Source organism: Aplidium turbinatum, chromosome 2, assembly GCF_918807975.1.
Source record: "Aplidium turbinatum chromosome 2, kaAplTurb1.1, whole genome shotgun sequence".
In the NCBI taxonomy this organism is placed as follows: domain Eukaryota; kingdom Metazoa; phylum Chordata; class Ascidiacea; order Aplousobranchia; family Polyclinidae; genus Aplidium; species Aplidium turbinatum.
The window spans coordinates 39,415,421-39,471,503 of record NC_137473.1 but is presented as its reverse complement, the minus strand read 5'-3'; the positions used below and the strand labels follow the sequence as shown (position 1 = coordinate 39,471,503).

At 37.4% G+C, this 56,083-nt stretch overlaps 1 protein-coding gene and 1 pseudogene across 2 annotated transcripts; one reads left to right on the top strand and one right to left on the bottom strand.

Moving 5' to 3' along the window:
* The first annotated feature begins 9,244 nt into the window (after positions 1-9,244).
* Positions 9,245-30,748, top strand: LOC145765565 (plastin-3-like). Its single transcript, XM_082577400.1, has 15 exons — positions 9,245-9,384; positions 10,543-10,694; positions 11,201-11,368; positions 11,559-11,650; positions 12,307-12,388; positions 12,928-13,093; positions 13,350-13,425; positions 13,794-13,983; positions 16,209-16,392; positions 17,005-17,083; positions 17,612-17,712; positions 18,284-18,431; positions 19,617-19,743; positions 20,152-20,273; positions 27,585-30,748. The coding sequence occupies exons 1-15, from the start codon at positions 9,291-9,293 to the stop codon at positions 27,727-27,729; spliced, it is 1,926 nt and encodes a 641-aa protein (XP_082433526.1). The 5' UTR covers positions 9,245-9,290; the 3' UTR covers positions 27,730-30,748.
* Positions 30,749-32,447: 1,699 nt separating this feature from the next.
* LOC145764474 (phosphatidylinositol-binding clathrin assembly protein LAP pseudogene) lies at positions 32,448-38,953 on the bottom strand (annotated as a pseudogene). Its single transcript, XR_014288482.1, has 2 exons — positions 34,452-38,953; positions 32,448-33,619 (listed from the first exon to the last, which is right to left on the bottom strand). The product of XR_014288482.1 is annotated as a phosphatidylinositol-binding clathrin assembly protein LAP pseudogene (transcript).
* Between the last annotated feature and the right edge of the window lie 17,130 nt (positions 38,954-56,083).

Genomic DNA, 56,083 nt, shown 5'->3' with positions numbered 1-56,083 from the left:
AGTTAAACTTTTATAAATATTGTGTATGAAAGATGACACTCCACAAACCTCTTGTGGAGTGTCACACTCCACATATGACACTCCACAAACCTCTTGTGGAGTGTCACACATATAACACATATATTTTGTGCAACCAGTTCTTTTAACCATATTTATATACCAAATGGTTTTATTAGCAAAATGTAAAAAATCAAGATCAATTTTCTCTTTACTTTTTGTACCAATTCTATAGAAACAGTCACTAGTTCTTGGATTCATTGCTTATTGCTTATGTTATCATTTTGCTTAAAATATCCTTTATGTTGATGCTGAAGCAGCGTAAAATTGATTCAATTCAACTAAGCATAGTTGTTGACATTTGTTTGATGAGGATAGTTGTAAGGAATGCCCATTGCCCAGGGGCGCCGGAACGATTTTTGACTGGGGGGGCAGGATTATGAAAAAGGGCACTTTTTTTAAGTTTTAAAATAAGATGTAGCGATAATGCTGGGCAGTTCGTTAATCGTTTTCCCCCCATTAGCCATATAAATTGAAATGTGAGACAGATGAAGATAAATGAATGAAATATATTGAAATAGGTTGAACAAGAAGAAACGAAAGATAAATTTCACGTTCTTAGCGTCACAATCTGCTGCAAAATATAAAATGTGTCCACGGGATAATTTGTATACTGTATAGTGTATATAGGCCTACAGTAGAGTGTAGACACATATCAAACCAATCCGAAGTACATTTTACGCGCGCCGGTCGCTCGAATGAGCTTATTTGCAATAGCATCTAAGTCAATGTTGTTTAAACTTTTGTCTGTCATTGTGGTACAAAGCCACATTTTTACACGCCTCATGGCGCTAAAACTGCTTTCAGCATTCACCTTTCCTAATTTGACGCTATATCAAAACGGCTTACTTACACTTTTTCTTCTAAAAAATTTTAAGTTCCAGGTTCTCACACTCTTTGCTATGCCAAGACGTTTATAGGTTACCATTCCTTAACTTTTCTACAATTCTATATCACTCAGATCTTTTTTCTAACTAAACCCAGACCACGAGGAACACTTTTTTTCTCATAAGTCAGCCATCAACAATACCGGCCATCCGGCCCTACCTTTGGTCCTATGCAATGCAAAACGGTCGTTTGTGGTGCCTTGAATCTTTGGCGTTTGATTTTCACGGCTGGTGGTAGCACCAAACATAGCTGTGACAAAACCGTCTTTGAAGAAGCATAAGAGTGGTAGAATGCAATAAATTATGTTTGTGACCTACACAATAGCTCATCATCGAGTAATGATACAAGAACTACATACCGGTGTAAAAAGAACAATGGCACGGAAGGGCATCATGCTACTGTGATACAGAATTTTGTGTTTGAATATTATTTTGAGGCAAAAATGAAAGATTTTAATTAGGCTAAAAGCGAATAGCAGAAATTGTTATTATTGAAAAATGTGCAGTAGCTCACATAACCTTAAAAGGGCACCATTGCCCCCTTGCCCCCCATCCAGAGAAAATTTTAGGGCTGGGGAGCGATCGCCCCCCTGCCCCCCCCGCGTCCGGCGCCCCTGGGAATGCCACTACTTTTTAAATTTGGAATAAAGAAAATGTCGAAGAAAAACTTTGGAAATAACATCTTTGAATGAAAGTTAAATCCACGTTGAAAATGGCTTTAAGATGTTTGCTTTTGGTCAAATTTTGTGATCAAGTTGCATAGAGATAAATTCCTTAAAGATCAAAACGTGATGTGTGGCAGACTTGTGTATTTTGTGCAAGGGAACAAGATGTAGCGTTGGTGCGACTGCGCAGTGCTGTATTCGTAAAAAAGCACAGGGTATACTGTCAGATTTTCCAAAATGATAAATAATGAACAACTTGCAAAATACTAATCTTTATTCTACCATAACATGAATTATCAACATCAAAATTGGACGAGAGTTACCAAATTGTTTATTTTTCTATGAATACATTCCAAACAGCCTAATCCAAACGGATAATTCTTGCAGAACATCATACATTAGTACAGGCGCGGATCTAGGAATTTTTTTTGGGGGGGGCCAGAAAATTTAAAATGAATTAAAAAGTAATAAAAAGATAAAACAGATATGAACAATCAGTGGCGTAGCCAGGAATTTGGGAGGTTTTGACGGCCGGCGGGCGTAGACGGCGTATTCGCCAAAGGCAACACCCAGCGGTGGGGGGTCTGGGGGGCTTACCCCAGAAAATTTTGAAAAATTACTTTGAATTTGGTGCATTCTGAGAGCATTTTCAACAAAAATATGGGTATAAATATTCCTGTAAAATGGTGCTGTCCGGTGGCATAGCAAAAGGATAAGATCATGTTTTCTTCGGCATTTTTTCGGTAATAAAGCTAAGTCTCTATGTTTTCTTGTTGCTAATTCCTGGCTGAGATGTTTGAATGTTTGGTATTGGCAAAACTCGCTCTTTTAATGCAGTTTCTCTTAAAATTAGGCAAACTTTGTTTTAGAGACACAGAGACTGAAAGCATCATTCTCAATATCGTGACGTCACACGCGTGCCAAAGGAGGGTTGTAAGTCCGCTGTGGGACTAATATCAGCTGTTTAGAAGCATATCAAACCATTCAACAATTTCTCACAAAATTTCGGGGGGGGGGGGGGGGCGGGCCTCTTGGGCCCCCCCATAGATCCGCGCCTGCATTAGTAATCAGTAAGGATAGCATAGGCAGTAGGCACTCTCTTTGGAAGACCAGAGGGTATACTATTAGCTGCTCAAAAAAGCAGAGAGTATTCTGCGTATACCGCCGTATGCCCTCAAATACAGCACTGCGACCACGCTGCGACTGCGCTATCTTGGCAAGTTTTGCATTCATTGGCTCCATGACTGCTGAGGTGGAGTGCTCGTATCAGTCTCATCATTCTTTCGCAACAAAGTACAATAGTTTTGCTTTGTTTCAGCAAATATTGGTTGTTTTGCTAACTTGCTGAGAAGTAAACACAAATTGTTTGACGTCGAACCTGTACGTCTTTTTTTCAAATTTCATTATTATGACATCAAACAAGAATTATTAAAAGTTTGATTGCCTGGTAAACAGAGCTGTTTGTTGACCGGTTTAATTGCTGTTCTAATCATAAGTTTCGCGACAACGCTTATCAACTCAAATAACAAAAACAACACTGATTCAACCTCTATTAACAGTAAAAAGACGTTACCTGCAATGAGACAGGCGTATCGACTTATTTCTGTTGTGCTCAAACAACCAATAAAATCACCTAATTTGCCAACAAAGTTGAATAGCTCGGAATAGGCCACGCTCGGAATGTAAATAAAAGTTGATCTTTGAAGGCCTACCTTCTCCTGCTAGCGCGGTTTCCAGTGGTGTTGATATGGTGATGGTGATTACCTGCTGAGCAATCTTGAAAAGTTTTGCTAAAGCTAGCAATTGTTTCTTCACAAATTTGCTCTGTTTGGCATTGTGCTTCGCGTTGAACACTTTTTGCAGCGTAAATATCATCTTTTATAGTAAAGTGTCTACGTAGTGCAGAAGCCTTTTGATAGCAGGGTCTTCTGGAAACTAAATCGAGGTGTTCCATTTGTCATCGCCCTGGTCAGCCTATTGGTCACATTCGTTAGCCAAGTCAGTATTGGATTGGAACAAAATACTTTTTGCATTTTGACCTATGTTTTAACTGTTAACAATTAAAATAGAAAACAGGGAGTTAAGATGAAATCGCAAAATTTAAAAACCACAGTTATACAGATTTTCCAAAAAAAGTTTCTCTTTTTGTTGATGTCAGATGAAGCTTAGATTTTTATTCTTTTGCTTAACAAATTTCTATCGCCAATATTCAGTCGTTCTTTTTGTGTAAATGCCGTTTTGCTAAAGAGAATATCATGGCATTATCGTGTTCTGCCACCAGAATAATGTAATTGGTGCTCAAAACAACCGCAGACTTCAATTTCAAGTTGAGAATGACTAAGATATTTTATATCTCAAAAAATGTTTTTGAAGTCATTCACTCTCAATGGAGGTTAAAACGAATTTCTTTTAAACGAAGATTATTTTTAGCTGCGACGCTAGAGTGAAAATGCAATCTTTGAAGATTTCTTCATTTCATTCTCTCTGAGGAACGTATCTGAATTTCAAACTAGTGTCACCAAATGTGGACGACATAATTTCGCAGCAAACTAAGAAATTTCAACAGCTTTTGATATCAAGCTTATACCTTTATGCTCTGTTGGATTTTATAACGCACAACTAGCAAGTCTTTTTCAGCTTTGCAGCTTGTGTTTTTTGTCATTTACACATAATAACACGAAAGCTACACCATGACATGCCTCAGCGTTCTAACCTTGTACGCACAAATCTTCCAAAAAAAATTGATAGCCTACGGGTAAAACGAACTAGCAGTGCCTTAGATAATAGATATGCAACTTGTGTTGAAACTGAACCCCTTTTCTGCTGAGTTGTTACCCTACAGTAGTCAATAAGCGACATGTGGTTAGCTGGTTACTGTTGCTGTATATTTGTGATGGAAATTCGTCAAGCAAAAGCGTAAAAATCTAATCTTTAATCATCATTAACAAAAAGCAAGTCTTTTTGGAAAGTATTTTACAATCTGCATATCATTAAACTGCGGCTTTTAATTTTTGTGATCAAACATTGATTTCTTCTTTTCTGTTTTCAACATAACAGAAAGCCTTTGTTTGAAAGCCAAGTTGTTCTAAAAATCAAGCACCTAACAATGAATCATCAAGCTGTTTGTAATTTAAGGTGTGTTATTTGCCAAACTTTCAGTCTTTAAGTGTTTACAAATTTACACATTCAAAACCAAAATTTACGTTATTGGAATTGCATTATGTTGAAAAAGTAGCATACAGATATCGATATTGTTTCCTTGCAGTATCGGAAATAATTTTCAAAGATTTTGCTTTGTTTGATAAGAACCGTCTTAAAACTGTCATTCGGTGGGTAGGCTCGTTGAATATCGGAACGCTGCAGTTGGCTACCAATGTTTAGGCTACTTGTGAAAACTTTGAAGTTGTCAACTGATCGTTTATGGACGCTATTGACAATATCTTTACATTTTCTGAAATTAGTTGGAAAGTAGTCTGTTGATCTATTCAATTGGATGTTACCCTTTGCATCTGCAACACACGAACTGGTGTGCGTATTGTCACGTGACCTTCAAGTTGTCCTTGTTGCGCAATCTATGTTACCTTTCGTTCTGTCAGTTCAGTTGCTCTTGGTCTCGCCAGGTGAACGTTGTATTAGCCCGCATCAAACCCAATAAATCCCTGATTGTGTCTTTCATTAAATAGAGACGACAGCAATCAACATGGTGGCAGCGGTGGGATTTGAACCCACGCCATCGAAATGACTGGTGACTGGTGAAATGACTATAAACACAATTTTGAAGTGTTTAGAAATTGCCTTGCTATGATTCTAGTGATCTGAGCTTGTGGTGAAACATTTAAACTTTAAGGAACTATATATTTTTGCTTGTTTTATCTAGCCTACTTATTTCGTTGAGCATTTCTAAAAACACTAATAAGCCTTGCTAGGTAACTTAACATTTTAGTGTCAATATTTTTGCTTTCGCATGACATTGCACTTCCAATTTTTTTCTGCTGATAGAATTAGAAGAACTTGTAAAACTGCGCAAATATTTGGCAAGATTGCAAAGTAATGTTTACGCTGATCATAAAGGAGAGAAAGAAATAATTAAATTCAGAGACATGTAGGCTACCTGCTGCCAGCTTTCTAGCACAAAAGACTTCAGGCCTCGAAATTCACGGCGGACACCGCGGACATGTCCGCCGTCACAGCATGTAATGTCCGCGGCAAGTAACATCTAGATCGGTCATATTTGTCCGCCGAGAAATAACACAAGATCTAGCGATACAAATCGTCATTGCATAGCACGAACAATTGTTCCGAGAATATAATTTCCTGCGCATTCTAGCGCGCATCTAGAAAATGTGAATACTGTATCCCTTAGCTTTCATTCAAGGAGGAAAACTTTCGATATTTACGTTGCTTCAACGATTGATGACATTGAATCAGCGTAACAAATGTGAATTCTTCGCTAAGAATCGATGGGAGTAAGGGCGCTTCTACACGAATCAGCGCAACTTAGTTCAAGTTTTACGTCACAATGTCTGACTTTGATCTCCGAGTAATATTGATAAGGCAAGGTTGGTTACAAAATTAGATTATACGAGTAGGCTATTACAGCAAGATGCAGCAAAACTTGTTAAGTTTTGGTATTACAGTAAGAAAGAAAAGGCCCAGGGAAAATTCACTTTCGCTCACATGACACGCAAAAATAAACTTAAAGAAAAGAGCCTGTGAAACTTTGCACAGCAGAAAATAGTAGCGTTAGTATAGAAGCTTTCCGACTCGTGCCCAGAGCATTGTGACGCAAGAAGCCACACGACCTCGTTCGGTAGAAGTTAATCAGTCATGCAACGTATTGAGTAGTTACACGGCGCTTTGACTCTTCAAGCGCACGCAGTTCGTCTGATGAAAGCCTTTCAGAGTGACTTTGCTGAAATTTTTAAAAGCCTTCAAAACCATAGCTATAGTTCTCAAATGGCGAAGAATTATCAAGATAAAGTGATTAAGCATGACGATCGACGCTAAAACTGGGGTGTCCGCCGTGAGACTTAATTTGTCCGCCGAGATAGCTGCTCAGACCGGACACGTTTGTCCGCCATCAACAAAAACGAATTTCGAGGCCTGGACTTGCAAGGTCAAAGTAACTTGAAGGTGCAATCTCTGGATTTCTCGATCTTGATTCTGGAAATGGTGCTTTGATTTGTATCAAAGTCTACTTTTGTCGAATTGTTGTTAACAATTTATAAAGCAGTTTAGGAGACCAGTAATCGACAGATTTTGTTACAATTCCTTTCAACAATGACTTTACGACTTCGCAATTGACTTCACGACTTCGCAACTGAGTTATTTTGGCTTCAAAAACAGCCATAACCATAAAATCAGCTTGTTCAAACTCGTTCAAACTTGAAAGATTACATCGCATTGTTTGGGATTGACACCGCTCTGCACGGTGTAGATGCAATATTGCATTAGCAACAACATAAATAACACTAATCTTCTTGATTACTTAAAAACTTTGTTAGACTGATGTAAATGCGCTCAATAGAATTCGCTTATGCGCAAACTTAGCGATAACATAAAACAGCAGTGTTTGCCGTTTGGTAAAATTTAACATCTATTATATTTAATGTTTGCTCGTTTTTATGCAAGTGTAAATATAATCGGCATTGAATTTTACCACTTGAACTAATTTGCGTTCAAAGAATTTTTGATTGTGGAGCTGGCTAGGCTTATTGTATTTGCTTTTAAAACAGAAAACACCAACAGTAATTAGCCTAAATGCCAAACTTTCAAATTATTTGCTATCTCTAATAAAATATTAGAATGTTTTAAAGTTACTGTAAGTAACTGACTGAATAATGAAAAAGTGGCGTCAAACGATATACAGAAGTTTAATTTAATACTTTTGTTTTATTTTTCTTGAACATTTTGAAAAATTACATGACAAAGTTTTTAAAATTATGTTTTGGTCATCTTGAAAAAATTTTTGTTGATTGTGCCTTACAATTTTCTGAATCAGCCTTTAAGTCTAAACTTTGGTCTTCCGCTCCAAAGAAATTGTTGGTTTCAAAATTTGTGGTATCATATTGAATTTACATAATGTGGCTATTCCATAAATATTGCTATTGGTGCATGCTGCCAGGGTATATCCACTGATCTTTGACTTCGATACTTTGGTGGTGTGGGTTTCTTGCAGGAATAATGCAGTCACGTTATGCTTTTGTGTGAGATGTTCCAACATGTCGCATTTGGCTTTGGTAAGGCCTTCAACGTTTAGCTGAAAGATTGTTACTCCGACTGGAGGATGAATTTCCGAGGGTTTATCCTTTTACCACCCCAGGTGCCCTGTGAGTTGCGGTCTCTGATTGTTGCCATTCGCTTCATTAATATGAATTACCAGGACTCACCACGAGGAGGTTGGCAACGACGTCATTTTACCACCGGCGCTGCAGAAGTAGAAACGTCAAACTGTCGATAATAGTTTGTGTGCAACGTACATTGTGAAAATTTATACCTTTCTTGTACTGCAAATAAGTAGGCTACTCAAAATTTGAAAAGTGATATTTCAAGAGAGGTTATGATTGGTATGCAATGCCTAACAATAAAAGTGTAGGCCTAATCTATATTTGCAATTATAGCGAGTATTTTACAGCACAGGTGAACATGTTGATGTTTGGTAATTGCAAGTCTACAACAATACAGAAACCGGCTCAACTGTTCGTTTGCGGTTTTCATCGGCTTGGTGTGCTTGCTGGGTGTGACGCACGTGTGCTCTCAAGCGTGAAACAGGTAGTTTGTATCCGCGAAGCAAGCTATTCTAAAAGGAAGCAGTCGAGTTACTGAAAAGAAGCGGATTTGACCAATGTGGGAAATGAGAGGACAGTAGCGTAGCCAAGAATTTTGAAAGGGGGGGTTTTGACCACCCAACGGCGGGGGGTGTGGGGGGCCTCCCCCAGAAAATTTTGAAAAATTACTTTGAATTTGGTGCATTCTGAGAGCATTTTCAACAAAAATGTGGGTACGAATATTCCTGTAAAATGGTGCTGTCCGGTAGCATAGCAAAAGGATAAGATCATGTTTTCTTCGGCATTTTTTGGAAAAAAAAGCTAAGTCTCTGTGTTTTCTTGTTGCTAATTCCTGGCTGAGATGTTTGAATGTTTGGTATTGGCAAAACTCGCTCTTTTAATGCAATTTTGTTTAAAATTAGGCAATTTTTTTTTAGACTGAAAGCATCATTCTCAATATCGTGACGTCACACGCGTGCCAAAGGGGGGGGGTTGTAACCCCCAACCCCCCCCCCCCCCCCCCCCTTTGGCTACGCCACTGTGAGAGGAAGATTAGCTCTATGTTACAAGAAAGTTAACGCAAAATGACGTTGAATTGTCTCATTTGAACAGTAAAAGTATGCAGGTTTTAATGTTTTAAACAGCATACTCTCCAAACAAGACATGAACAGACTTGACATTTTCTGCTTATGACGTAACACTCTCAGGCATCACGAACACTAACAAAATAATAATTTTTGAAAGAGTTTAAAGAATCCAAAAAATTGTTGTATGCAAACTGGTGGTCTCAGATTTGTCAAAAGAACACTACTTTACACGCAATGGACGAAATATCTTTCTAATTCCATTTTTGTTTTTAGAATATTATTTTAGATTGTAAAGTTGTTGGTTAACTCTTTTATCATTGGTATAAAATGGCTTACGAAGTAAGCATTGCTTCTCAATTGACGAATTTAACAATAACAAACGAAGAAAAAGATTTGATAACCACAGCATTTGCCACTGTTGGTGAGTAAATACCTATGCAAAGTCTTTTTTATTTATGATAGGCCTAAAAAATTGTGTTTTCATTCATTTAGTGACAATATAGTAAGTAAAACGCTTTCCTTTGGTTTTAGATGTGTAATTTGTACCTTATTCTCAAAATTAAAATCGCTTTTCGAAAACATAGTTAATATAGCCTATATGATATACTGTAGTTGTTTGAAAACAAGTTTTGTTAAATGTTTAAGGGCTGCTGGCCTGCTGACCTTTGGAAACAAGCTGTTTGTGCTTATCGCAGCATATTTTTTAAAAAATTTGTTCTTTGCAGTAAAATTAATAATTTACAATTAGTGCTCATTGAAGTCAACATTTTTTAAACCTTTTCTGGGTTTCGTTGGGTCATCAAACGTCGCTGACATATATCAATATTGCTTCGTTTGATCAAGATTATTTTTTAAACAAATTTTATTCAATGTTCGGGTTTTATTTATTTGGTGGTGTGGTGAAGCCGAAGCGGATGAGGTGCTTGCTTTTCTATCATGCGATCGTGGTTCACCTGAAAAACACCGCTCATCTGTACCCAGAGTGTAATAAATTGGATGGGCGTTGTTGCTTAAGGAAAAGCGGCCGAGAGAAATAAACTGGCCACCCTACTTTTCACAAAATCTGTGCATAAAAACTTCCAACATGGTAAACAAATCGTTAGGTCAACATATCAGAAAATTTTAATAAAAATAAAGTCAGTGAAAACTAAACGTCAAAACAAAAGTAGTTCTATTTCTTTAAATAAATAATAAGGCTGTGCGATTTATAAATATTAAACAATATATTTACGTTACTTTCAATTTCAAACTGAAGGATACTATTACTATAGCGAAATCGATTCTTAATAAATTACACCAAGAGGTTAGGTTGTTCTGTAAATGGGAGTATTTGACGAATGCAAAATATCAGTACCCGGTACCTTGTTTTATTTTGAATCGAATACGTTTCGTAGTGCCAAATTTCATTTGGTTTGTTTCAACGTTCCAACGATTTCGTTTCGTCAGTGAAATTTTGAGTGCAAAGCACTTTTTTATTCAACAAAAATTCGTTTCAAACACTTCCACAGCATTATTTTATAATAAAACTGATTTATTGTGTAACGAAAACAAACTGTGGCCATACTTTCATTTCTTTCAGACACTAACCAAAATGGGTTTGTTGAATTTGACGAAATCGGTGAACTGTTCCGAGAAGTCAGGCGCCCAGTCCCAAATTACAAGATTCGAATTCTGATGCAAGAAATGGACTTGAACAAAGATAACAAGCTTAGTCCTGCAGAGTTCGCTCAGGTGACTCATGAAGCAAAATTAGGTTTTAAATTCTATTTAGTTTTCATTACAAAAGCACATTGATGACGTTTATGATGCTTTTCTTATGTTTTGGTGGTTGGTATGGTGATTGCGAAAAATAGAAGCAAGTATTAGGATGTTAAAGTTGTTGAGGTCAACGTTAATCGAAGATGCGCAGTTTTTATTATGCTTTTGCAAGATGTCATAACAACAATCTACTTTTCATTGAGCACAATGTGGTCTTTCTGTTCCCATTCACTTCATGGTTTATTTTATTTTTAAACCAAGCTCAGGCAAAGATACCACAACAAATATAAACAGAATCTATGATCTTTGATGTTCAAAATAAATGTAGCCTATGACAAAGTCCAATTTGAAATTCTTCTGTTGCAGATTGCAATTTGGGGTATTGATTCTACGATCTTTGCTTGAAAAATTCAATTTTTGAGCATTGGAGAAATGTAGTGTATTCTAATGACACCAGTTCAACAAGTTTGTCTTTCTAGATTTATATAAAGCATACGGAAAACGAAACTAGCAAGACTTTCAAAAAGGCTGTGAAATCTCAACGAGGTATTGTAACCGGAGTTGGATCTTCACAACAATCGGCAGAAGGCACTCAGCACTCGTACTCAGAAGAAGAAACAGTTGCTTTCACCAATTGGGTTTTGAAAGTGAGTTAAGATTGATGCATTAGGGGAGAATTTTGACGTAGCCATCCATCTACAAGATTTTCAGTTTGTTTTCACATTTAAAAATTTTGGTTTGTCTTCAAAGCATTCGCCTGAGAAATACTGCAGAAGTGATAAACTTTTTAGTTTAAAGCCAAGCATTAGCCGTTTTCAAACAATTTTCCTTTTCCAGCATTTATCTGAAGATCCAGACTGTAAGAAACATGTCAGAGACTTAACACCTGATGATTTATTCAGAACAATGGAAGATGGCATTGTTTTGTGGTGAGTTGTTGAAAAATTCAAACTTATTATATCTGGTTTTCAAAAAGATTTTTGTTGTTAATATCTCGTTTAGCAGCCTGTCAATTACAAATTTACATGCTGACTGATCAGTAGAGTACTCGAGGCTGCATATTTTCGGACGAAGAAATTCTTTCGGAAGCGTATAATCTTTCGCACAACTTCAAGCAGCGTGGAACATAACAATTGATTGATTTGATCTTCATCCTCTGACTGAAAAAGCTTCTTTGAGAGCTTGATCCAGGCAGTTTTGCATACTTGTAGAGGCTTTGAACCACTGACACAGGCCCGGTCACCGAGATTTACAAAGGGGAGTTTCCGATTGTGTTGAAGTGTTGTTGTCGGAAAGTTATTCCAATCCCTAGGTGTCGCTGAATGGAGAACAGTCCAGAAATGCGTTGCTCAAGCGCGCACCTCGAGAGCCGAGCCAGCGCCGCTTGATCTTGAGTCGAGTGCGTAACCGCTGAGTTAACGGGTGGGATAAAATTACTTTTATATGGCAATAATAATTCTTGTATACTTATCGTGGACTGAATATTTGTTGCAATAATATTGACAGAAAAGTTTGTTTTTGATAATAGATTTTTTGTCAAAGACAACATAACAACAATACGTTTTAAAGTCTCGCATTTTTGCAGCAAAATGATCAATTATGCGCAGCCAGACACTATTGATGAACGGACCATCAACAAGAAAAACCTCAATATTTACCGAATTCAGGTGATTTTTGCTTGGGGTAACAAACTGTTTAAAGTAATTCTTCTTAAGCTAATAATCAAAGTAGTGACCGATTCATTAGAAAGACTAGACATACACTATACCACTTGAGTTCAACAACATCCAACCAGAAGAAACAGCACGATACGAAAATGTCTGTCCACACAAAGTCGTACATTTCTGTAACACAATTTTCATCGTATGAAAACACAACAGTAATATCACTAATTGTTTCTTAAGTGCATGGTTATGGACACCAATTAGCATTTTCCAGTTGGCACAAATGAGAAGTGGAAATCATTACGTGCAACAGTGTATCTTCACTTGACTAGGTCACACAATTAACGATGTTGTGATTGATTGATGGTTGGAATCCTTATTCTCAGATATACGATCCTCGGATAGGCTATGTGATATACGACCACAACATTCAAATAGCTTACACACTCTGGTCAGCTGCAGCTTAGATTCTACGCAGGTGGGACTGCACTGGTTGATGTCACAAATACCTATTTTGTCTCATTAGCATAATTTTATTTTAGGAAAACTTAAACTTGGCCTTGAATTCTGGCTCCGCCATCGGTTGCAATATTGTTAACATCGGAGCTCAGGACATCGCAGAGGGAAAGCCCCATTTGATTCTTGGCCTTATTTGGCAAGTAATCAGAATTGGACTCTTTGCCAAGATTGACCTGATGAAAACTTCAGGTGATTTATTTTGACAGCTTGATGGATGTAGGCCTGTAATATATTTATACTTAGTGTAATAAAAAAACAATTCTTTGTTGTTTTTGATTTCATGTTGAAGTAGGCTACTGTCTGTATAATTGCTGTATGTTTGTATAAAAATGCATACAGATTGTATTGCTGGCTTTAATTAGCTCTAGTCTTGCAATAAAATGTAGTTTCATTTGTATATCTTCTTTCTTGAGGTGAAAGTTTCCGAAATCGATTTTTATTTTAGACTTGGCAGCGCTGCTAGAAGACGGTGAAACCATGGAACATCTCATGAATTTATCACCAGAGGAGCTTTTATTAAGGTTTTTAGACAGATATTGCTTTAGTTAAACAAGGGCGTTTTTAATGGTGTATAAAACATTTTGTGATGAAACATTTCCTATTAAAGTTAAATATGTAGGTATAGGGCTTGTCATATGTCGAAGATATAAATGATTACAACTATTGGTCAAACAGAAAAGATAAGACATACAGAGCTTGCCTTACAATAACTAAACTCATGGTTTACCAAACGTTTATAAAGTAAGTGGTTTGATGTACATGATAAAACAGTTTAGTTTTCGAAACGTTCGCTGAGTGATTGAGTAGGCTTGCAGTTTTTTTTTTTCATTTTCGACTCTTTTTTATTCCAAAATTTTCAAACTTGTGTGACAACTTAAGCTTTATGTAGATGGATGAACTATCACTTGGCAAACTCCCCAACCTATCAAAGTGTTGCGGGAGGAAAAAAGATCACCAACTTCAGCGGAGATATCAAAGATTCAATCGCTTACGTCTGCCTCCTTGAACAAATTCAACCAGTGGACGAAGAAACCAAACAATACGAACTCATCCCTCCAATCAACAGCTCCGACACCACAGTGCGTTGTGTAATATTTTATGAAATGAAATGTTCAATACCAAAATTGTTTGCTGCATCATTCGCCTCACTTTAAGTTCGTATCATCTTCTCATGGCTATTATGATCTTATCCCGTATTTTACTTTGTCTAAAATTATGAGTTGTGGTTGCACTTGCACATGAAGTCCTAATTTTCTCTTGTTTACTTGATTAACTCTTGCGAATTCTTATCAACTTGCACATCTAATTATTGAATTCAACATCAACTGATCATGTTCCACTCAAAGAATAGAAACGAGGTGATTTGTTTATTTTCATGTAAAAACATTAGCCTTGTCTTTCACCACGTTGCTATTTTTCAAGCGAATATATTATCTCATCAATAGTTTTTAGGCTAGACACTAGACGGCTTTGTCTCCAATGCAATTATGCTCTGCACTGCACAGTGCACAAGACAGGCAGTTTTACAGCTGCCGGGTTTCTTAAAAAAATAATTGTCATTCTACAGATAAATGACTTAACAATGATAACATTAACAGGCCTCGAAATTCGTTTTTTCTGACGGCGGACAAACATGTCCGATCTGAGCAGCTATCTCGGCGGACAAATTAAGTCTCACGGCGGACACACCAGTTTTAGCGTCGATCGCCATACTTAATCACTTTATCTTGATAATGCTTCGCCATTTGAGAACTATAGCTACGGTTTGGAAGGCTTTCTAAAATTTTAGCGAAGTCACTTTGAAAGGCTATCATCAGCACAACGACGTGCGCTTGAAGAGTCAAAGCGCCGTGTTGCTGCTTAAAGGGCGGGGAAACCCAAATTAACTTTTTGCGAGTTTTTTGTTTCAGCGTGATGTCATTGTGTACAACATGCGTTTTAGCAATAAAAAAATCCAAATTTTGTTGCCCTCGTCTCACTAAGGCCGCTTTTGTTTGATACCCGTTTGCGAGGTCTCGTTGCGCATCAAGCTGTGATTCTGTTCGCTGTGACGTCACAAGGTACATATAGTTGTGGCCAAAAGTTTAAGACCAGACTTGATTTATGACGATTTTTGCATTACTTAAAAATACTGCATCATATATTGTTTCAGTTGCATCATCTTTATGCATCATCTTATATCTGATGCAGTATTTTAAAGTAATGCAAAAATCGTCATAAATCAAGTCTGGTCTTAAACTTTTGGCCACAACTATATGTACCTTGTGACGTCACAGCGAACAGAATCACAGCTTGATGCGCAACGAGACCTCGCAAACGGGTATCAAACAAAAGCGGCCTTAGCGAGACAAGGGCAACAAAATTTGGATTTTTTTATTGCTAAATCGCATGTTGTACACAATGACATCACGCTGAAACAAAAAACTCGCAAAGTTAATTTGGGTTTCCCCGCCCTTTAATAGGCCGCACAACTGATTAACTTTCACCAAACGAGGTCGTGTGGCTTCTTGCATCACAATGCTTTGGGCACGAATCGGAAAAATTCTACGCTAACGCTACTATTTTCTGCGGTGTAAAGTTTCACTTAGCTTTTTTCTTTAGGTTTATTTTTGCGTGTCATGTGAGCGAAAGCGAATTTTCCCTGGGCCTTTTCTTTCTTACTGTAATACCAAAACTTAACAAATATTGCTGCATCTTGCTCTAATAGCCTACCTGAATAAATCTAATTTTGTAACCAACCTTGCTTTATCAATGTTACTCGGAGATCAAAGCCAGACATTGTGACGTAAGACTTGAACTAACTTGCGCGTGATTAGTGTAGAAGTACGGTACTCCCATCGATTCATAGCGAATAATTCACCTTTGTTACAATGATTTAATGTCAGCAAGAAGAAGAATGTCATCAATAGTTGAAGCAACGTAAAAATCGAAAGCTTTTCTGCTTGAATGGAAGCTAAGGGATACAGTATTCATATTTTCTAGATGCGCGCGAAATTATATTCTTGCAACAATTGTTCGTGCTATGCAATGACAATTTGTATCGCTTCTGTGTTATTTCTCGGCGGACAAATATGACCGATCTAGATGGTACTTCCCGCGGACATCACATGCTGTGACGGCGGACATGTCCGCGGTGTCCGCCGTGAATTTCGAGGCCTGCATTAAACATTTTTTTGGAGATGTGTCCGCTATTGCGCTTCGCCTGCTTTTCTGACTTCAATTCATAGTTGTCGTTTATCGTAAAGTTTCAACAAACAGGCTGTTGCCGCTATTTTAAAGTAGGCTACGTTTTTTTTATTTCCAGGCTCCGAGTAACTTGATACGAGCGGAACAGATGCTTCAATCCGCTGATCGACTCGGATGCAGGGAGTTTGTGACTCCTAAGGACATCGTGAAAGGCAATTCCAAGCTCAACATGGCCTTTGTTGCCAATCTATTCAACACGCATCCTGCTTTAAAGAAGATTGATATGGAGTTTGAAGAAATCGGCAAGTTACATAAAAGCTGTGTTTCTGTTTCATTTACCAATTTCATAATTCTTCAAAGTTTAGCCTACCATACGTAAAATGTTTCCCAATGATCTTACTTCAATATTTTAAACTTTGGTGAGGAATGTTGCTGAAACGTCATAAACGATTGAACAACCTGTTTGATGGTAAACTGCCACAGCCCACAACACAATGATAAAGTCGATCGATCAATGTTGCATGCAAAAGTACCAAAAGTTGAGCTTGAAACAAACTCATACCAACGCTATAATTCTCTTTCGGTTTTGCAAATCACAAAAAAACAAGCTGCGCCTAAGTCGCACACGTGTATAAGTCGCAACCCTAACTAAGGTCTGGTAAAATGACACAAAATGTCAAAGTCGCCCTTTGAAATTATTCGTGTATAAGTCTCAACTAAAAATTTGATACAAAATTCTGCGTCTTATGCTCGCATAAATACGGCATTCTTGTGTCGCTTGCCATTTTGAGGAGAAATGGTTTGTAAACCAATATAGATTTAGTGCGTTTTCTTTTTTCAAACCAAGCTTATCTGAAAGGTGAACGGCTTGGATTTATATAAACGGTGTTGTGAAAGTTCTTTGCTCTTTGCAGAAGAAACGCGTGAAGTGAAGACTTTCCGCAATTGGATGAATAGTTTAGGAGTTGCTCCTCGCGTTAATAACTTCCCCAAGTGAGTAGCCTATTTTACTTTTTGTTTTATTTATTGAAACATCACAATAACCCTACTTTAATGAATGTTTTAAAAATTAATATCAGCTGAAGTTTATGACCAGTTCAAAACATTAATTGCGGATGTTATGAAATATTATGAACTTATTATAATAGTTAAACCAAAACCCTCATTTAGGTTTTTCGGAGCAAGAAGAAATCCACCATTTGATCTTATATAATTGCAAAACAACAAGGCAAACTATCTAATCTATCAAATAGAAAACGTAGTGGGCTACTCCCCTGGGCTACTCCTAATTAACATTTATCGAATGCTGACATTTGCACAACAATATGATCTCTTAGCATAATACATTAAAGAATTGATTTCGCCATCCGTAATAACAACATCTTCAGCTTAGTCAAATAGAATCGATTAAAACAATGTAAAAAAGTTTATAAAAAGCATATTTCATGCATCCTATTTTTGATGCAATTTTATTGCTCTGTCGGCATTAGCATACAGCTGTATTATTACATCTTATCACAGTGACTTGAAGGATGGTCTGGTGCTGCTGCAGTTGTATGGCCACCTTGACAAGGAGATTATAAATCAAAAGAAAGTCAATAAGCCTCCGTATACTATGATGGGTGCGTACAGTTGTCTCCTACATTTTGGTTTTATGCGTTATTAATTACAGTTAAGTTATAAGCTGCCTGAAAAAGGGACAACTGTGTGTTTGAAAGTAATTATTGAATGGTATAAATACGATCGTTTTTGAATTTCCTTTGCCTGAAGTTAGGTAAAAATCTGCTCGGTTAAGTGTTATAATGCAATATTTATTTGTAATAGAATGGATGTAAGGGGATAGATAGTATAAAGGTTTTGGTAGACTTGGGCTACTTGCCTATCATTCTCTTCATGTGTTGCGTTTTATCTGCGTACGTTTGATTTAGTTCGGTTGAGCAGGCCATAGCCCCAAGAAGGGTCGTGTGCATTTCTCTCTAGAGCCGTGTAATCTACAGTAACCATGAACGGAATCAAGGGCTGCATACTGCATAGTCAAGATTAATTTGCACTGTTGGGCAAACTAATCTTTAATTTTTTCTGCTTTGGAGTAACTTCTGTAAGAAAACACTTTTTTTTCCCTTTTACTGATTAGTTAAAATTAGACGGCAAAGGTTCAGAGTATGATTCATCATAGTTTACTTATTTCACAAGGGGGAAACATGAAGAAGCTAGAGAATTGCAACTACACCATCGATTTGGGAAAGAAGTTGAACTTTAGTCTTATTGGCATTGACGGCTCGAATATTAACCAAGGAGACGTCACTCTCACTCTTGCTCTGGTGTGGCAGCTTATGAGATAGTAAGTTATTATGTGCAATTATGTGGTGCATTTAACGTAGCCACAAGAGTGTTGAAAAGCGTTTGTGCGTCACGATAGCTGGATCAATAACAACAATATTGTTATTATTTATTAGTTCTATTAATTATATTCGTTAACTCGTTTGGTTGAAACATAGAATGCGAATACTGTATGTTCAATAGATTTGTATTATCATGAAACTCTGTTTTTATCCACATTCATCAACGGAAAACTACATAAAGACTACTCCACACTTTTGCGTAGAGTTTAATTTCAACACAAATATGAAATAGGAAAACTGGCTGAAAATCGCCAGTCACGGATACGTTTCTTTGACGTTACTATATTATACGATTAACTGGTGTAAAATAAATTACTTATTATTATTGTTGATTTAATTGTCGTGACGTCACACACGCCTCAAAAAGATTTGAAATCTCAAAGCCACAAATTTAAATTTGATATTTCACTTTGCGGTGTGTGTTGTGTTCTATTGTGTCAACTGCAAATGTAAAGAGAACTAAAAAAGTCTGCTTACAAACTCATCGGGAGAATTGAATCACTAACTAAAACCAGTCTGAAAGATATAAGAAGGCCGCTTGAAAGTTGCCGATTGTGCTGACTCTTTGCTATTTAAAATTCAGTTCTGTTTGTTACAAATTATTGTCTCCCTGATTATTGTGTAGCCTACTTAGCGAAATATACAGCAACACCACAATTTTTATATATTTTTACGAAAGTATAGAAAGATGGTGATAAATCCTTCTTTTAAAAACAAAAGATTTCAGTGTTGCATCAAATACATGTCAATAAAGGTTACAACAATGTTCAAAACGTAGCCTACTGTATTTTTGCTGATTTGCGGTTTTTCTCGTAGTTCCTCGTAGTAGTTTGATTTAGGCTGCTGGCATTGACACAACAATCCAATCTCTTAATGTATTCATTGCAGAAGAATAGATTTCGCTGTAGTAATGATATTTTTATTCAATCACAAATTTCCTTCTGCAGAGAGTAGACTAGGCTAATATTGTCTATTTTTCGTATAGGGTAGGTCACGATCATTTTTCATGTAGGCCTACGCTACCAATAATAGTTTTCTATAAATCTGAGGCTCTGCAAAAATACTTAAACATCAAATAAATTTATTGTTTGCTTATGCAGTTAACTCAAGTTTGATTTATTTAGCTACACGCTGAAAATTCTCCAAGACATTAGCGCGGATGGCACAACCACCAAGGACAAGGATATCATTGCCTGGACAAATAAGAAGCTGGCTGATGGAAAAAAGTCCACACACATCAACTCATTCAAAGTAGGCCGATTCTGTAGGCATGACTTGTAGTTATGGCTGAATAGGTCTACGGATTAGGCCTACAGATTTATCGTCACTTCTGTGTAGCCCATGGGTACGCGAAATTAACGCACACAGAGCAGTGACTGGTAGGCCTAGTGATGTCTTTTTACAAATTCGACTGAAGCAGTCTCTGGCTGATTAAGTCAAAAAGCAACAATGTTAACCTAATCTTGCTCTTCCACCACGTTACCTGTCAAAGGGGCAGACGATAAAGCATTTGAGCAGAGATACGCTCTTTAAATTAACCCATTTTGCGTATCCGAAGTAGAGGGTAAAAAGAATAAAGCTGTTTCGGCCTGATTACCCTCATTTTGAAAAGTTGTTAGCTTATGCTTTGTCAAACATGATAGCTCTTTTTTATTTCAGGACTCTTGTATCAGTACGTCTCATGTCGTAGTGGATCTGATAGATTGTGTGAAACCTGGATCCATCAACTACGATATTCTCAGTCCAGGTGAATCCGATGAAGAAAAGATGAGTAATGCAAAGTAAGTTTTAACTCACCATTTTAGGCTAATTTTGCAAAGTTTCATTTAGGTATAGGCTACATAAGTGCGGCTACATAACGCTACGCTGAGACTGTACTCTGTACCTATGCTATTGCAAAACACTGAGAGCAACCAGGGGCGTTGACAAGGGGGTCTAGGTGGTACTTTTGGACCCGGGCCCGGAATATTTAAGGGGCCCGGATTTAAAAAATTTCCCGCAACTTTAAACATTATCAAGATCTTAATATAATCAGATCTAAAGGAATTGCCATCAGAGGTTAAAACAGCCATTTCAGCCGTCAGATTGTAAAGTACCGGGCCCACATCAGCTTTCTGGTGGTAAAATAGTCACTTCAGCCACCAAATAGTAAAATAAGAATTTAGTCTAGTGTAGTGATTTTCCTAACCACGAATATTACCCGAAACACGAATTTCAAAGTAACAGACTAATAAACTGTTCAAACTCAAAAACTGAAATGGCACAGGTAAGAAGATTGCTATCCCTATTTCTGCACTAAAAATTAGACCAAAACCGCTTTTCAGATTGCAGCCATCAGCAAATGTTTGACCTAGGCCCAAACACCTTTCCCAAAACAAATTGAAAACTTTCTGACTGTCTGCAGTGCTGTAAATTCTCTTCTGGTAAGCCTAGAATGACCAGTGAAACATCAATGGAATCGGGAAGTAATACTCTATAGCGCCATGTGACAAATAAAAATTCAAAAAAGCAACCGCTACATAGAGATAGTAAGGTTTGTGGTTCAAGAAATTTTAAGATTGCGCAAGATTCAAGCAAGTTAACTGGTACCCGGACATTTTGCCGAAAGGACATTTTGCCGAAAGACATTTTGCTGAATGGACATTTTGCCGAAACTCCTTTTTGTGTTATATGTATCGATATTCTCCACAGTGTGTTTTAGTCTATTGTTTACAACCTTAGTCCTTTGGGCAATTTGTCCATCGGCAAAATGTCATTCGGCAAAATGTCCTTTCGGCAAAATGTCCGTGCACGAGTTAAATGACCATGTTTAAATCAATAAAAGTTTGTACACAACCTTTATATTTATAACATTGTCGATGAAGGGAGTCCAAAAATAAATTGGTTGCGGGCCCAAGAAATCCTGTCAACGGCCCTGAAAGCAACACATAACTGATCTATGATGAATCATGTAGCCTACTTTTATATAAAAACCTGAATTACTAGCCTAACTATTAAGTCAAAGCATAGGCTACTGGAAATTTTTGGTACGGTACAGAAGTAATTAAGACAACTATAGTCATTAGGCACAAATTTTCATGCAAAAAGTGTTAAAAAAATCGTGCTTAGGCCTGTGGCTTATATTTGGAAACATTTAATCTTATTTTTTCGAAAAGATTGATTGCAAAGTGCAAATACACCTTTTAGTCCAGTCGTTGAAGCGAAAGAAAGGGCCGAACCTTGACTTAATTGGTGTAAAGCTGAAACTTTGCACATTGTTTCTGTTGATTATGCACATTGACCAAAAAAAAATCCCCGTGAAAATCTTTTGGTGAAAAAATGTTATCCGCCTTTTTTGAAAATCCGCCATTTTTTTCTTAAATTGGCGGATAAACAAAATTTGAATATTTTTCCGAAGTATCGTCATACTACGGCTTCTTTAAAATATGATATTATCATTGTCACAATTAATTAGCAAGTAGGTACGCAATAACAACTATATTTGACTTTAAACGAAGTGATACTAACAAAATATTATATAATAGCCTACGCTAATGTATAATAGTTTCAAAAACGATAAATTTGTTCACTTATAATCAGGTCAATATATGGTTTGACCCCAAAAAACTCCTACAAAGGGTTTTCCAACGGTTTTTTCTAGTATTTATCATCAAGAATAATATATTACAAATCTAGGAGAATCAGAGCACCGGAACGTTGTCATTTTCAATATGGCCGCCAAAACAGTATAATGACAATAATTCACTTAATATTCATGCTAGAGCTCTAATTCTGGCGTCTATCCGTAGGTTTAAGGTGGTAAGGAATTCATTAAAACAATTCAAAATGAAATTAACTAATTAGTTTAATGGAAAGACTTATATGAAACAAAACCAATAGTGAAAGACTGACAGTACAAGAATCGCAGACCACTTATTAAGTTATTTACATTCAGTTGTTTAATAAGTCCTTGTCATCATCTTCATCCAGTAATGACTGATTGTACGTATTGTCACAGGCATCAAGTTGCACTGTCCACATGCTGAGGTACAGGGTAGATTGTTCTGCCTACACCTGGCAGTGCTATAGGCAGTTGTGCAGTTGCAGTGGATAATCTATAAGAGGGAATCTGGGTCCGCATTCATGTCCGACTCTGTTGTCACAAACTGACTGCCTTCCAGTTTCCAACCCCACCCGCAAGTTTCCATGTCACTCTCCAGTCCTAGCCAGACCATTATTTGGTAGTAAACCCTTAGACAGTGAAATTTTGTTGATGACTCAGTAGGTGGTAGGCGTTCTGGTGTCACAAATGATTGGGAGGAGACTACTTTTTTTCTTAGTGGCCTACTCTGTAGTGCAATGACGAGTGGGAATCTGTCCGCGTGCCCCCAAAAATCACAGCCATCGCTTGACAATCTTTGTTCACAATGGATGCTGCTGTCTGCTTTGGAAGAAGGAGGTAATTGGCACAGTCTTTCATAATAGCATCACCTTTACCAGCTTGTGAAAGACAGATTTTCTTACCCACACCAAAGATTCTTGATGTTGTGTCACATCCAGTGTAGGAGTAGGCATGTAGAAAAAGTCACTGGGAACATAATTCTTCACCCATCACCATTTTCAGTTCGTTTATATGATACACTTTGTCAGCATTTTCCTTGTCGGAACGGAAATATAGATCTCTGTTCACTTGTTGCGCATAATGAAGAAGCAGGACCAACAGATCTGTGTCTTCTCCAATCAACGTTGTCGAGTGTGACACTGCACTAAGAACAGTAGCCTTCACAATCGGAACATCAGCATTTCCTGCGGGCATTGATCACTTCGCAGCCTTTAGGCTACCCCGAAGTGTTTTACTGATCGAATAGGTCGGTCATTTTTTTTGTTCATGTACATTAACGTTATCCTCGGCCACAACACCATTCACAATATTCCTCAGGGTTTGATCTTGAGAAAAAGGTACATAACCAGCCAGTGATGTCTTCTGCGCTTCATTGGCAAAGCGGAGTTGCATGATTTCAATCCTAGTCTTCTCTGTGATGTTGAGTTGTGATATGTTGTGCCTTAGAATCATACGGTTCGCTTTCTGAGCCGGTGTCAAGGCAGCAATCATTCTCATCTCGTGGAAAGTCCCCTTCCCATCCAGGGTGATAATATTATGATCATTGTCAGCTGCAAATAACATTGTACTTTCGAGTAGGTCTATGTTCTCTAGAACAATGGATTCTGACGCTACACATTGTACACAATCAGCTGCGTTCTTTTCAAACCTCAGGACTTCTGCGTAAGAAGAACAATATCCCGTATTGTGTAAACTGTAAAGTATCAACAAGAAATCTCGACCTGTACAAATGATGTCCTTGAACAGCAAGACCAATTTGCAATGGTGCAATCACCGCTCGTGGTCTGACGATCTGGTCGGTCGAGTGGTGAGAACGACAACTTGGCCAATGCTTGCAACCTTTTGCTTTGTGTCTTTTCTTACAAATAAAGAACCCAACAGTGTTCGCAAAGTTTCAGGCAAGTAGGGGAGATGTTCCACCAACGGACAGGGTACGACCAACGGACCACCCTTCTATTTCTTAAAATAAAAGTTGGAAGCACGAAAAATGTTATTGTGGTATCAAGATTAACCTTTTTGGGTTTGGAAATCTTCCTTGCGGGGACCTGTGATTTTTTTTCATATTGTTATGAAGGAAAGTATGTTTTACAAGGTAGAAAGTAAATTTTGAACATTTTTTTTCTGCAATTTTTTTCACCCATCGGTTTATTTTTTCAAGACTATTTTCTGTTTGCTGATTGCTTATTCATTGATTAATGAAATTGCAATGAGTTAAATGTTTAAATTTTATCCATCATTAAACTAGGTCATAAAATCCAAGAACTATCATGTATCTGACCAACGGACCACCCACCTGTTTGACCAGTGGGTCACTAGCTAATTGTTCAACAACGTCTTTCTTTATGTAGTCAGACTAAACATGTCAGAAATTAAAACAACTAGCAATAAAACAGGGTTGTTTACTTCTGAAAATCTCAACAAAGCTGTCGAAGATGTTTTGAAACAAAATATTTCTGTTCGAAACTCGGTGAAAAAATATGATATATCACGAACAACGTTGGCTCGTTATGTTAAAGAATGAATCAATGGATAGTGAGAAAACTACTGCACCAACACCCGTGGCATCTGCAAAACACCTGTCTCATAGCCTATCTTACAGTTTTCTGCAACTTTAGAAAAATATAAGATTTAAAAAGAGTAAAATAAACACCAAAAACCCTTGAATCTCATATTATCAAATTGAATTGAATATGAAAATATGAAATGAAATTTCATAATAAAAGCATGTTTCTAGTGCTTGTTGCTTATGTTGTTGTGTTGTTTGTATGTTGTTCGTGTATTAAATAGTCCAAAATAAGCACCAGTGCATCAGCTTTTTGCCAAGTAGAAGTGACCCGTTGGTCGAATAGCAGTGGCCCGTTGGTCGTATAGGGGTTTGACCAACGGGGCACTTTTTATTATCATTTAAAAGTTATTTTTCGGCAGTTAGTAGTTGGAAAATTAAAAAACTTTTTTGGCTGAATATACCAGGGTATGTAACCTACTGTTATGCCAAAAAAGGAGGATGCATGACCTTTGTATGGAGAGAAAATAACAAATATGTGAAAAATGACCTGTTGGTGACACATCTCCCCTACATTAGAGCAGGACCGAGATTGAGTGTCGGTTGCGTAGCCGAGTGGTGAGAACGTCTGCACGACGTTCGAAAGGACGTGGGTTCGAAACCGCTCCAGAGCACGCGACTGTGTCTCGGCAAAAACACTTAATGGCAAGCCAAAATAAGGAGAGCAGCTGACTCGAAGACAATATGTCACTTCGCTGCTTCCTGTCGTCTGTTGTATCGCATCTGCGATCGCAGTGTTACTGTATGTTATGTATTGCAATGGGCGCACATAAAACACGATTAGGCCTACTATTATTATTGAGTGCGTCTGTGCTTGGACAGTGATCATTAACAGATGGAACATCATTTTTGATGAGCCTTGCCGCAGTTATAACTATTTCTCTCTTTTGTGACTCTTCATCATCCTCATGCACATTGTGGCGCTTCATGAAGGTTACTTTGACCTGATGAAGTCATGAAGAGACCGCTGGGAAACCATCTCACGGCCCAACCAGTTCCAAGTCACACCAGACACTACGGTACCACCTGGCTCAGACCTGCCAAGAAAAGAATGGGTGACTCTGAATCGCCTCCGTACTGGTGTTGGTCGCTTCAAGCACAATATGTTTACCTGGGGATAGTGTGACTCACCAGCCCAGTGGCGTAGCCAAGGGGGGGGTTTTGGGGGTTACAACCCCCCTTTGGCACACGTATGACGTCACGATATTGAGAATAATGCTTTCAGTCTAAAAAAAAATTGCCTAATTTTAAACAAAATTGCATTAAAAGAGCGAGTTTTGCCAATACCAAACATCTCAGCCAGGAATTAGCAACAAGAAAACACAGAGACTAAGCTTTATTTCCGAAAAATGCCGAAGAAAACTTGATCTTATCCTTTTGCTATGCTACCGGACAGCACCATTTTACAGGAATATTCGTACCCACATTTTTGTTGAAAATGCTCTCAGAATGCACCAAATTCAAAGTAATTTTTCAAAATTTTCTGGGGGAGGCCCCCCAGACCCCCCGCCGCTGGGTGGTCAAAACCCCCCCTTTCAAAATTCCTGGCTACGCTACTGCACCAGCCTGTGTTTGTGGTGACTGTTAAACAGCACAGCACATCATTAATCACTGTCCAGTGTTTCGATCTGCAGAACATGTGGATCTCATAGACCCTGATATGACGACATTACTCTGGTTACAACAATTGGAATATGTTGCCTGAATTGCTGCCTCATAAGCAAGAAGAAGAAGATCCTCATGCCTTGTTTTTAGGTAATGAGATCGGAGAAATTCGGATGTCTTCTCTCTCATAGTGACAATGTCATGAAGGCCCTGACCTTCAGTTATATAAATAGATTCATCGATTGGGTCTTCAGATATTTTGATTCATAAGGAAGGCAATCATCATTTGCTAAAAACTCCTTCATTTTAGATCTGAGGTCTGATATCGTTAACTGTTCTTCATCATTCTGTTCAAGATGTGAATACATCTTTAGAGACGCCTGGTCCTGTTCCTCATCCTTCGGTCGCCCAGATTTTCGACGTTTTGCCTCAATACTCTGCCGCATTACAAGGTTACGTTAAATCCATATATAAAATTAACACTACAAGAATGATGGTATAAACGGTGCAGCATGCAAATCGCTACCGTAATATTCAATACGACCTTTCGTGGCGAATGACCAATCGTCAGAACGTCTCTCACAACACTCTAATATAGTCCTTGCAAAAACATCTGTTTTAACAAAACTAAAGCCAGGTCTGTCCGTGAGAACTCGAGTCCCACAAAACAAACAATGAGTCTTACTGCCGAAATTGCCATCAAGAATTCGAACACTTCGTTTCCTCGTGACGCAGGATCCACTTTCCTCTCTGTGCTTCTTAAGCTGTATATCGATTGGGTTGGTGTAACGTTTAGGCCTACGACAGTCTATGTGTAGGCCTACTTATCGACCAGCTGTCGCAACAGTGTTGTCCCCTCTATTAGTACTGACAGCATTAATCCCATCAGCACCCTTTTGACGCAGTATACTGGAGGCTTCAGAAGCTTGAATTTCCTTGTCACAGATCATAATTTCTTTGCAGGCATTTTCCCTGAACCCTTTTCCGTGTATCCGTAAACTTCCTCCGGCAATCACGGTGGACCAAAACTTTGTCAATGTGAAATAATTGCAGTATGAAATTTACTTTTAAATGAGCACCAACACTAACAATAATTTCATAAAAATTGCATATTTCAGTATTTGTACATCCGCCATTTTGAAAAAAATGGCGGAATTTCGAAAATAGCGGATAACTTTTTTTCACCAAAAATTTTTCACGGGGATTTTTTTTTGGTCATTGTACACAATGAACAGAACCAATGTGCAAAATTTCAGCTTTACACCAATTAAGTCAAGGTAAAACCCTTCAACGACTGGACTATTTGTCTTACACAATTTTCAGATACGCTATCTCTATGGCTCGAAAAATTGGTTCAAAGATCTATGCTCTTCCTGATGATCTGGTTGAGGTAAACCCCAAGATGGTGATGACAGTATTCGCTTGTTTGATGGCGACATCCATGGACAATGCTGAGAACAGAGGATGAAGCTCTTTGTTAGTCCAGCTCAGCTGTTATCTCCCGTTGCTACTAAAAATGAAACAAAAATCACCCTAATGATGTCTCTGATCAATATTTGGTTTGTTTTTTGCATGTTTAGAGTGTTTTCAGAACAAATTTTTGACTTTTTTAGGCATGCAAATGCCTAAAAAAGACTACAACATTAACGGTGTTGATAAGCACTTTTTGCTCATTTTGAAAAGAATACCTTTCTTAAAACTTGACAAATGGCCCAAAACTACAAAGATTTGAAGCTTGTCTTCTCTTTTTGCATGGCATCTCGCTACACGTAGAAATTGAAATTAAAAATGATACTTGTAGTAAAAAACAGATAGCCCAGTAGCATAACCATTAGGCTGCTCTATTTTATACTTGAAACTACGTTGGCTACGTTTCTGCAAACATTAGCATAACCTACTCTAGTTTTTGAGTTATTTCCCTTTTGAGAATACTTGGCTTCGATTGCTTAATGTTGGGTGATTGCCAAGTAAAGAAGCCTACAGTAGTGAAGAAACTTTCTCAAATTCAGTTTTTTAATAGTTTGGGCTGTTTGTCTGGTTTCCAAAACTATAGCATAGGCCTATGTTTTTTGTTTTTTTAAATAACTTCTGTTTTTCGTTCCACCCTGCTGCAACAACCAGCTCTTGACTGTTGCTGAGTCTCAGATAAAGTACCATCAGCAACTCAGCTTTTCATTACTACAGCTAGCCGCAAACTTTTCCCAGCAACAATAGCCGACGTGGTGTTCTTTCCGAGAAAGGAGCGATATCTTCAACTTTGATGTGCGGTTAGAGAAACACAAATATAGATAAAAATTAAAGCAAACTTGGTATCGAACCTTTTGGTCTTTCAATCAACTTCAGATAGTCTAAAAATACTTAGGGCAGCTTAAGTAACCAATGTGCCTTTAGTGCCTTCTCGTACTTAAAATCTACTGCTGCAGTAGCCGACAAGCTGTTTGAGACGTTGCGTCCTATAGCCTACTTTGAGCAACTGTTTTTTTTATCCATCAACATTTTACAATAGATTGATTTCTCGTTGATTTGTGTGTGCTATTTTCCACTGGCTTCCATTAAGTGCTGTAATGTGAGCCTATTGTGTACTGTGTAGCCTACTTGTACCAAGATTTAACAACTTTAAAGTAAGTCGTGTTACCACCAAGACCTGCCTATTGTTTTGCGTTGAACATAAGGACATCGCACCCGAAAGTTAGCTGTGTTTTTCAACACTTTGTGTTGAGCTGTAGCCTATGTTATTCTAGAACTATCAAGAGCATTTTTGAAAGCAATGTTTTGAAAAGTATAGACCATAACCTAAAGGCATGTTATTTTTCAAATTTTTGCGTTTTTAAAATTAAGGCTTGTTTATCAAAGCATCAACAGTGTTTCATATTCAAACAAATCGTTTGTTGTGTTGCTAAAAATTAAAAAGCTTGGTCGTATTTTTTTTCGTTTGAATTTTTGTTTTCATCAAGATTGTACCGTATATTGCTATAGGAACATAAGCTGCTCAGGCCAAGCTACTAAGGTTCTGTAATTATTGTTTGGCTTTACAAAGTTTTGTAGGCTACAGTAGCAAAAGCCACCCAAGAATATAAATCCATTAGTTTGCAATATAGTTCTACTAGAAACAATAATTGTGCTAATTCTTAGATTGTGAAATCACTGTAGACTTACTACTTTCAACCATGATTTTCGACTAGGCCTGCATTTGAAATCATTTTCCATTTGAAAGTATCTTATCGCATGTGGCTTATTTCACATTGCAATCTATGAAGCATTTGCTTTCGAACCACTATTTTTAGCTGTCTTGCTGCATTTAATATCGTGGTAATTTTCAAGTGCTATTATAGAGTTTGTAGCTTTCAATTTCGTATCTACATGTCGAATTTCCAAGAATTCATAAGCGCAGTATTTTGTTTTACAACAAATTTTAGTCCTCCATTTTCATGGTAGGCCTAATTGCACAATGTAAGCTATAGTTGATACCTGCGTCTTTTGGAAAACTTGAATTACACAGGGAAGATGCGAAACCTATAAAGAGTTGGACTAATGGAGCATGCGAAAATGAGTGGGCCAGTGCTTTTTACCAGCTGAATACAGCTAACACTCCTGCATTTATGGCTCATCGCTACTCTGTGAATTAAAAACTAACTTTAAAAAGTCTGTAAAGTTATTCGGTTAGGTGGAGCTATTTTCCATGCAGCCCCAACAGATTCAAAAAGTGCTGTAAAATACCAAAAGAGGTGGAGCTTCAAGGATAATTTTCAACCAATCAGAGCGCTTGCAATCCAGAATTCCGGGCTGCAGAGAAGTTTGCCCAAAGTCGGTGTTGCCACACGAAACTTTTAATTTTTTATTTTTGATCCGCAACTCTTAAGTGAAAAAAGTAACCGGGTCGAACAAACACAGAGGAAAACATATTTTCCTTCTTCTCTTTCTTTCAGGTGAGGCTGCAGGCCCATGGCACGCGCCGCCACTGGAGTAAAAAGCTTGGTCGTATTTTTTTTCGTTTGAATTTTTGTTTTCATCAAGATTGTACCGTATATTGCTATTTAAAGGAACATAAGCTGCTCAGGCCAAGCTACTAAGGTTCTGTAATTATTGTTTGGCTTTACAAAGTTTTGTAGGCTACAGTAGCAAAAGCCACCCAAGAATATAAATCCATTAGTTTGCAATATAGTTCTACTAGAAACAATAATTGTGCTAATTCTTAGATTGTGAAATCACTGTAGACTTACTACTTTCAACCATGATTTTCGACTAGGCCTGCATTTGAAATCATTTTCCATTTGAAAGTATCTTATCGCATGTGGCTTATTTCACATTGCAATCTATGAAGCATTTGCTTTCGAACCACTATTTTTAGCTGTCTTGCTGCATTTAATATCGTGGTAATTTTCAAGTGCTATTATAGAGTTTGTAGCTTTCAATTTCGTATCTACATGTCGAATTTCCAAGAATTCATAAGCGCAGTATTTTGTTTTACAACAAATTTTAGTCCTCCATTTTCATGGTAGGCCTAATTGCACAATGTAAGCTATAGTTGATACCTGCGTCTTTTGGAAAACTTGAATTACACAGGGAAGATGCGAAACCTATAAAGAGTTGGACTAATGGAGCATGCGAAAATGAGTGGGCCAGTGCTTTTTGTGAGCAGTGGGGCTGCAATAAATAGTCCGGAGGGCGAACGACTTCGCGGGGGGTTTTCCCCCATAAAAATCACATTAAATTTGGTGCGTTCTGAGCACGTTTTTACTCCAAATTTTGAAAAAATGCATTCAAATTTTGTTGAAAATTTGATGTATTCCTAAGCTGTAGCCTAATCAAAAAAATTAAGTACAGTATTGCTTTGGAGACAAATTTTACTAGTAGGCTACTGAGCTTAGTCTTGACTAGCCGTTGCATACAAGGTTCAAGCGATTTTGAGATGCTCTAGCATCCTATAACCTGTTGAATACCCAGCTGAATACAGCTAACACTCCTGCATTTATGGCTCATCGCTACTCTGTGAATTAAAAACTAACTTTAAAAAGTCTGTAAAGTTATTCGGTTAGGTGGAGCTATTTTCCATGCAGCCCCAACAGATTCAAAAAGTGCTGTAAAATACCAAGAGGTGGAGCTTCAAGGATAATTTTCAACCAATCAGAGCGCTTGCTATCCAGAATTCCGGGCTGCAGAGAAGTTTGCCCAAAGTCGGTGTTGCCACACGAAACTTTTAATTTTTTATCCGCAACCCTTAAGTGAAAAAAGTAACCGGGTCGAACAAACACAGAGGAAAACATATTTTCCTTCTTCTCTTTCTTTCAGGTGAGGCTGCAGGCCCATGGCACGCGCCGCCACTGGAGTGGGCTACTCTGTAAAAAGCAGATTTTTTTTTTATTGAAAAAGATTATTACTTTTACGCTTATTTCATCAAAACCAGAATACTAAAAATTCTTCCTCTCCTTCCTCCCGGAAAGCGTGAATCGTGGAAGTATTGGCGATGCCTCAACCACAAACTACATTGGCAAATGTAAAACTTTGATGAGACACTGGGGGTAGTATTCCATGGAGAGCACAAGTTGCAAATGCGGACAGGAGCAAACGATGCAACATCTGCTCGAATGCCCTGACCTAAAAGCAAGGTGCTTTGCACGGGATTTGGCCGAGCTCAACGATAGAGCAAGAGCTTGCGTGATGCTCTGGGCTACGGTCGTGTGACACACGATGAAAAATAAGACCGGGCATTTTGTTCAATAACAAGGCGCTTTTCTGCATACGATTTGGATGCTCTCCAATCTCCATGATTGTATTTGTATGCTTAGCAGAGTTTGTTATCAAAACACCCTCTCTGATCCATTTCCTGTTACATGTGGTCTCAAACAAGGATGCGTTCTAGCACCTACAGGTTTTTCACTCTAGCTGGTCACATGTCACATAATTGATGATCGTGAAAATGAAAAAAATCAAAGTCTTCTGACGAACAAACAAGGTCATAAAAATCCCGCCTCAAACTGCTAATTATTTTCTGCAGCTTTCCAAACAACAAAAAGTTGCTTTTTGACGTCATTCTAACGTCGTCAGATTTGACAAGGACAACGTTTGTTAGCTTGGTCATTGTTTAAACAAAATAGGTAGCTTACACACTGGGTAATTCCTTCAGATAAAATGATGGACAAGAAGAGATATTGGATGGAATTTTGCACTGTTAATCTCTGCAAAACATATATCCATGACACAACACATTTAACAAGATCTTGCCACATTTTTGTTAAATCAACATTAGTAAATGGTGCATTAACAACAACTAAAACTTTTTCGGCGAAAGGCGAAAAAACATTTCTGAGAATCTGAAGTGTGCAGAAGGAATGGTTTACATAACAAAGCAATCGATGATTTCGCGCTATTCGCAATTCGGATTTAAGATGATGAAACTGCTTCGTGTTTATGTAACATCCCAACAAACAAAAGTTGCTATTGGCACACCACGTCCAAGAACGTTGAAAGAATGCAAAAAATACAGCTTTTTTGTTTAAACGAGAGGCAAGTAGATTTGACCATCTTATGCCAATGGCGCCAGATATAAATACGACGTTACGTATACAATTGGTCATTTTTGGCATGTTTTCATAAGATTTCGTGGACTACAGCTGTTTAGAATATGTGTGATACTACTGTAAATAAGGGTTAAAAGTTGGGAAATTATGTAGTGTAATATCGCAAAAATAGTGTTTTAAAACTGATGCAGCTAACGATGCAACTAAAAAGCCACGAGGGGTAACGTACCTCCGACAGAGTGCTTTTGCATACCAAAAAACTTGCTTATCAAGTGCTGAAAATAATTGAGCAAAGAAATTTCCAAAATTGATGTGTTTGCAAACTTTATGGCTAATTTTAAACGGGCCAACCATTGACTGATTCGAAAGAATGCTTCTCGTCAAAGTATATATATATGCAAATGAGTGAAATATCTTTGCACTGTATTAACTTGTATTACTAAGTCGCAAGAATAAGGCAAAACAACGAAAGAATGACACAACATGATGATGCATTTATATATAACCACATGATTTAACCAATATCCGGTCAAGATTTTCCAGACAGCAAATCAGTCTTTTTTACATTGATTTAATGCGTGTAGACGTTAAGTTAATGTTAAAAAGGTCTGGTATGACTTGTATATCGTTGATGATTGATAAAAATTCGGTCAGCGATGCTGAATCAATCGAAAAAGATAACCAAACTTTTGGTTCAATAGAACAAGAGACATTTATAAATTGCTTTGATGTCTTGTGACCATATATTTCGGGTCAGACGGGTACAAGAGAGTTGTCCAAAACTCTCAGGCAGAACTAACCATAACGACATCTTGTATCAGATACCATAGACCAGTGGTTCTCAACCGGGGTGCCGCGGCACCCTGGGGTGCCGATTGCAATGCTCAAGGGTGCAGCGAGATATTTTAACTTTAACCCGTTAAGTGTGGAATTTATTTATTTATTTTAACCCTAATCCACGGTAAGCCTGTGTTTTCTCGTCCAGGAAAAGCAGCGTGAAAGAGATTTTGACTCGTTGCTGTTCTTTCCATAAAAACGTTTGAAACGCGTCATTATTGCCAGGTTTCATGATTTTATTTTGCGTTTCACGGCGCACAAAGTCAAATTGCAGTGATGGATTATCGGATTGTGTGACCCAGCACGATTATAAAATTGCACGATTGTTTGCGAACCATTATAAAATAGAAACTTTTGCATGAGGGATACCTGCGCATACAAACACGATAGCCTACATAGCTAATCGAGAAAAGGCTAAGTTATAATTGATTTGTTCTTTATACCCATGAATATATTTTGTGAATGGCTTTGCAATTACAATTGGGTCTCCAAATTAGTGGATTTTCCGTACAAACGAACATTAAAACTAAAAAACGAAAACGACTGCTTATAGTCGAGGAAGAAATGTGGGTGGCTTTGTCGAATGTGCCTCGAGATATTAAGGGACTTTGTGCAAGAAGTCAAGCCCAAATTTTACACTAACATTTGAATAAATACATTTATTTACGCGCGCTATACTGTACAACTCATTCTGTGTTATTTCATACAGTTATTTGAAATACAGAAATCTTATAAAATTGACCCAGTTTTGCCAGGGTGCCGCAAACTATTTATCTATTTGATAGGGTGCCGCAAGGTAAAAAAGGTTGGGAACCACTGCCATAGACACTAACACATTTCTAAACTTGCCAAACGTTGAACGCAATCAAATATTTGTACAAGAAGAAGTTTCACTTTCTACCCTAGAGTGGTCGAAAAGCTACAAGACATGTTTATTGTTTAGTTGTTTACACTACAAGCAAGTTTTTTTTCATACTACTTTCTACACCTTTCAAAGGTACATATATACATAAATATACTAATAACAAAGTTTAAATTTGCCAACTAACGTCATAATAAACTTACAAAGTCAAAAAGTAGGGTCAAAAGTCAAAAATGACGCGCTCATGTGACACAAGTACAAACACTTGATTTCAGGTTTGACTGCACAAATGTCAGGAAACGTGCTTGTATCACAAAAATGTAGTTCCAACGTTTTTTTAACGTAATGGATTTTATCAAAATAAAGTTGAAAAGTTTAACATTTTTCAATAAACAATAAAAAGATACGTAGATCTCTATACAAATGTGCGTATAATGTCGATGTTTTACATACAATAAAAATACACAATCACAGGAAGCTACTCCTGCCAGACCAGAGTAGTTTTCTTTGATGCATTACAACATGATGAGATGACCGCAAAAATACGTTTCTTTCATGCACAATCACTGAAAAATCAATCACCAAAAGTGGTTTCACTAACCAAAAAAATCCGATAAAATATTATTTTGACCATTGCAGTTTTCAGCTTATGGTACAAAGTATACATATAATGGGCCCTGTGCAACTATTAAACTGCAGCCTAAGCAACTGTTGAAAAAGTGACACAACTGCTGAAATAGAAACTAGTAAAAAACTTAAAACTAAAACTATTTTGAAAATATAATTTGGAACAGAAGATAAACAAAAGAATATAATGGTGATAGAAAAGGGTTCAAAAACTTTTCTACTTTTGTCACTGTTGGCATAACTTTATTCATAGAATTTTATACAAATTATAATATTAGACAAAAACACACCTGAAAAGTGCTTTCGAACATGCAAATTTTAGCAAGAACTCAGCCAGGTTGTTCTAACCAAACTCTTTCAATATCTTCAATGAATTTATGCTGTTTAAGGAGGGACATGTTTACGTTGCAATTCATCAACTGAAATATGGTGCAAGTAAATTCAATATTGCTCTTGTAGAGAACGATTATTGTACTCATAGATTGGTACAACAACTGCAGATGTTGAATTAATGTATAAGAAAGGATTTTTCTGGCCGGGTAACGAATTGTTTGCTCACTCTTCCGGTCATTGGTTGGCGTCCAAGAATCCGAAACGTTTGCAGCCGCAAAGCAGGCTAATTAAAAACAACAGAACATTCCACAATGAAATAAATACACTCTTCAAATGTCAGGGAAACCGCAGAAGGAATATGCTGTGCTGAGCAAGACAATTACGTAATGGCACGGAAAATCGAGTAACGTCACAATTTCATTTAGCTTATAAAAAGAAACTACATGGCACCAAACTATTCATATCATCGTCGGGTAAACATCTGCTGGTTCCACAAAGCTATTTTGCTGTATTAAACTGTCATCCTTTCATCAAAGTTTTGATGATCGTGACACAGCTAAAAACTTTACCAATTTGCTTTTGCAAGTTCAAAACTGCATTTCTTAAACTGAAGTAATTGACATTGTACAATTGATTCGTTTTGGTAAGTGCTATTACATAGAGATTCAACACATTTAAGTGTGTTCATTTTTAAACATACTCAGCAACTCAAACTTTTGTAAACGAGCAAACGTTTAATTTGAAGTATCTACTTCAATCATTTCGTTGGTGGTATCAGAAAACTTAAAAATAAATTGGAATTAAGCCATTTTTCAAACGTGATATTATCATAATATAAAATCACATAAAACATTTCATTACTGCATAATGCATATCTCACATGCAAACCACCTATTCCAGCAGGGAGCTGGTGCAACAGGTGGTATGGAAAACAGAAAACTAAGTTTTACAAAATGTCTCACAATAACTTTGCTCTCCTCATCATAAAGTTAATTGACATATTTTCACATGATGTCAGCCAATGTCTATTGTCTCTAACCGGTAACTGAAGAGTGCGTGAGAAGACAAATTCAAGAATACAAAAAACGATTAGACAGTATAGAAAAAGTAAAAGTTATAAACAAAATGGCACATCCAGTTTTATGAGAAGTTACACAGTTCTTTGTAAAAGGAATGTGCAGTAATCCGAACCAGCAAGAAAAACATATTGAAATCATTCGTTGATGATTTATAACGTCATCATTCCTCAATTACGTCATCATTCACAACTGTACATGAAAACATTTCATTGCTACGTTGTCACATCTAACGTCTAATTAATAGTTGAACTTGAAGCACAATTACTTCTTCAGAGAATATTAGCAAAGCAACTAACTGGTGGTTTCTGATGTATAGACTATATAACGTATGGTAAAAGGCATTTCAGAAGTAAGAAAGGATGGTTCACACTATACATTCATTGATGTCACCTAAAGTATGGTACATGAGCATTGAGCAATATACTTGTATAGGTAGTGAATATGTAACACCAACATACACTTAAAAATGAGTCACTATAAAGTTTGAAATATAAAAGCATGTGGAAGATGATAACGATCTACAGGAACTGCCGTCACAAATGCAATCTATGAAAAAATGCCCTTTTCCACCTGAAAAAATTCAGAATAATAATACTTTTACATTGATCCAAATGGGTTGTTAGGGTTCAGTGCACGCATCTGAGGTTGTTGTGATTGCATATAAGCTTGTTGGTAAGGCACAGCATACACAGCTTGCTGTTGCTGCTGCATTGGCATCATGGTGTTCATACCAACCATACCTCCGCCATACATTTGCATCCGAGGTTGAGCAACTGGGACCATTCCCATAGCGTGCATTGGGCTTGAATTAAATGTAAGCGGACTCGGTGTTAAGGCAGGTGCATAATTTATCCCTCCAGTAAGCCTTTTCTCACTTTTGGGTTCAAAATCTTGATTAGCTCTCTGTCCACCGACATGAAGGTTTGCCACAACATTGGCTAAAGAAGAATCAAGATCTTTGCTATCAACAGGATTTGATGGAGGTAGAAATTGGAGAGTTGTTTCTTGGCCCAGTCTAGTCGGCTGCAATAAACCAGCTCCAGTTAGTGGTTGTGCGCTGTTTGTCGAAGTGGCATTGAATGGAGAATTGGCGAATAAATTCGGTTGAGGGACTGGTGGAGTTTGTTCAAATCCAAACATCTTTCCAGAAGTGTTAGTGGCAGAGACAAAAGGCTGTGTTTGCTGCATTCCCATTCCAAAGCTTTGGGGCTGTTGTTGAACCCCAAATGGCTGCTGTTGTTGAATCGGAGTTGTTTGTGGAAAAGCAAAATTTCCTGCTTGATTAGCCGGTATGGTTGTTTGGGGTGCTGCAAATATTTGTAAAAGCTCTGAAGATGCATTTGATGGTTCAGCAGCTGGTTGTTGCTGAAAAGGAGTTGAATTTGCTGTAGTTATAGATGAAGTGTTTGTGTCTTGCTGATTGAGTTCTTTTTGCTTCTTGTAGGCATCAAGGCGGTTCTTTTCCTCATTAAGAGCACTCTGCTGAATGTTCTCATCTGTTTTTTGCAAGGAGCTGTTGAGAGCATTCAATGTATTTACACCTGCAGCTGCTGAAGATTTTGAATTTATCTTTTTACCTTCCAATGAAGCAAGATGTTGTTCAAGGGCTTCCAGCAAGCTATCAGGAGCCGTTGTTAAATCAGGTATGTCTCCTTTATCAATGCCAACTTGCTCAGCTACTTTCAGCATTTCAGAAACTTTTGTCATCCGAGTCAAGTACTTTTTGTACATTTCAAGTGCTTCTTTGCAATTGTTCTTCTTCATTGTGAAATACTTTTCAAGCAAATTGATCATGCCTTCATTGTAACATGCAAACAGTCGGATAAGATCTTTAAAAAGAAGCATAAAAGCAGCATTTACAACACCATTTGTTAACTCATCTGGCCTTGCATTAAACTCTAACAAAGCATCTAGAAGTTCTTGCAAAATAGGCAATGCTTTCAAAAGCTTATCACCATCAAGCGTTCGCAGAACTCCATCTTTGCCACGTTGTATTCGAGTAAAATCATATGCCAGAGCTCGATAAGCGATAGCCTTTTGATTAATATACAACGAATACCTTCGAATATAAGATGACATGTCATAACCTTGGACTCCCGTTTTGTCAAGAAAGTTGACCAAATTGAATAATGAGTTTCTAGAAGCAAGATTTTGTATGAATTTTTCATTTCCAAAATTCATTAAATGATGTGTTGTTATTAGTGACTTAAACACCACCACCCACTTTGGTTGTTTACTTCTCTCAATGATGATATCCACCAGTTCAGGAATGCTGATATTTGGTTCATTAGTGAGTGAGTGTAGATAGTCCAGATGCTTTTTTTTTGGCCCCAACACTTCACTTGTGGATGCTTTGCAAATGCTTTTTGACATGTCAGACCCAATGATTGTATGTTGAGCAGCAACAAAGCGATCTCCAATACTTTGACCAGCCATTCTTTTGTCTTTTTATAAATGCAAATTGAACACTTTTAATTACTCTGCAAAAGTAGACAAACGTTAAGACACACAAAAATGTGCATATACAAACATGATGCAAGTTTACGCTGATCATATTAATATGAGCGGAATGGCTCGTTTCGGCGAGTCCGATTCGGCTAATCCGATTCGGCTAGTCCGATTCGGCGAGTTCCCTATTCGGCGAGAGCCTTTTTCGGCGAGTGCCCTATTCGGCGAGTTTTTAAAATTTTATTTTTGAAAGGGAATTATCGGGTACCGTAGCGTAACTGTTTTCACATCGTTTTAACGTCGCTGAACGTGCAGAAGGGAATAAAAATAAAATGTTTGAACAATTAAATTAAAATTCGTCATGTCAGTTCAGTTGAGTTGTTTTTATTTCTGACCATCATATCAAAAACAATACACGTCAACATAGCAAAGGTAGAAGCGACAAAACGCGAACTCTAAAACGTGCTTGAATTCGTCATGTTCGTTCAGTTGTTTTTAAGGTAGAGGCGACAAAACGCGAACGTTAAAACGTGCTTGTGACCGAAGTAAGTTATTGAGTTGAAATTTGGCACGGTCGCAACACCTTCAGAAAAATATAAGATGTGAAGGGAAAATAAAAAAAAGAAAATGTTACAAAAAAAATCATGTTTATATTTATAAGTTAGTACTTTTGAATAGTTAAAATGATTAGTTTGGATCAACAAATGTGTGGCCTACAGCTTGGATTGAAAGGAAATTATCGGGTACCGTAGCCTAGTTATCCCTACCAGCAAAAATTTGTTCCAAGAACCCAGTTAGCCTAACAGTTCATTTTTACATTGTAGTAACAGAATGAAAAGGCTAACCAAATGTGTGGCCTATCGTTTTAACGTCGCTAAACGTTGAAATCGTGTAGAAAAGAGAATTTTGATGACTAGGATACGTTGCAAGCCTTAAAGCAGCCGGCGGCCATGGCCGCTAAGTAGTGCTTGAATGACCGCCTGTGCTACCTCCTCCGTCGGCCAAGTTTGGCCGCCGGTTTCTTCTAGCCAATTATTTAATTTCCCATTAGAATGATCGTGGATTAAATGTCGAAAATATGTAGTATCAAAGAGTGACGCAGAATTAGGTCAGCGCATCATAGTCACTACTGTTGTATTGAATATATCCAGCTGCGATCACCAGCGCTGTAAGTCATGTTTGCAATTTCCGATGTTTATTTTAACGAAGTGTTAATCCGAAGTGCTAATTTACATCAGCTGGCAATATTGTCGTTTTTATATCGATTCAATGTTGTCGGACATTGAATCATTGTTAAAGAGGAGAACTAGGTGAGTTGACATCCGTAGGTAAAACACGTGTCTTCATAGTTGAGAACGCTGTGGGTTAGTGACTTCACACCCTCAATGGTGACGTCATAACGGAATAAATGGTCAGGTTTTATGAAAGGCGGTATGCAGTTGAAACAATTTACTGAGCTGCGAGCAGTTAAAATAATTTAGGGTCGTTAGATGGTCCCGCAATACCGGATTACAATCCCGATAAAGCATTTAATGCGTGGTACAACGATTCTATTGCAGGACGTCGCCCAGACTTCAACAACGCTAAGTGATCATTGTTGCAAGTTTAATGCTATTTACTTGTGCTATCGTTATTGTATTTTGGCCTCCAAGCACGCAGATTTGGCCGCCGAGAAGGAGCTCTCGGTAGGGCACGATGGCTGCCGGAAAAAAAAACACGAGTTTTAAGGCCTGCGTTGAAACCGAGAAACATTCACAGAAGCCCTTCGATACGTTTCATTTTTAAGATTATGCATTTTTAAGATAATGTATTCAGACGTGGAATCAATGTACAAATGAACTGTTAGGCTAAATGGGTTCTTGGAACATATCGAAGGGCTTCTGTGAATGTTTCCCAGTTTCAACGTATCCTAGTCAGCAAAGTTCTCTTTTTTTTACACGATTTCAACGTTTAGCGACGTTAAAACGATGTAAAAACGGCAATTTCTGCTGGTCAGAATAACTAGGCTATGGTACCTGATAATTTCCTTTCAGTCCAAGCTGTAGGCCACACATTTGTTGATCCAAACTAATAATTTTAACTATTCAAAAGTACTAACTTATAAATATAAACATGATTTTTTTTTTGGAACATTTTCTTTTTTTTATTATCCCTTCATTTCTTAAAATTTTCTTAAGGTGTTGCGACCGTGCCAAATTTCTTTCAACTCAATAACTTACTTCGGTCACAAGCACGTTTTAACGTTCGCATTTTGTCGCTTCTACCTTTTTCTACACCTTTGCTATGTTGACGTGTATTGTTTTTGATATCATGATCAAAAATAAAAACAACTGAACTGACATGATGAATTCAAGCACGTTTTAACGTTCGCGTTTTGTCGCTTCTACCTTTGCTATGTTGTTTTTCATATGATGGTCAGAAATAAAAACAACTCAACTGAACTGACATAACGAATTTTAATTTAATAGTTCAAACATTTTATTTTTATTCCTTTCTGCACGATTTCAACGTTTAACGATGTAAAAACGGCAATTATAATTAGGCTACGGTACCTGATAATTCCCTTTCAAAAAAAAATTTCAAAAACTCGCCGAATAGGGCACTCGCCGAAAAAGGCTCTCGCCGAATAGGGAACTCGCCGAATCGGATTAGCCAAATCGGATTAGCCAAATCGGACTCGCCGAATCGGACTCGCCGAATCGGACTCGCCGAATAGTAGCAGACCCTAATATGAGTGCCACACTATAATAACCTAACAAAACGAGACAATCCATATAAATACAGTTACCATAAAAAAGTGAGCTAATAAACCAGCGTTTCTTAACCGGTGCACCATGGAGGGTTGCCAGGTGAGCCGTGGTGTAGGGAAATGGAAAAATTACTTTAAAACATTTTATCACAGACCTAATAAGACATAACATTTGCAAAATCACAAAGTTCAGCCAAATGCAATTCTTACATTGAATTGCATATTTTGCTAATGTACTGTATGAAAACTAACGTGCACGGACATTTTGCCGAAAGGACATTTTGCCGAAAGACATTTTGCCGAAAGGACATTTTGCCGAAAGACATTTTGCCGATGGACAAATTGCCGAAAGGACTAATGTTGTGAACGATAGACTAAAACACACTGTGGAGAATATCGATACATATACAGTCGAAATCGGCTAGTCGCATATCGGTTAAGAGCATAAATCGCTTTAGAGCATAGCATTGCATAATCCCAAACCATTCCCATTCACTTGTGAAGAAAATTCAACGGTTAGTCGCATAATGATTAATCGCATAAATCGGCTAAGCGACTAGGAATTCTTGATAGATTTGTAGATTTTTATCACTTAACCGCATATTTCCTTTGGCAAAGTGTTTTGCTCAAGATAACACCTCAAGACAGACAGTTAGCGCCTACATGATTTAAACAATAAAGTAAAACCGCACGAAAAAAGGCCTTCTCTTCTATGATTTGAGTACAGTGCTGTATGAATCACAAGACCACATTTCATTTATGGATTGTTACATCATAAACAAGTATCATTACGTCGGGCGCCCGATAATTGCAACCGGTTTCGTTGAGCACACCGGCGTAGTTCTTGGAAAATCTAAATCGCATGATTAGTGAATTTTCTTTCTTGCTCGCTGAAGCGAATTCGTTACGGTTGGGTGATCACGGCAGCTACCCGAAAGCCACGAGGAACGCGCGTGAACAGTTGTTGCTGCGTCACACTTCGCTGACCAACAGCCAAACAAAGTACGTAGTACCGTTATTTGGAATTCGGTTGTACAGTACTATTCTAGAATATTCTGTAAATCTCCTAACACTCCGGGTTACGTATTAAGGCTCAATGCCTTCGTTCATCGAAAAAGTCCAGCAGTCTGTTTTCACGCTTTTGCGTTAGATAAACGTTCGGTATTGACGTATAGGATACTGTCAAACAATGTAAACGGTTAAGCGCATATACCGTTTAAGCGCATATACCGTTTAAGCGCATAAAAAAGCTTGACAAATTGACTATGCGCTTAAACAATTTCGACTGTAACACAAAAAGGAGTTTCGGCAAAATGTCCATTCAGCAAAATGTCTTTCGGCAAAATGTCCTTTCGGCAAAATGTCTTTCGGCAAAATGTCCTTTCGGCAAAATGTCCGGGTACCAAAACTAAAACTGTGTGGTAACTTTAATTGATGTTTTGCTATTTTCAGATTGTATGATTTTAGGATGCTTTGTTTCTGTTTGCTAGGCAGTTCAGTTTATTAACACTTCAGCTGCAGCAGCACTGCAGTTTACTCTGGAGTTTTCACTGTCCAATTATTTTATCTGTCTGAGAAGGCTACTGTCTAAGAAACAGTTTTGACTTTCAGTACTTTTTGAGTCTTGAAAATGCTGTTTTCCATTAATTCTTTCAGACTAAAACCAGAGCAGTTCAATTGTATTTTTAACTAAGACTTACAGCATTGTCATGTAACAATAAAAACACTGGGTCTATGTGTGCTTGAAAATCTGTTTGTCATCCAATGCATTTCACATTTTCCAAAGGACATGCATGTAAACATTATACCGCCAAAAATATGGGATGCTACCATTCGGTGAGTCCGATACGGAGAGTCCGATTAGGTGAGTTCCCTATTCGGTGAGAGCCTTTTTCGGAGAGTTCCCTATTTGGCGATTTCGGCATATAAACCCTCCTACGGTACCCAATAATTTTTAAAAAAATTTCAAAAAATTGCCGAATAGGGAACTCTCCGAAAAAGGCTCTCACCGAATAGGGAATTCACCAAATCGGACTCACTGAACGAGCCATTCCGCAAAAATATATAGGTTTAAAGTATGGTAATTTATCTACAATCAAACATAGGAATGCAAACAAACAAATTGTTTTGGATTTAAAATGACTTTCAATTGTAATAATCAGTCCTCGAAATTAGCGGCGGCATACGGCAATTGCCGTGGTAAATGCCACCACAAACGTCATAATGGCCATTCCGCTACGGCAATAAAAATGCCGTCGCAAAATGAGAATTTAATTTGGACAAAAATTGTTCAAAATTTCTTCCTGTTTGATTTACTAGCAGCGGGAGTTTAATCAGCAGAAACATCGCACAAGACCTAACCTCGGATTATTTTACTTGCTGTGAACACTCACACAGTCTTCGAAATTAGCATATTTTTACTTCGCAAAAACGTTGACAAGGCCAAACGGCAAAAGTTGAAATTGCCTCGGCAATGGCTGTGGACGTTTATTACGAAAAAATTGTACCAAAACATGTAAAACGAGAAGAGAAAAACATAATCGAATAGTCTATCACAACCACACTGTTTGATTTGTTGTGATGTAATAATACCAAAAGTAGCGATAAAACGAGCAACGCAATACGCACGCTGTTACAGTGATTTGCGTTAAATAACTCATTGGAGGGGAAAAAGTAAGTTAATTTTGGGTTGATTCAACGTTCGAGTCAGCACAAATCGATTTAATTTTCCCGGCGGGTTATTTCGCGTAACAACAATGCCCAATGAGAAATTTACGTTTGTTTTACATTAATTCGACATCTAGCGACGTTGAACTATCATGAAATAACGTTAATTGCTCAATCAGGTACCGGTAACAAATCAATAGCTCCCTACGAGAAGATTGCCTCGATTTACACTAACGATTATGATTGCCTACGATTACACTAACATAATTTCGACATAATTTCGACACAATTAGGATACTGCGAGCAACACAAAGTCTGTTGGATAAAGAACTAGTCAGAATCGGATGCTGTATCGGAGGATGAGGTTGTTGTCACTGGAATACTTGAAGACGCAAAACTGCCCGTTCATGAACGAGCGATGCCATATGATTGGAAGCATTACTTTTCTTTACTGCCGAAGAACCATTTATCCAATTTTGTACCACTTTTTATATTCGCAACGACACCGGTAAAAAATAAGCATTCGATAAAAGAATAACTTTTGCGTAACAATTAAGCCAGTATTTATAAGGTTGCAAACTGTTTACAGTTCACAAGAGCATTGTCAGAGCATAAAATAGCTTGCCTGATGCTCTGGGCTACCGCCGTGTGACACATGATGAAGAAGAAGCGCATAAAATTTCGTTTGATTAAAGCATACGGCAATTGCTGCCGCAATCCAAGGTTTGTTGATTTGGCGACGGCAATGTTTTTGCCGTCGTAGATGGAAGCTAATTTCGAGGGCTGAATAGTGCAACCAGAGGCGCCGACTTTTCAAAAACCTTGGGGGGCGAGAAAGGTGATGATATCACAACCATAACGCTATTTTACTCAATTAAAATAGTCTTTGATTAAGCTTACTGTTTTGTTTATATTAACACCTAGGTTGCAAACCGAATTTATTAGAACCACTGCTTGAAACGATTAGTTTTACGAATGCAGTACACATAGTCGCAAAAATTTTGATATTGTTAGCTCATAATTGGAACAGTTGGAAAACAAGCCGATTTACTTTCTTTTCGTGCGAGTGAATAACAACGATCAAGACAGTGAAGTTATTGAATTAAAACGCAAAAAATCATGATCTCAAGCAGAGTGGAAACCCGCTATCAGTTTTATTAACCTCGTTTTGGTTGTTAAGTTAATTACTTACCTTCAAAGCATTAACGACGAATGCCCCATCTTACGGCCCCCAAGTGGAATCATTGGTATTCGCAAACTGGACCCAACTACCGTATCATGGCTGCACGATGAGGCATTGCCAATCTAAGCTACTATAAGTCAAACGAGAGAAGAAGAAAGCATTAACAATGGCGAAATATTTTCTCTTCTGTTTTTTACCGTAAGTCTTTAGCCTATCGTCCTTTATTGAATACCGTAGTGCAGGAGTGTAGATTGATGAGTGTATGAGATGTAGCTGTAGCCTATATATTTTCACAGTATAATATATTATATAAATCCATACAGCGCTTATTGAAGCAAAGCACGGATGACAGTTTTGAAAAATCCATTTTTTTAAGCTGTATTCACGTACCAGTAATTGTTTGTTGTGTCGTAGTTTCAACTCAATAAAGTTTGCTAAAATCGAATTCATGTTTGAAGTCACAAAAAATCTAACGAACGTTTGGATAATTCGTGAACATTTAACGTCGCATTCGCTTTTTCGCTACCACACGTTTTGACATTGAAGTTGCTCCTCACGCAGAAGATAAGCAGTGTGTGACTGTGAGCATGCATGCCGTGCGCATCTCAAAGTAATTCGCGTTCCAGAGAAAGCCATGCAATCAGCTGCTGTTTTGCGGGCAAAAGCAACCTAGGCTGTTTTTCGCTTTTGGCATTCTTTAAGTCCGTTTAAATTATCCAAATGTCCTTCGCGAAGTATTTTATCTTTGAAACACCATTTGTAATAGCCATTTTTGTTGCTCTTGTAGGGACCCGAATGAATTTCCATTGTTTTTAGCTCTCTACAAAACGTAATTCTCACATAACATTTACGTTTCTTAAAAACTCACTGAACCCAACAGTGAGAATAAATAGGCTAGTTGCGTTTCTTAAGAAAACTCACTTGTTGTGCACTGGGATAATTTTGATGGATCATTTTTTACTCAAATAACCTACCACCCGCAGCTTTCTCAAGTGAGTCTGTTAAAATGGCCATTTATTGCTTATTCAGTATATCCGCGATTCACCTCTGCAATGGAATCTCACTAGCAGGAGTTCAACCTAGTTTGTAAACATTGTTGGAATTTGCCAATTTTAAATTACGAAACTGTTTCTTTTTCCTTTTTCTGAAAGTGCTTTATATACCTCTGCACAAAACAATTTTGACTCATAATATAAGATTTACTCATAAAATTCAATTTTAACAGAGACTCTTAATATTACTGAAAATTAGACTCAGACTCATAAGATAACTTTTCAAATTCAAATCTAAATTCAACTCGAACTCACGAATAAAAGAACTTGAGACTCATCGTGTTACCTTTGTGCCATCGAAGCTTTGTTACGCCAGCAGCGGTTCTGCTGTCATCAGGGGAATAAACATTTAATATAAATAAAACCGAGAACCCCTGCACTCTCAACCATAAGTTTACGGGGGGTGGTGCCTAGGGTGCGGCTGATGCCCCGACCTGAACCAAAACACCCTAACTTTTTTTTATAGGTGACACTTGGTACAAAAACAATATTTGGGTCATTCTTTTGAAAATCCTGAATGGGGGTAATCGTATGTCTCAGATTTTTCTCATTTTCTCACAGTTTGAAGGTATTACCAGAAAAACTAGATGTGCAAAATTTCACTATTCTACTCCAAGTGGTTTGGGAGATATAATGGTTTAAAAAATAGCCACACGGTGGCGTTTTGGGGCCTGAGCGCTAGCAAAAACATCACTTTTCTCTTTATTACTCATGAAGTACAAATGATAGAACAGTGAAATTTGGTGGAAATATACTTTGGAACCCACTAAATCCATTTTTCAATTTAAAATTGGCAAAATACATTTTCAAACAACTGTTTTGGACAAACAAAGATTTTTGAACACTTGAGGTCGCTGCAGCTATATGCAAGATGTTGACAAAACATGACTACTCTCAACCTTGATAGCAAAGCTTGTTCTTCCATGGGTCATTTCATTATATTTCAGACAAAATTATGACTTTTTGGAACCATGCAATTTTTTTATTGGCTTATTTTATTCCTCTCACTATGCTGAGAAAAATGACACTAATTTTATGAAAATTGGGTCAGCGGTTTTCGAGATATCACGTCATTTATATGCTGTCACTAGGTGTCCTCGCGAATAGAAGAGCAACACGTTTATGACCATAACTCTAGACCCACTGGTCCAATCTTAAAAAATTTTGCGTTTAACCCCATGTTTTCACTGGTGGGCTTTCCCATAACATTGTGTAAAATGAGCTACTGGCAGTAGTTTTCATGATAGACTAATTTTGACTACATTTTATCTGCGGCAGATATGACAATGATCTGAATTTTTTTTAAATTTTTTTTTTTTATGAATTGGAAGAGGAAGGTTTGATGTGTGTTGTATATCATTTTCAACTAGTTACTCATTAATTAAGAGCATTTTGTAACTCAGCAATTAGGCTCGAACCTGATCAGTATTGTATTCCAAGGTTGGTATTACTGTTTACAGATAAATACTGCTGTGTAACAGTCACTTAGCCGAAATGGATTAATTTTAAGTACCGGTATATAACTTAACTGCACTTGTAGTTAACCTTCTTTAAATATATATACACAGAGCAACTTAAACTTATGAGCATAGAGTATGCTGTATTCTAAGCATCGATTGTTTAACTGTTTTCAATCACATTATCATTTTTAAACTCGCTCATGGGGACAACTAATGCTGTCGAGCATAGGCTACATATTACACACAGGTTTAATAGGCTGAATCGAAAATGTGGGAAAATATGCATAACATGCATTTCAGCATTTTGAATAGTTCCTTCAAACATATTAACAACATGCATTGCAAATTCTAATACCTTTTATCCTTGTGAAAGAATCTCTAACTAGAACGTACAGGAGAGTTTCAGTTGTTATTCATGAAAGTTCATAGGAGCTTGTTAATTTCTTTCGCAATGGAATTTGGTAACATATATGTACATCCTGTTGATGTAGTTGGTGCAATTTAATGTCATGAGCATAGATGAAATGTCCATATAAGACATTTGTCTTCATGACAAGGCCAAATGAAGGAAGGAGATGGTCCACAAGGATGCATGAAGTTAACAGTAATGTCATTATGTTCTCGATCAACATGGTCAATACCAACCCACCACTTTCCATCATAAACACACGCTACATGTTGATATTTTGATTATTTCAATGTCCAGTGAAGGTGCTTTTGAAAAGAACTGATGTGTTCCGGCAACTTGAACAATTGAACATCATCAGAAAGACGTTTGAAACTGACTGACCCATTGACCCAACCCTGACAAACAAAATGATACTCTTTGGTACTGGGGACAGTGCAGTGTGCAACCCTTTGGAAATCTCTTGGAGTTAAGATACGTTCTTTGACAGTCCACTTCATCAGCTTTCATGAATGTAAATCTGATGCCCTTGATGTTCTCCTTGCAATATCCGTATGCATCTGAAGCATTTAACATTTGCTGGCCCCTTGGTCGACTTAAGCTTTCATTGGCCAACTTTCGCTTGACTGTTCAGTGTTCCCCCAACACCATCGCAAGGTGACTTTTCATGGCTTGTCGCAAAAAAATGACCAGCTTGCTTGGAGACCAAAATCGTTGAAATGATAAGAAAGGTTAAGAAAATATTTGTAAATTTTATATTGAGCGGCACAGCCATCCGAAAAATATTCAATATAATCGTATATTCTGTTTTTGCTGAAAACTTGAAATACATGAATTTTTTGCTGCTGTAAAAGTCGAAGTTGATGTAGCAACTATCTAAAAATGGCATATAACCCACATGTAACCTTCCTCTTTCCAATGATAAATTAAAAAAAAAAAAACAAACTCAGATCATTGTCATTTTGGTCGCGGATTAAAGATAGTTAAAACTAGTCTATCATGAAAACTACTGCCAGTAGCTCATTTTACACAATGTTATTGGAAAGCCCACCAGTGAAAACATGGGGTTAGACACAAAAACTTTTAAGATTGGACCAGTGGGTCTAGAGTTATGGTCATAAACGTGTTGCTCTTCTGTTCGCGAGGACACCTAGTGACAGTATATAAATGACGTGATATCTCGAAAACCGCTGACCCAATTTTCATAAAATTGGTGTCATTTTTCTCAGCATAATGAGAGGAATAAAATAAGCCAATAAAAAAATTGCATGGTTCCAATGCCCGTTCGAATTATAATGAAATGACCCCCATTTGATATATGAATAGCTCTGGGGTATTGAATAGCAAGAAAAATATGATACTTTTAGTGATGTTATGCATTGATGTCTTGGATTTACTGGTAGTTCGAAAAAATAACGAGAATATTTTTAAGATGCTTGTGTTTTCCACTTATTTTCCACTTTTTCTTTCCACTTAAATTACAGCACTTTTGCGTACTGTTGTGCAAAAGTTTGCATAGTACAGTGATGTAACAGAAAATGCAATTCCTGCTCTGCTAATCAATACCCAAGAGCTATTCATATGTCAAATGAAAGCACAAGCTTTGCTCTCAAAGTTGAGAGTAGTCATGTTTTGTCAATATCTCGCATATGGCTGTAGCGACCTCAAGTGTTTAAAAACCTTTGTTTGTCCAAAACAGTTGATTGCAGATGTAATTTGTCAAATTAAACTTGAAAAATGGATTCAGTGGGTTCCAAAGTATCTTTCTACTAAATTTCACTGTTCTATCGTTTGTACGGTACTTCATAAGTAATTAAGAAAAAAGTGATTTTTTACCTTGCGCTCAGGCCCCAAAACGCCACCGTGTGGCTATTTTTTGAACTGCTATATCTCCCAATAGTGTAGAAGTAGAAGAAGTAGAAGAGTGAAATTTTGCACACCTAGTTTTTTGGGTAAGACCTACAATCTGTGAGAAAATGAGAAAAATCTGAAACATACGATTACCTTTTGCAGTTTTTTTCAGGATTTTTAAAAGAATGACTCATTTATGAAGTTTAAGACCAATCTATAAATGTTTAGGGGGTTTTGATTTGAATTGAAAATTGAGAAATTTGGTAGGCTACCATACTTAATTGCCATAATCGGGTAGTTTCACAGTGCTACATAGTCCTTCATTCATCATGGTAAATTCTGTATTTAAGAGGATCTAGGCTCCACAGTTGCAATGTTTCACACAGTAGGCTATTGTTATGTTCCATATAAATACTATTTTTTAACAAGTAAGGTTTTGCAAGCAGACAGCCAAACACTATTTTGAGAAGTAATGTGACAACCTATTGCAAAATATGCTTCATGTAATTGCTGGAGAATGCAAGTATTAAGCAGTAGAACAACATAGTCTGTGTATTAGCCTAACCAGTACAATACACAACTTTTATTAAATGTGAGTGACTGAAATCTTCCTGTTCACTACTTGTCAGCTTTACCTTGAGAATCGCTAAAAGTGAAAACATGCCTATGTGATGTCATAATACCTTCAAAATGACTTACCACTGTTTAGCTCAGTCAAATACCTCCAGTTTCAGTCTAGTAAGTGCAGATCATTTCTAAGACATCGTTCCCAGGTTCGTGTGAGGGATGCAACCTAATTCGTACCATGAACAATTCGTACCCTCAGTTTGTACCTTGAAAAATTCGAGAGAAAAAATAAAAAAAGCCAAAGTTGCTGATCGCAGTTTCCGCAAACATTTTAAAATTTTCCGCAAACAAACAAAAACTCTTAATTTTATTTAAAGAAATTTTAAAATATTTGCGGAAACTCCGATCAACTCTAACCCTTTTAAAATGTTTGCGGAAACTCCGATCAACCCTAAACCTTTTAAAATGTTTGCGGAAACTGCAATCAGCGACTTCGGCAAACTCTTAGGATCATTACCGGAAATTTTAAAATGTTTGCGGAAACTGCAATCAGCGACTTTGGCTTTGTTCTATTTTTTTATCTCGATCTTTTCAGTTTGTTTGTTTGCGGAAACACCCTAAACCTTTTAAAATGTTTGCAGAAACTCCGATCAACCCTAACCCTTTTAAAATGTTTGCGGAAACTGCGATCAACGACTTCGGCAAACTCTTAGGATCATTACCAGAAATTTTAAAATGTTTGCATTACCGGAAATTTTAAAATGTTTGCGGAAACTGCGGAAAAACGGAAACTGCGATCAGCAATGTTCTATTTTTTTTCTAGATCTTTTCAGTTTGTTTGTTTGCGGATGCCGATACCTAACCGATACCCTAACCCTTTTAAAATGTTTGCGGAAACTGCGATCAGTGACTACGGCTTTTTTTAATTTTTTCTCTCGATCTTTTCAAGGTACGAACTGACGGTACGAATTGTTCATGGTACGAATTAGGTTTCACCCGCGTATGAGTACAACAAAAGGTTGAAATCCAACAAAATAAAAGTTGGGATCAACTCAATCAATCAAAAGTATTTCTTTCAGGGATAATTTCTTTGAATCGTAGTCACCAAAGTATGGGCGACTGCCGACCGCAAAGCACAACAATGCAGTCCTTGCACTTGCACCTTGTGTTTTGTCGAGTACATATTTTTTCACAGAGTCTGCAAACACACAGGGGATACTTTTGTTTCCAGATGGAAGTTAAGTGGTTATGTGGTATATATGAAACTACCCCGAAGTTGATTTGGAGGATCAAAGGTGTGTGTTGATGGTGAACTCACTGTCATCTTCTTCGTCACTGAATAAGTTCCCATGTTGATAACTTTTTCGACACATCTTTAAAATTACTAGTTGTACATAGAACTCATATAATGTCAAGCGTGACCTTCCACATTTAGCCTTGTGCAAAATATGGGCACTGGAATTAGCAATAAATTTCCGAAAGCCCAATAACACCTTCCCCTGCAAGATGAACAAATCTACATTGCTTCGATTGACAGCAAACAAAAGAGTGTCGTGTGTAAAAGTTGCGTTGATATGCTCTGCTGATCAGCAGCAATTTACAGTATAAATCTACATTCTCATAGCACCCAACATAGACAATTTTCCTAAAACGTATATTAATAGATTTACGGGGCTTTGTGCCTTGTGAGCAATACTCAACAACGCAAATCTACGAGAGACCTAAGCAAAAAGGTGATAGGACATATATAGGTGTGATATGTTGTTGAAGTCAAATCTAATTTTTTTCCAACCAAAGGTTGTGCTGTGTGTTTTTATAATTTGAAATTATTATCACATTATAAAAACTACCGGTATATTTTTTATAAAAAATTGTGTTTCTCTTTTGGCTTATCTCATTTTTTATGTATGCAGTACTTTAAAGATAATGCAACTACCATCCTGATTGCGCCATAATCTAACCAACAGTTGTACAATGCATTGTTTTGACAATTACATTTTACTCTGATTATATGTTAATATATGGCGCTGTTAAAACAAAATAAATTGACTTGACTTGACTATGCTGGTCAGGATGGATGGTCATTTTATTTTTGTTTGGATGCGAAACGACAAAACATACATAAAACAAAAACGTACAGTGTGCATCAAACGAGAGAGTGCGAAAGACCGTAGCCCTGAAGGCGTAGGAGGTCGTCGAGTCTGCACTCTCTCATTCAAATAGTTATACGAAAGAAAGTATTGCGTTTTTAAATACTGTAGCAAATTGACACAAAAAAGAAGGAAGAACAGAAAAAACAAAACAAATACAGATACAGACACAAGAAATACAAAAATAATAACAATGAGGCCTATGTAACAAAAACTTGTAACCAATTCAAAAGAAATATCGGCATAACCAAAAAACGAGCACTTGCTTTGCTTGCCTGGTGCACCACCACATTTTCAAAAGTCTACAGGTGTGTCCTAAAAGTAAACAAGGTTTAGAAATACTATTCTAAACCCACATAACTTCAAGCATGCCTAAAATCAGTCTATAACAAGATCTGAATGATTTCAACCAAAAAATGCAGCAACCTATTTCGTCCCCTAAACACTTCGTTTCCTGAAAAGATCGAGAAAAAATAGAACAAAACAAAGCCAAAGTCGCTGATCGGAGTTTCCGCAAACATTTTAACATTATTCCCTTGAAAAGATCGAGAGAAAAAATAGAACAAAGCCGAAGACGCTGATCGAAGTTTCCGCAAACATTTTAACACTGTCATTAGCCTATGTTGTGTTACCAATGCTACTACAGCCAGAAAATTCCAATGCAATTGCGCCCCACTGTCTTGTTTCTTTTCTATTACGGTATGCTATTGCTACGTCACAATGAGCAAAAAGTCATTCATAGGGGCTGTCAAGCAATACGGCCCACGAATCCACGATTCACGTTTTTATTGAAACAATGCATTTTCAAATAGTGAAAGAAAGAAAACATCGGCAGCCGTGGCCGAGTGGTTAGCGCGTTGGGCTCGCAGTCGAGAGCCTGCATGTTCGACTCCAGCCACTCGCATTTGCTGTTGTTTCTCTGGGCAAGAAACTTTACGATAATTGCCTCTACCTAGTGATCGATTTCGAGTAATGGGTAGTACCAAATTTAAGTCATAAGTAAAGTAGACAACCGGAAACAGACATTGCTGTCGGCTGCAGCGTGGGTCAGGTGTATGTCGGAAGGCGTACACCGATGCATAGCGCTCAAGTCCGCTTTCCCGCAATGCAGGATAAAGATAAACAAACAAACAAACAAACAAATAGATAGAGTAAGCCAAACAACAATAATAAAACTGCAGTCTAGCATTGAGAGGAAGAAAGTGAAGCTCGGTTAATTTTGAAATGTTTGCGTCAACTCTGACCAGCGACTTCGTCTTTTTAAAATGTTTGCGAAAACTCCGATCAGCGACTTGTAGGTGCTGACAGTTAACGATAAAAAAGCTCAAAGAGTAGGTTATCAGTCCACATTAGCAAATTAGCCAACACTGCAATCAACTCGAAAATATAGCTGCAATAGCTGATTATACTGCAATCATCGAAATTTAGCCCAGTGCTAGTGTGCAGAAAGTCCTGTCAGCTAACTGGGTTGCGTCACATTTCTCAAAGACAGGCTTTTGCGCCGGGTGCAACCTAGTTCGTACCCTGAACAGTTTGTACCTTCTGTTCGTACCCTGAAAACATCGAGAGAAAAAATTAAAAAAGCCGAAGTCGCTGATCGCAGTTTCCGCAAACATTTAAAAATTTTCCCCCTGAAAAGATCAAGAGAAAAACGCAGTTTACGCAAACAAACTAGGGATAAAACAAACAAACTGAAAAAATCGATAGAAAAAAATTGAACAAAGACGAAGTCGCTGATCGGAGTTTTCGTTTCTCCGCAAACATTTTAAAATTTCCAGTAATGATCCTAAGAGTTTGCCGAAGTCGCTGATCGCAGTTTCAGCAAACATTTTAAAAGGGTTAAGGTTAGGAAAACATTGAGAAGAAACAATTAAAAATAGCCGAAGTCGCTGATCGGAGTTTCCGCAAACAAACTGAAGAGATCAAGAGAAAAAAATAGAACAAAGCCGAAGTCGCTGATTGCAGTTTCCGTTTTTCCGCAGTTTCCGCAAACATTTTAAAATTTCTGGTAATGATCCTAAAAGTTTGCCGAAGTCGCTGATCGCAGTTTCAGCAAACATTTTAAAAGGAAGTAGCTACACTTACGGCGCCGTGAATACAGCCGTTCCATGCCTTTTTTTTAATTTTTACGTCGCTATTACTGCGCACGCGCGCTGTTGAAGAACAAATGAAAAAAAGTGCGTGTATAACTTCTAAATTCAACTGCTTTTACCAAGTGAATTTGTGGCGCGTGCGATCTTTGTCTGGCTCGTACTCACAAGGATATGAGTTCGATACCACTCTAGCGATCCATTATTTCATCATATAAATTGCCTTTCTTTAACTAAAATGAACCATTTCAAACCATGCGTAATTTCCTAAAGAATTGTAATTTTCCATTTAATCTGCTCCCGAAGTCAATAAGAAAAAGGGAACTGATGATTATAAAATGACTTGTTCGCATTTGGCGAGAGCTCTATCAAATCGGACCAGCTCAAGCAGAGCTCAGTTAGACCAGTTCAGCTCTCAGAAAAACATTAAATTAATTGTTTAATTAAAATGTAATAACTCGTGATAATGTTTCACTATCCTGTAATTTCATTATTCTGTACTGTTTAAATTCAAATTGTGTTATAGACCTACAACATTATACGAACACCTTCTGATAACTTAAAATTATAATTCGAATAACAATTGTGTGGAAATTAGATAATGGAGTCAGATATATAAATTAGACAAATGAGTGTGAATATCCTTGAGACAAACAGAGTTTCATTAGACAGCCAGTTACCTAATAAATTAACATTTTAAACCATTGCTTAACATTCTCACGCGTAAAATAGGTATAACTACATTGGTGACCCCGTACGTCAGTAGGTTTTAAAACAGAGCATTGGTAAGTAGCCTACTTGTTTTCCTTATTTCTGTATTAAAATTGTCGCAATATCTCTTGTTGTGTATCTTATAATTTAATTGTAGTTTTAGCCTTGTATAATCTATATTATGGCCCCAAGAAAATCTCGACCCGAAAGCGAATATCGCGAACCCTCTGCT

Coding starts and splice junctions, on each gene's coding strand:
- LOC145765565 (XM_082577400.1), top strand. CDS start 9,291: ATGGCTTACGAAGTAAGCATTGCTTCTCAATTGACGAATTTAACAATA. Junction 11,651..12,306: donor GAAGATGGCATTGTTTTGTG/GTGAGTTGTTGA, acceptor GCATTTTTGCAG/CAAAATGATCAATTATGCGC. Junction 13,984..16,208: donor TCAACAGCTCCGACACCACA/GTGCGTTGTGTA, acceptor TTTTATTTCCAG/GCTCCGAGTAACTTGATACG.